Source organism: Macrotis lagotis, chromosome 5 (genome assembly GCF_037893015.1).
Source record: "Macrotis lagotis isolate mMagLag1 chromosome 5, bilby.v1.9.chrom.fasta, whole genome shotgun sequence".
Classification (NCBI taxonomy): domain Eukaryota; kingdom Metazoa; phylum Chordata; class Mammalia; order Peramelemorphia; family Peramelidae; genus Macrotis; species Macrotis lagotis.
Window position 1 is genome coordinate 120,670,538 of NC_133662.1, and position 50,867 is coordinate 120,721,404.

Consider the following 50,867-nt stretch of genomic DNA (forward strand, 5'->3'; position numbering starts at 1 on the left):
TTCTCTCTTTTGTTTGGTGAATACTTTTTTCTCCACTCATCTTTCAGCAGTATACACATACTGACTCACTTATTTTTAAAATGAGCAGAATTCTTCGAAGAAGAGGCCAAGTAAGCTTATAGAGCTTATAATTGTTTCAAAGTTATGGAGATATGTAATATTAAGTTTTTTTTAGTTTCTTGCCAGAAGATTAAAACATCTCAGGCATATTTGATCTACATCTCACTTTATTCAGGCTTGAAATATGTTTCAGGCAGCAGATAACAGAGTTTACTTCTACTATATCCTATTTTATGAAAGGGCTGGCAAAGATTTTTAAGACTATATTTTATTTCATGAAACAAGAAAGTAAATTATGATCATCTTCATTAAAAAAAAATTTACTAGCCTATGCTAGTTACATTTTAAATATAGTTCTTTTTGGTGTATTTTTCTCCCTATTGGGATTATGAACCTATAAGAAATCAGAAAATAACCCTAGAATCTAAGATATTATGTATCTGCATGTTTAAGTATATATAGGGATGATATAGCATATAAGGATTTTTTTTTCCCTCTATGCTCTGGTATCAGCCCCTTCTTCTCCCTCACCCTTTTTTCTGGGGTGGGGGGTGGATGTATGAGCTCAATTTCTCACAAATTAATCTATATGGAAAACTCACTCCTTTATAGATTTTCATATTAGGATAATAAATCAAATGGCTTACAGGTTTATTTAAATTACTGATGTCTGTTTTAATTTAAATATGTTTAAATTTTATTTTAAATGAACTTTTTCTACTGATCTAGAATAGAAAAAATGCACTTGAGAAAGTTAATATGAAAATGAAAATGTTCTATTACACACTGATTTTTTTAAGTTAACATTTTATGAAACTTCTGTATTGGAGTTTATCAGTGATTTATGATTAGCAAAAAATCTGAAAATATGTTTTATGAAGCAGAGAATAAAGACATTTTGTAAGAGTTTGTATTTATGTCTTTTAGTCAAGAACTAGTGAGGCAAAACAACACTTATTGTCACAGGATCAGCTGTTAGCTATTTCTATTCTGTGTCTATAAAGACTGAAAATGATATTTTCATTCTGAAGTAGTTTGTACTCATGATCATCAACTCCAACTACTGTATAAGAAATATTTAGTTTATATGACCATTTAATTTATTGCCAATGAAGTTTGGTGATGGAGGAAAGTGAAGTACAATATCAATATTTGTGTAATCCCTGTATAGAAGGGGTCCTTGACACCTTTCTGGGCCCCAAGAAACTCCTCAGAAATATAACTTTGGCTAGGCGCCTTTGGGTCTGAGAATAATCTGACAGGACCCAAATGCTTGACTCTGGGCATCACAGATATACTATAAATTTGTTTGAGATTCACAAAGCATCCTTGTTAACCTAATCATCTTGCTGTATCTGTAAAATTCCTGATTCCTCCCAAGACTGCCTCCCCTTCCTTGGATGCAGCTGGAACCATAAGATAGTAAATTAACTCCCTTAAACCTGTGGGAAGCCAGTGAATATGTGACTCCCTCTGTCTCGGGAAACATGTTAAGACATAACAAAAAGACCCTTACCCTATTCTGTGCTTGTCCAGCCCCCTATCTATACTAAACCATATGTTTGCATATTTTTAGTAGTCTGACAAGAAAATATATATCTAACCACTTTTTCTGCTTCTGTATCCTGCTTGCTCACAATATCACCCGTCCCCATCAAAATACCTTGTTCTCTGGACACAAGGTGCTATATAATTTGAGGGGAAAATGTAACTCCACATAGTCAGGTAATAAATCTCCAAAACTTATCAAATTTTGATCTACATCTCGCTCTTTTGGGTTTCACAAAAGAAACTTGAAACTTTCCTCAAATGATGTGATAGCTTATTTTCTTTTCTTTTTTTTCAGATTAGTTCAAAGTTTAATCCACATAAACTATTATTGGTCAATATCATCAATATCATCATGAAAATATCAAAATTTGTGAGTACTGGTGTATGGCAGGAGGAATTGTATTTTTGTTACAAATAATACAGTACTGGTGCTTTCACTATGCATAAGCTATGCAGCAGAAAGAGCAATTGCATTAAATCTTAATTCTTCTGGATCCCGTTCCATGAACTTCTTGCAAACTTCTATGGCATCCTCTAATAAAGTATCATCACTTGTTTTCCCAGGGTTAATTGGAAATGGTTTGCGCCCATCTAATTCATAGAGATGCCCATCTACATGAATTAATGCAATAAAATGCAGATCTACTTTTTCATCTATACTTGGTGCCTCTGTTTGACCTTCATGGGCACTCGATTCGTGGGTAACTCGAATAGCTTCATATCTTTCTAGGTATCTGGCTCTTTCTTCGGGACTCATACTTAGAGATTCTTCCAAGAACTTTTTCAGTGTTGATCCAGATTAAAAATTCATTTTGTCCTTGTTGTTAGCAATGGCGTGGATCAGCCCAATGGTTCCCCAGGCATTCCTGATGGTTTGCTTCATGAAATATACGGATTCTGTGACGTCTTGTCCTTGTGATTTTATTTTATTTTTTCTTCCTCTTCTACTCTGAATACTTCATACTTTTCTGTAATTGGAAAGAGAAGCAATAGCGCACAAACTGGTCGTGGCACCACACTAAGGAGTTCGGGTTCCATGCCGTACACATCAACAAACTGCCGGCCGGGATGCAGACCTAATTGTTTAAGAAACTCGGGGTTGGCCTCCGGCGGCAGCCGGCGGTGACTCTCCACGGCCGGGCGGCGCCCACCGCCACGGCCGCCCGCCGGCTCCCCCGCCCCGTGCCCGTGCCCCGCGCCGGCCCGACCCACCCGCGGCGTGGGGGGCGCGCGGCGGGCCGAGCCCGTGCCCCGCAGCCCCCGCCGGGCGGCCCGACCCCGCGCACCCCGCCAGCCGCGCCGCCGGGCTCCCGGGCCGGGGGGCAGCGCCGCCCCAGCCGCCGCTGGCTCCCATAGCTTATTTTCAATCTAAAACAAGAAGGGGAAAAAAAGTGGGTTTTTTTCTTCCCTAAAGCAAGTAAGTTAAAAAATGCTTCGCAGTGAGTACTTTTATGGTAGCTCAGAATGGACTCTATTTAAAAGAATATCTAATTTTATCTTTTTTTTTCATTTTGGGGGGGTTAATAAATAACTGATTCTTGATTTTTTTTTCTGCTGACTGTTAAGAAATTAGTATTGACAACTATGAAAATTCTGTTCTACCAAATCAAAAAAGAAAAGTAATGTACCTGTTTTCCTTTTAAAGGTAAATACGAAGGGGAGATAAAATTTGTTATCATAAATTTTTTAAATAAATACATTTTTGATTAAAAAGTTTTTATCTTCTGAACCTTACTGAAATCAAGAACTATCTACTATATATGACCATAAGCAAATCGTACTTCTAGTGTTTTCCCCACTTCTCTCAAATACTCATGGCTTTGAACTATTTTCTAATCAGCAATTTCTGATCTGGAGGTATGTTCCCTACAGATGCCATCACAGAGAGAAACTTCACTTCCCTCCAACATATATAATATCTGTAATTCTATAGTTGAAATCTTAGTCATTCTAGAATCTTATTTTTCAATTTAATGTTTATAATATTGTACTTAAAATCATCTTCTTCACATCAATTTCTTGGTGTATTAACATAATTTTCTTGAAAATTATCAATGACAATCCCTAAAAAGAACAATCTGAAATTCTATCTTTTCACTTGGAGATAATTTGCTAGTGACCATGGCAAAATATTTCCTTTGCAGAATAATCATGGTCTGTACATAGATCTATATTGATTCTATTGCTTGGTCCAGAAAATAATAAAATGAGAAGATACTATAAATATATTATTTCTCTGTTCCCATTACTGTAGCTCTTTTTCTTCCTTCCCCCTCCCCCCAGTAGTATCTTACAGCCTGAAAGAATTGATTTCATTTTCATACCAGTCATAAAGTAGCAGAATTTAAGCTTAATTAGATTTTTGAGGTCTGAACTGATCAGAAAACTGCCTCAAGTTTTGACCAAAAAGTAATAAAAGAATCCACCCTCCCCAACTGTTCCATTATTTGCTGATTTTGCTCCTCCTCACTTGCTGCAGAAGGAAATTGGGAAAAAATGCTGAGGGGCGGCTAGGTGGCACAGTGGATAAAGCACCAGCCCTGGACTCAGGAGTACCCGAGTTCAAATCCAGCCTCAGACATTTAATAATTACCTAGCTGTGTGGCCTTGGGCAAGCCACTTAACCCTATTGCTTTGCAAAAAACTTAAAAAAAAAATGCTCTGAGGTAAATCCACCCTGAGGTTCTAACTTGAAGATTAGTGAGTTTCTGCATGGAATCAGGAGATAGCCTCAGGCATACTGTTCACTCTATTATCAGTTCATCCTCCAGATTGTTCCATGGGGCTATATGTTGAATCTGGTGAATCAATTCAGCAACTCAATGTCCTCTTCTCTCCAGTTCCTAGTTCCCTAATTCTATAATAAATGTTGCTCTGCCAAGTATCAGCCTTGGATTCCTTCCATTACTTGATGTTTTTGCCCCTACTCACTTGTTACTGAAGGAAACTGGAGAAAATCATGAAACCGAGTGGGTTCAATATAAGTATTTTAATGATAATTGTTTACATTTAAATAGCATCATATTCTGGTCATTATTCTAAGCATTTTATAATTATCACATTTTATCTTCACAATATTCCTGGGAAGGGGTGGCTAGGTGGCGCAGTGGATAGAGCACTGACCCTGGAGTCAGGGGTACCTGAGTTCAAATCCAGCCTCAGACACTTAAAATTACCTAGCTGTGTGGCCATGAGCAAGCCACTTAACCCCATTTGCCTTGCAAAATAATATCCCTGAGAAATAGGTGATTAGGTGATATCCCCATTTTACATTTATTTCATTTTGAATTTTTTACAATTTTCCTCCTAATCTTGCTTCCCTCCCCCACCCTCACAGAAGGTAGTCTGTTAGTCTTTACATTGTTTCCATGGTATACATTGATCTAAATTGAATGTGATGAGAGAAATCATATCCTTAAGGAAGAAAAATAAAGTATGGGCCTGATTGTTGCACTAATGAAATGAGCAAGTCCATCAAGGTTGCTCATCACCCCTATGCTGCTGCTAGGGTGCACAGTGTTCCTCTGGTTCTGCTCATCCTGCTCAGCATCAGTCAATGCAAATCTTTCTGGGCTTCCCTGAATTCCCATCCTTCCTGGCTTCTAATAGAACAATAGTGTTCCATGACATACATATACCACATTTTGTTAAGCCATTCCGTAGTTGAAGTACATTTACTCATTTTCCAATTCTTTGCCACCACAAACAGAGCTGCTATGAATATTTTTGTCCAAGTGTTTTTTTATACATTACTAAAATATTCTTGTTTAAGAGTAAACATAATGCCCCCTCCCCCCCAAAAAAAATATAGACCCTCATGAGAAATAAAGTGAAGAGAAAAAAAATGTTTCAGTCTGTGTTCTGATACCTTCAGCTCTGTCTCAGGTGGATCACATTCTTTATCATAAGTCCATCATAAAAGTTACTTCCATATTTTTCCACTGTTGCTGTTGCTGATTGTTATTCCCTCCATCCATTCCTCCCCACTACCATATATTATATTTTCTCTTTCCTTTCACACTATTCCTTTTCTAAAATGTGCTTGTAGGGTAGCTGAGTAGCACATTGGACTGATCACCAGCCCTGGAGCCAAGAGGCCCCAAGCCCACATACCACTCCTGAGACTCCACAACCACTCAGCCCCATGGTCCTGGATAGGCCACCCAATCCCAGCTCCTTGTAAGAAGTAAAAAATAAAATGTGTTATATCTGACTATTCTCTCCTATGATCAACTTTCTCCTCTATCACCCACATCCCCCCCTTCCCCCCCCTTTCTCTCTGTACTCTAGATGTCTATACCCTATTGCGTGTATATGCCATTTCCTCTCAAAGCCATTTTTTTTTAGTTTTTGCAAGGCAATGGGCTTGACTTGCCCAAGGCCACACTGCTAGATAATCATTAAGTGTCTGAGGCCTGATTTGAACTCAGGTACCCCTGACTCCAGGGCCGGTGCTTTATCCATTGCGAAACCTAGCTGCCCCTCTAAGCCATTTCTGATGAGAGTGAAGGTTCCCTCATTCCCCCTCATCATCACCCTTCCATATCATTGCAAAAGCTCTTTAAAAAGAAAAACAAAAAAATATATTTTATGAGAATTATCTTAGCCTATTCCACCTCTCCTTTCTCTTACTCCCAGTGCATTTCCCTTTTAGTCATTGACTTCATTTTTACAATATATTATATCTTCAAATTCAGCTCTCTCCTGTGGTTCATCTATAAAAGCTCCTTCTACCTGTTCTACTAAATGAGAAGTTTCATATGAGTATTATCAGTATTTTCTATACAGGAATACATGAAGTTCATCATCATCTAGTCCCTCATATTTTCCCCTTCTCCTCCAATCTCTATGCTTCACCTGAGTCCTGTATTTGAAGATCAAACCTTCTGTTCAGCTTTGTCCATTCCAGCAGCAACATTTGAAATTCCCCTGGTTCATTGAAAGTCCATCTTTTTCCCTGGAAGAGGACATTCAGTTTTGCTGGGTAGTTGATTCTTGGTTGCATTCCAAGCTCTTTTGCCTTCTGGTATATTATATTCCAAGCCCTACGAGCTTCCAATGTAGTTGCTGCTAAGTCCTATGTGATCCTGACTGCAGCTCCACGATATTTGAATTGTGGCCTTCTGGCTGCTTGTAATATTTTCTCTTTGACTTGGGAGTTCTGGAACTTGGCTATAATATTCCTAGGGGTTGTTTTTTGGATCTCTTTCTCAGGGAGACCAGTGGATTCTCTCCATTTCTATTTTGCCCTCTGCTTCTAGGATATCAGGGCAATTTTCCTGTAATAATTCTTTGAAAATGATGTCAAGGGGCGGCTAGGTGGTGCAGTGGATAAAGCACCGGCCCTGGAGTCAGGAGTACCTGGGTTCAAATCCAGTCTCAGACACTTAATTAACTAGCTGTGTGGCCTTGGGCAACCCACTTAACCCCATTTGCCTTGCAAAAACCTAAAAAAGAAAATGTCAAGGCTCTTTTCCTGGTCATGACTTTCAGGTATTCCAATAATTTTTAAATTATCTTTCCTAAATCTGTTTTCCATATCTGTTGTTTTTTCAATGAGATGTTTCACATTTTCTTCTAATTTTGCATTCTTTTGGTTTTGAAGTATTGATTCCTGATTTCTCGTAAAATTAGCAATCTCCCCGAGTTCTATTCTTTGTCTGAAGGATTTGTTTTCCTCAGAAAGCTTTCTTATCTCCTTTTCCATCTGGCCAATTCTGCTTTTTAAAGCATTCTTCTCCTCAATAACTTTTTGAACTGTTTTATCCATTTGACCTATTCTGCTAACATGTTATTTTCTTCAGCACTTTTTTGGATCTCCTTGACTAAGCTGACTACATTTTCATGTTTTTCCTGCATCTCTCTCATTTCTTTTCCCAATTTTCCATCTCCCTCACTTGATTTTCAAAGTCTTTTTTGAGCTCTATCATAGCCTGAGCCCAATTTCTGTTTTTCTTGGAATCTTTAGATGCAGGAGCTTGTGCTTCCTCATCTTCTGATTGAGTGATTTGATCCTTCTTGGGATCACAAGCAAAGTATTTCTCAATGGTGTTCCTCTTTTTTCCTCTGCTTACTCATTTTCCCAGCCTGAGCCTGGTTTTGGGGTGCTTCCTGAGCTTTTGGGACACCCCCACAAGGATCTCAGTTTGTGAGGCTCTGTCTTCCCTCCTGGTCTGCCATGGGGCAGGGGGGGGGGCTGCTGTTCTACGGGGGGCCTAGACTGCAATCAGGATCTGAATGTGGTCAGAGCCCCAGAGTCCTGTTCCAGGGACAGAGGACAGAGCTCGGCAGTCTCTCTCTTCACTACCCTCCCTAGGTTCAGCCATTCATGCCCTGGGGGCTCCTGCTTACCAGCTCCACCTGCTTCTGGTTCCTGGATCTGGGCTGCTGTGGCCTCCCTGCTTGCTGTATGCCCTGAGGGCTGGGCTTCACACGCACACTCCGGCAGAGGTACCCCCGCTGTTCCCCCAAGTTGTGCCTGATGCTCCCCAGGGTGTAGATCAGGAAAGTGCCCCCGCTGCTGTAAGCCACAGCTCCCAGCGCTCTGGGGTTACCTCCGGGAGGCTGAAGTTCTTTTTGCTCTAGCCAGCCAGCCCTCTGGCGGGCCGCCCCTCCAACCCCGTGGAGCCAAGCCTTTCTGCTCTTTTCCAGGTTACCTTGGTTTGGAGAATTGCCTCATTGGTTTGCTCTGTGAGTTCTGTCTCTTGAAAATTTAGAGTCCTTAGTTTATAAGTTTTGCTCCAGAGCAACTAAGAGATAGTCCTCTCCTGCCGCCATCTTGGCTCCGCCCCCTAGGATTTCTTTAAACATGAGGTCAAGGCTCTTTTCCTGATCATGACTTTCAGGTATCCCCCAAAAAATGTTATCTTTCCTCTCTTTTCCAGATCAATTGTTTTTTCAATGAGATGCTTCACATTTTCTTTTAATTTTTCATTCTTTTGGTGTTGGTTTGGTGTCTTAGTTTCTTGTAGTCATCAGCTTCCTTCAGCTCCATTCTATATCTGAAGCATTTGTTTTCCTCAGAGAGCTTTCTTATCTCCTTTTCAATCTGGCCAATTCTGCTTTTTAAAGCATTCTTCTCAATAATTTTTTTGATCTGTTTTAGCCATTTGACCTGAGCTGGTTATTTTCATCATTTTTTTGGATCTCCTTGACTAAGCTGCTTTTTTTCATGTTTTTCCTGCATCTCTCATTTCTTTTCTCAATTTTTCTTCTATCTCCCTTACTTGATTTTCAAAATCTTTTTTTGAGCTGTTATACCCTGAGCCCAACTTGTTTTTCATGGAGTCTTTAGATGCAGGAGCTTGTACTTCCTCATCTTCAGTTTGAGTATTTTGATCCTTCTGGGGATCATAGATAAAGCATTTCTCAATCGTGTTCCTCTTTCTGTTTACTCATTTCTCCAGCCTATGCCTGGTTTAGGGGGTACTTACTGAGCTTTTGAGTATTATCAGGACACCTGCTTTGCAGCTTTGCAGGGGGGCTTTGGGGACTCCCCACTCTGTCCTTTATTCCTCCAAAGTCTTATGTTCACTTGCCTGTGCTTTGATATGTAGATGACCACAGGCACTCCCCTCTGTCCTGGAGGGTCCCTGCTTTCTTAGTATGGAAGGGCAAACAGTCCTGCCCTAGGGAGAGCAGAGATTTCTGCAGTCTCCCCTGACCCCCTTACCATCTGTGGGCTGTGCTCTGGAGGTGCAGGATGGTTTCCCCAGATTCCTGTTGCAGGTTCTCACCATAGGGCCGTTCTGAGGATGGTGCTCCTAACTCGACACTCATTCTGGTGGAGCAGAGTTCTCTCACCTCCCCTTCAAGCTGTTCCCAGTAATCCCTGGACTGGGCTGGGCTGGGCTGAGCTGTGGTTGGGGCTTTTTTCCACCCCTCAATCCTGGTGAAACACATCTTTGCCACAGAACTTCTAAGTTAACTTGGACTAGGAAAATGTATCACTGTGGGTTCTACCCCCTAAATTTTAGCTAGTCGTAATTTGATGGCTTTTGAAGCTCCCTGGGGAAGGATTTTCTGGGAAATGCTGCCTTCTTGGCTCCACCTATCCCCATTTTACATTTAAAGAAACTGAGGCAGGCAGAGACAGTGACCTGCTCACATTCACAGATAAAAGAATTCATTTCTTAACATATTCTGGTTCGTCCACCCCTCAACCACACACTCCAAACCTCACCTTCCACTCTGCTCTTTAGAATGCCTGCTTGAGAGGTAAACTTACTTTCTTCCTAAACCTTTATCTTCCCTCTTATTGCACTCTTGCAGACCCGATTGCCTTCATGTGGCACCATCCCATCCTCCCATCTCAATACCTACCTCAGTGGCTATAGTGGAATCAGAATACTCTGCTCTCCTTTACCACTTATCTCCTTCTGCTGCCACTCAATAACTCCTGCCTCTGTATTTGAAGGGTATTCACCCTGGGAGGTAGGTGAGATTTCCATTTACAAATGAAAAAATTGAGACAGATCAAAACTCAATGATTTGCTCAGGCTCATATGCCCAAGAACCCAAAGTCACATTTGAACTCGGGTCTGATTCTAGGTCTGGGACTTTCCATTATGCCACCTGGCTGTTCCAATTATTACCTAATTCCAACTTGGCCCTTGAAGCATTGACAATTTGATATACCCCCAACTGCTTCTTTATTCCACTCCTCACAATTGTTTAATCTTTTAAATTCCTTTAGCTTCCCAAGACTCACATCCCCCTGCACCCTCTGAGAACTTAACTCATATTTCATTGAAAAAGTTAGGTCTTTTATAAACAATTTGTATAGGTCTCTTGGGCATGGTATGTTTGTTCATGATCTAAACTTAAACTTCCATTTCCATTCTAATTTCAGTGTTTCATTCTTTAATCTGATGAGAATACACTGTACCTCTTTCTGACCTATGATTCTTTAATGAGAAGCATTATAATTTCCCTTGAAAATAAGTATGTCCTCCAATCTTTTCTGTTTAATATGACTTAATGGTGTCATGCTTTATTGATCATCAAATGGATAGTTTTGAGTATTATAATATTAATGCACCAAAATAGGTCTCCATCTGTTGGGAGACCCTTTAAAAGGCAGAACAAAAAAATCATGAAAAGAGTATATATGGATGCATTGTCATCTTAAGAGAAAAATAGTTGAGGGAGTTCTGATGGATTCAGCTATTAAAAATGCTGATAAATGCTATTAGAAAGCTGAGAATGAAAAGTTATTTAATGATTGTACACAGACTTTCTCTAGATCTGCTAGGATACCTACAGCATTGATGGGTTCTCCATCAGCTATTATTACAAGACAGTTACAAATAAAGTGACAAAGCTACAGGGGAAAATGAAAATTCCATTATTAGTGGAAAATATTTTAGATTGAATATTTAAATTAAAAAAACTATTATACCCTGCTTGAAGGGTTGGGGTGGAGAGACCACAATAATACCCCCCAAGTTAATGGAAGTTCTGGACAAAAAGTCTGTATATGGGATTGTTTTAGACCCCAATCCCACCTTTAGCATCCTTTGTTTTAGAAAATCAAGGACATCTTGAATGAACGGTATCTTATGCATCAATCAGAATTGTGAGGCAGTTGCAAAAATTAAAAATTATTAGAAAGACAAAAGTCTGGGCAGCCAACAGGCCAGGTGGCAGTGGATGACCTTAGTGTCTTTGATATCTTACAGCCCTCTAATCACTCCACAGCACCTGTTCAGTCACCTTAATAGCTATTAGAATTGTCCTTGGGGCAGCTAGGTAGCACAGCACTGGCCCTGAAATCTGGAGTACCTGAGTTCAAATCTGGCCTCAGACAATTACCTAGCTGTGTGGCCTTGGGCAAGCCACTTAACCCCATTTGCCTTGCAAAATCCTAAGAAGAATAAATTGTCCTCATCTTCCCATTCTGCCAGAACTGCTCTAAGATGCTTGGAGTAGGTATCCAAATAAATCACCAAGTTTTAAAGCTTGTTGACTAACATTAAAATGATTTTGCCCATCTGCCAAATTTTTCAGAAATGTGGCTACTGCACATTACAACTTTTTGGAGACAGGTGAGATTGGATAACAGGTAGACACCAAAAGAAGCAGCTTTGTAAGCACTCCCCCACCAGAGGTGCTAGTCTCTGAAGTTTTCTACATGTTTTCTCATTTGTAAAATTGGGATGCTTGTAGGAGAACTGACAGGCTCAAATGAAATACCCTAAACCTAAAAGCATTACATACCATCTAGTATAGGATTTCATTTCATTTATATCAGATGTGATTTAACATGGGAACTTGAACCTAGAGTCTGATTTGAAGGTTGGCTCCCTCTATAGGCTAGTAAATTAGAGAGATTGATCTGGCCTGCTATCTGTTTCTATGTGCCAAAAATGATTTTTATATTTTAAAATATATTTTATTAAAAAAAACATCCTTAGCTCAAGAGCTGTACAGAAGCAGGCTGTGGGCCACAATTTGCTGACTTCTACACTATATTATATTGCTTCTCAGAAGCATATAATCTTAGTATAATTGTACTATGAGAATTTTTAAGGTGATGAGTTGTCCTGTTCTTCCAGACATTAAAACAATTATAGATTTGGATGTAACCTACAGGATTATACAAAGCGATCAAAGGGATACAATGGATTCCAGGAAAATATTAGTATTATAAAAATTCAAGACATGGCAAACCAGAAGAGGGAGTCAAATCATTCTTTAATACAGTTGGAAAAATTGGAGCAAAGCAAGACTCATCTTGAATTTATAGGGCTCCAAAAGTTAAACAAAATTCTTTATATATATATATAATATTAAAAAAAAAAAACACTAGAAAAGAGAACAGCAATTTTATCAACCATGAAGGGGGTGAAGCAAAATGTAGCCTTAAAAGTTGCCAAAACAAGGTCTATTACTCTCTTAGATCATAAAAGATTGTGAGGTTAAAAAATAACTGTTAATCCACTGAGTATCATCATTAATGAAGTAACAAATGAAAAGAAAACTGGGAGACAAATGCTCAAATAGGAGACTACTTCTGTTACAGATGTGAATAGATGAGACTTCTATGCTGTGGCAGATTATCTACCATTTATACATATATATATATGACTTGCTCCTCTACATGGAAGGAGCTACCAAGAATAGTTGAGAAATTAAAATGTATGCAAAATAAATTTTACAGCTTCAAATCTCCTTAATGAGTTAGTTCTTATCATAAAGTAACAATAAGTAAGAAGGAAGGGCCTGGAATAAATGTAAAAATTATAAAGGCTCAACTAGTAATCCCCAAACTCTCCTGCAACCAGTCTTCTCATCTATCACCTTCTACTTATTAATGTATATGTTTCTAGCAAAATAGTGTTACAGAGAAATAGGATAAATTTAAACTAGGCAACAAAAAATGGTGAAATGTAAATGCAGTCAAATTACAATATTAACAATCTATATTGTCCTCAACCCAAAGGATGGAATGTGAGCCATTTACCAATGTGAGGACAACAGGGATTGCATGCCAGGGCCTCTCATTTCTCCAGGAGTGTTTCAAGTTGTTCTTCTAAGGAACTGAGCTGTTCCTTCTCTCTTTCTTCTTGCTGTTTGAGCTCAACCAGCACAGCCTGAAGACGAGTCTTGAGTGCCAGGTTTTCTACTTTGATGATGAGATCTTCCTGTCGTTTTGCTCTCCCTTGGGTCTCTTGTAGTTTACTTTTCATCATATCAATCTGCTTCTGAATTCCCATAACTATCTGATTTGTTTCCTCGTTTTCTTGGCGCTGCTCATCAGATTCATCAAGCTTGTCTTGCAATTGCCTCTCTAGGTCTTCTTCAGTGTCAATGATGTTTATATCTTCATCATCATGAGGATCTCTCTCATCTTCCTCTTCACTACTGCTGCTAATATCATTAAATATCTCCCGAAGCTCATCATGTTCTGAGGAGCCATGGCCCTGCTTATGACCACTCATTCCTGGAGAAGCAATATCTAAGCCTGCTAGGGAAACCTGGTTGTCTGCTTCTTTTGTTTCATCTTCTGCAATTACCTCCCATCTGGCACTGACAGCTTCTGCATCTGTACTGAGAAGTCTTTTTACTTCTTTTTCGACATCAGGTGATTCAATATACTTCTTCTTGGCTGTCTTGCGAAATCTTCTCTTTCGGACATTCTTGAGTGGTAGAGTGATACCATGGTTCCAGATGAATTTCCTCTCCCTATCCTTATCTTTTTTCTTACTCGTTTTTGGATCAGTAGAAGTAGTAGCAGCAGCAGCTGGTTCTTCTGGAGGTGGGTAAAGATCCCCATCTACACTGCACACAAGCATCTGGCAGATATCCGCTGTCTTGTAAAACGTTTTTTTATCTATGGTTTTCATGGATTCAGTAACACAGGGCAGGTCAACCACCTTTGCAGCTAACGGGGCATGATCCACTCGGACAATTCCATGACGTCCATCTGCATGTAATTCAATGGTCAACTTATCTTTCAGGTTCACACTTCCAGACTGTATTGCCCTTCTCACAGTGGAAGCATATTCTGGAGGTAGACGTAATATAAACTGACTTTCCAACTCATGGGGAGCATCTTCTTTGTTCTTGCTCATCTTTTGTTTCGAAACAGTCATTCCTTTCACCTTGCTTCACAATAAATGCTTTTAGCATTCAAAACCTAAAAATAAAGGGAAAAATCATGTAAAGTACAGATTATATGATTTTAAAAAGCACTTATTGCTTCAACAGATTAGCAAATCTAACCCTTAAAAATACTTTCACTACTAAGGTTTTACCAGAATAATCCAAATTCAACACTTCCTAGTAGAACTTAAAAGTATTTTCTCCAGTTTTATGCATGTACTTTTTAATAGGCAGAAGAAATAAAACTGAAATGAAACTAGGTATAAACTAATTACTCATGATCATCTTCGGTAAAAGTTAAGGCTTTTCATAATGAATATTTTATTTCACTGGAAATTTAATTTACCAAGGGTCTTTCCACAATGTCCAATAAAGGATTGTTTCAAAATATTTATTTCAAACTAATAAACTGTATTCAAAAAAAATATATATTGCATATATAATGCATGCATTTTTGCATGTATTATTTTTTTTAAATCAGTATTCCTTCTGTGTGGGATTAAATGAATACAAGTTTCCCTAATACAGCAAAACTGCTGATAGACACAGGATTCTGTACCCCTTTAAGAATTCCCACTAAACTACTGCTATACACTAGGTTCTGGATTTAAATCCCAAACCACTCTTCCAGCATGTTCTTAAGAGACAAAGGAAGCTGCACAGAAAAAAAAATCAACAAAAACAAATATCTGTCACAAATCTTTACCATTTAACATAAAGTCTCAGCCCAATCTCACCTTTCTGATAGCCCATAATTTATGGGAAGATATGGTCTTGCACAGAATGGGGTAAATTGTGAACTCACAAAGTAGATCACAGACCTGTTGAAGTTTTGAATTATGTAAAAGAGACATTTCAGTAGATAATAAATATACTATTAGGCAATATATTTTAATACATACATTTCACTTTTGCATGATAAAATGCAATAAACAAAAAGGAAAGCAATGGTATGGGAAAATACTTGCAAAATGGAATTAAATGCTAGTGAACTAAACTATACAAATAAGACATATATAAAAACAAAGTATTCTTCAGATATCTATAATCTCATCGATGCTCTGTACTAAGGCAGACTGCATACTCTTTATAATTTATGGTATGATCTTTAAGAACATTTATAGTCGGGCAACTAGGTGGCACAGAGAATAGAGAACCAGCCCTGGAGTCAGGAGGACCTGAGGTCAAAATTCGGTCTCAGATACTGAATAATTACCTAGCTGTGTGACCTTGGGCAAGTCTCTTAATCCCATTGCCTTGCACCCCCCCCCCAGCAAAAAAAAAAGAATTGTTGTACTCAAAAACTCAGGACCAACTTTTCAAAACTAAGCAAGGTTGGTTCCTGAACCATGCAGGACTGAGCAAGATGACTTTCCAGTTTGATGCACCTTGCCAGAGCTTACATTGGCACAGCTTTGGTGATGAAGCAATAGAACAAATCTTCAATGACACTGGTACATAGACCTATGCAAAATAGAAATATATAATCTAATGGAAAATATACACATCTAAAGCACAAATTAAAAAATATATTTTCTAACAGAAATTACATTTACTATGTAAAGGAACAGCAGCATATAATAAGGACATTTCAACAAATCATGACCATAAAAATGCATCACCTCCCTCACTGACAATTCAAGGAAAATCAATTATCAGTATATTAAGCAGGATGACTTGGAATCAGGACAGACCTAGATTCAAAGTCTAACTTCTAGAACTTACCAACTGTGTGGTGACCCTAGGAAACACAACCTGGCTAAACCTCAATGTCCTCACCTATAAAATAGTGAAATAACTTATGTTAGGCACTTTGTAAACTTAAAATGTTATACAAATGTCATCTACCATTAGTATACTAATCCTGTAAAAAAAAACAACATGATAAACATTTAGGGCAGGAGTGTGGGAAAAGCTATCTGACCATAAACTGTTTAGTATTTCTGGACAGCAATCATCTAACAGAGATCTCAAAATTGTTCATGATACTTCTGACTCAAGTTGAGGACTCTGAAATATAACACATAAATAATTTTTTACAAAAGATACTCTGGTCTGTATAATTTAAACAATGGAAAACTGGAAAAATGTGACTTTCCAAGAGTATGGATAAGCAAGCCAATGAGTCTACAGCAAAGCTAATTAGAAACTATGTGTGTAGACTAAAAAATATGGCATGATTACATTTTTATCTTTCAAGTTCAAGACCCTGAAGTGCCTGACATTTAAGAGGTGATTAGTAGCTACTTGCTGAATAATAAAAGACAAACTAAAACATAATTACAATTGAAGAAATACATAGAAACCTTCTAAGTCGTGTTGTTGAGTCTCAAGGACAAGATGAATTATCACCTTATCTTAAAAGTCTTGAGTTCTGGATCTTGGAGGTCAAATGATCTGGGGAAAAAAAGGAAAACAAATGTTTCTTAAGTATTTAAATTAATTTTTTTGAATAGTGAAGGACTAGCAAACCATTACCTCCCACCCTTAACCACCCACTCTTTCCAATTATCTGGGACATTTTGTGCAAAGGCACAGAGTCCCATCTTTACAGTGTGTCCCAATCACTGATGGTAGATAACAGTAAACAGGTCAGTTCCAATGATCTGAAAAGCTGTAATGGGTAGATGCCAAGCTGAGAAATAATAGGTTTTCTTGACTTTAAAGACCAGAACCACTACCCAGAGCTATCCCAAATCTTCATTGACTTCCCATTACACGTAGGATAAAATAAATATAAACTGCTCAACATGACAATTAAAAAATACTCCAATCTGGCTGCCACCTATCTTCCAGGCTAATTTTATACTATTCCCTTTCATATGCTTTACAGTTTGACCAAAATGGCTTTCAAAAAAAGTTTTCTCGGGGCGGCTAAGTGGCACAGTGAATAGAGCACTGGCCCTGGAGTCAGGAGGACCTGAGTTCAAATCCCGCCTCAGACACTTAATTGCCTAGCTGTGTGGCCTTACAAAAAAAAAACTTTATAAAAAAACCGTTTTCGCTCAAGATTCTAAACCTCTTCAAAGTCTGAAATGACACTAGATGAGATGCCTTAGAAGTTGTAAGCTGCTTAAGATAAGGGAATCTCTTGCCACCTTTTGTACCCCCCCCCATTCACAATAGCCGTCATATACAAGTATCGCCCTAGGATTTGAGTCTAGTCTCTCATCAAGCTTCCCTCCCCCTCCTTCAAGGCCCAGCTTTGATACTACATTCCCTTATCCCAACGTCTCACTTTGGAGACAACTGTGACAGCGATTAAAGTAGTAGCCAGAATAATCAAAAGAACTAAAATCTTTTTTTAAAAAAAGACCCGGATTCAAAAGGCCCAGCGCCGCCATTAGCTTTCCAAAGCCGTTTCCTCAGAAAACGGGACGCCATCAAATCCCGGTCCACCTCTCGCGGGATTACCGTAGGGGCCAAAGCGGGGAAGGGGGCGGGGGGGGGCACCGAGCGCCACCGGCCACGGATTGTTCTCGGGAGGAAAAGGGGTTAAAAAAAAGAACGGCCTCCTGCCCCGGAGGAAGCCAGTTCGTGGAGGCGATGGTTACAAGGGGGCGCCGGGCCGGCCGCGCTGGGTGGGGGGGCGCAGCTCCAAAAGCCCAAGCTGCGCGAGCTTTCTGGGGTCATGGGGCACGGCGCGGCCTCTCCGACGGAAAAATCGAGGCTCCGGCCCAGCTCCACCACCGAGCCCCTCAGGAGTCTCCTTCCGCGGCCCCCCTTCCCTAGGACCCTCTTTCCACGTCCTTTTTAGCCCCTAGAACAGACTCACCTTACACGAGCCTGAGAGGAGAACAAGCGGAGCGCGGCTCCTCAGCCCCGCATCTGAGGGCGGAGTAACAGGAAGCGGGGGAGGTGGGGCCTAATATCGGCCCCTTGCACGCCCCGCCCCTTCCGCCGCAAGCTGCGCGCCCCGCCTCGCCGAGTCGGGAGCCAGCGCGTGACGCGACGCCCAGGCGTAAGGCATCCACCGACGATCGGCGCTCCTCGGGGCGCTACGAACGCGAGACGCTGCCCGATCTCGCGATCTCCGGGGACTCCGCCCCGCAGAGGGCTCGCGCTCGTGCCCACCCGCTGGCCAGACTCGGCTAGCCGATCCTAGAGTCGGGAGGAAGTGAGGGGGTGGGGATCCCCTCTCCCCTCCCCCCTCGCTCAGCCCCCTCCCTTCAGGCCCCCGCGAGGCCCGAGCCGCGGCGTTGTGCGCCTGCGCCCGCGCCCGCCAGGCCGGCGGGCCCCGGTTTTCCAGGTTGGAGCTTCCAGCTCTCCATGTCCGAGCGTTCCATGGGCCAGCGGCCTGGGCCACGATGACGGACTACAGCGAGGAGCAGCGCAACGAGCTGGAGGCGCTGGAGTCCATCTACCCGGACTCCTTCACAGGTGAGCACCGCCGCGGAGGAGGGGAGGGCGGCTGCTTGCCGGCCCCGGCCCCGGCCCCCGGCGCCCGGCGCCCGGCCCTCTCCCGTGCGCGCTGCAGCGCGCCGCGTCCTCGCCCGGGACTCCGGCCCCGGCCCCTGCCCCCGGCCCGGGGCGGGGAGCCCGCGCCGTGGTCCTCACCCTCCGGGCCGCCCCGGCTGCGCGGCGGGCGGGGGTCGTAGTGAGGTAGGGGCTGAACGCGGGGCTGGCCGGGCCCCGAGCTTGGTGGCCGTTTGGTCCCCCCGAGGGCTGAGCAGGGCGTGCAGATGTGTCTGACGGAGCGCTGGACCCTTCGGCTTCTTTCTGATAGCAGAAACTACCAGCAGCATTTACTAAATCAGGCTTTACAGCTTTTTTTTAGCCTCACACATGGGTGATGCGTGTCACAGGCACATGTATGTGTACGTAGACACCCGTTTGTTAATGGATATAAATACTTGCATACATACATAGGTGTATAAAATAATCCATGAAACCCAGATTAAGAACTAATATTCTTACAAGCATACTTTTTTGGTTGTTATTTACCGGCCGTGTCTAACTCTTTGGGACCCCTTTTGAGCAAAAATAATATAATGATTTTCCGTTTCCTTCTCCAGCTCATTTCACAGATGAGAAAACTGAGGCAAACAGGTTGAGTGACTCGTGGCTCGTCCAGGCTTACACGGAAGTATCCGAAGTCACACTGGAACTGGGGTTTCCCTGATTTCCAGGCCAGGCATTCCATCCACTGTGACTCCTAACAGCCCCCCTACACACACACACACATATATACAGTGCTACTATACTTATGTATGCGTGTACATTTAATAAAACACCTATGTAGGTATATACAAAATGTTCCAATTTTTTTTTTGATTTTTGCAAGGCAGTGGGGTTAAGTGACTTGCCTAAGGTCACACAGGTAGGTAAGTATAAGTCTTGAGATCAGATTTGAACTGGGATACTTTTTTTTTGGCAAGGCAAATGGGGTTAAGTGGCTTGCCCAAGGCCACACAGCTAGGCAATTAAGCGTCTGAGGTCACATTTGAACTCAGGTCCTCCTGATTCCAGGGCTGGTGCTCTATCCACTACACCAGCTAGCAGCCCCTAATCTGGGATACTCTTGACTCCAGGGTCGGTGTTCTATCTACTACATGAACTAACTACCAAAGGCATTCCAGTTTTAAACTTTAAATTTCACTATGGGTTTTGGAACACTATATCCCATAATGAATTTGTAACCCCGTTTTTATTTTATTTTACATATTTAGAATTATTCATCTTAAAAGGGAGTCATAGATTTTACTTAACTAACAGAGGTGGCCTTTTCACACAAAGTAAGTTATATTAACTCTTTTAGTCAAATATTTATGAAGTACCATATATGCCAGACATTGCTAATTGCAGAAGTTAAAAATAAAAAATAGGGGAAATGGAATGCCTGCTTTCAGGGAGTTTGCAATCAAATCAGGTCAGACATTAAGAAAAAAAGAAAAAAATTACATTTACCAATTAAGCCTACTTGAAAGGTTAAGAAACCTTGATTTACTGGAAATATACCAAAATTGCACTTTTGTATTGGAATGAAAGTGTTTAACCTGAATATTTTCATTCAAAAGTAAGCATCTGTAGTCCTCTCCTCCATTTGATTTAAAACAGAGGCTTGGATTGAGTCTGTAAGGATTGTTTTCTGATTATTTTGGAGGGGAGAGAACATGTGGTTTAGAGATTAAATGATTTGCACAAACTCCTAGTATCAGATGTAGAGTTTAAAGGGATTAAAAACCATCTACCACCTTTCCTTCCCTCTCCCCCCAATTGTCCCCCAATGCCCACCTCACAGAGTTTTTATGAGGAATAAATCAGATAATTTTCCTAAAAAACCTGCTTTATAAACCTTAGAAGACATATAAATATTCATTATTATTTCCTGTGTGACTTGCCATTTACTAGTTGAATGACCTTTGACAAATCGACCAACTTCAAGGTTTCAGTTTTGTCAAGATTTCAGTTTATTTGTTGTATTATATGGTCTTAGACTCTTTTCAGGTCTAAATCTATGACTCATGGATGAAGACCTCTGTCTTCAATGTCTTTATCCAGTGGGGGGTGGGGGGAGGAATGATGTGTGAGTTATCATTAGATCACCTTACTCTCCCTAAACTGTCCCTTGCCTGAGGTCACATTGGAGATTAGTGAAAATATGATGCACTTGAATGTGGATCAAAAAACCAGAATTCCAGTATCACTGCTATTTACTGCCTGTATGGCTTAGATAACTGTTTGCTCTCAGATTCTCAATTCCTGATTTCTAAAGTGAGAGGCTTGGAGAAGGTGACCTAGAAGAATTCTGTCCAGCTTTAAATCCAGGTCCCTGGGCTCCCAGCCCAGTGCTCTTTACCAGATACCACCCCAAGGTGCAGTTTTATGGAGGAGAATTTGGGAGGGCCTTCTTCCTTACTTTAATATCTTGGTTGGTACTGTATTTCTTACTTAATGTTTCTAGTTTACAGTTTAATGCTTTGCTACTGGGAAAAGGAGTCTAGATGTTTTAAAGTGAAACATGACTTGATACTTGGAATATTAGTAAGCTGGATACTTCTTATCCACTTCTTGTATTTGTATAATTGTGATTTGTTCTGTTCATGCCAATTTTAAAGAGGATAAAAATGTTGCCATCATCATTATCCAAAGAAAGACAAATTATAATTATTCTGGATTGTATTTCAATGGAATGACCTTGTATGTTGTAAATTTGGAGTCAGAAATTTCCTATGTTCCTTTGGGCAAGTTACCTTGACCTTTCTGGGCCTATTTAGCTGATCTCTATGGCCTTTTTCAGGTCTAAAATTCATTGATCTAATGTTACTGTCTTTTTTTTTTTAAGATTTTTATTTGTAGACCAGCCTAGATAAATTCAGAAGATATTTTACCTAAACATTGGCTACCATCAGGTGGTAGTTCTTTTCACACAGCCACTTATGAAACAATCTGCTAAGATTTATAATGATTGCAATCTGCTTTAGTAGAGGAAATACCAACATTGATGAAATCAGCACTGAAAAATTGAGTCATATTAATGACTGAAATGAATACACTGAATTATTCAAAGTGATTTTAAGGTCCTTTTCATAAAGCATTTATTAAGCTATAACAAGACATTTCATTTGGATCTTGGAATCATTTTCTCAAATTAAGGAGTCATTTTTGTTTTTCAGTTTTCAGTGAAACTGATGAGTGGTATCAGGTAATTAGTTCCCAATTTCCAAATTAGGTTCACTTTAAGTATTTCTGGACTCATAATTTTAGAGTTGAAAAGGACCTTGGTGACTTATTGGGTCTAAATGTTATCCCAAAAAGAATCCCTAAGGGGCGGCTAGGTGGCACAATGGATAAAGCACTGGCCCTGGAGTCAGGAGTACCTGGGTTCAAATCTGGTCTCAGACACTAGCTGTGTGGTCTTGGGCAAGCCACTTAACCCCATTTGCCTTGCAAAAAAAACTAAAAAAAAAAGGAATCACTACACAACTTTGGACAGATTAGACATACTGGGAAGGGAAAAACAAGACAGAGTCAACCCCTTCAAAAAGAAATGATCTGGAGCGGCTAGGTGGCACAGTGGATAAAGCACCAGCCCTGGAGTCAGGAGTACCTGGGTTCAAATCCAGTCTCAGACACTTAATAATTACCTAGCCTGTGTGGCCTTGGGCAAGCCACTTAACCCCATTTGCCTTGCAAAAAACCTAAAAAATGATGCATTAGAATAAAAATATTTTGTATTTCCTGAACCTTGTAGGAAGGGAATGAATAAAAAATCCTGGTGGCCGACCCCTAGGCTTTGAAAACTGTAAAAGCCCTCAGCTGGCCCCGGTAATTTTGTATCTATGACTGGTACTGTCCAAAGCTCTGGCTTATTGAGATGTTTTGATTTTAAAATGTGAAAGAAAATGGACAAGCCTCTAGGCCAGTTGTTTATTAGTGAGAATAACAGCTTGAATGCTTCACTGAGATCCCTTAGACATTAAAAGAACTAGAGTACAGTCTTTGGCATATTGGGAAAGTTCTCTTTAGGGGATTTATGAAAAGATAGGGATCAGTTCTACAGGAAGGCTTTGAATGGTGGTTATTTGTACTGGTGAGGGATTACCTATGTCAGTGGGTTTATGAATTTGTCACAGTATCCAGGTAATTGTGAATATGCATAGTGAACGTTCACAGCATATAAAAATATGATGTACCATAATATTTAGTGCCCAGTGTTGTTAAACCTTCCAATAAATAGAAATTTCTGGCTTTGTGCTAGGTACTTTTCCATAAACTAAATAGATATGGTCCTGTCTGTAAACTTCAGTTTTCATCAATTATTTATATTGATGCTTAAGAATGATAGAGTCCTGACAAAAGAATAGCATCATGCTGATTTTTTTTTTGAGGTGGATCCTACACATGCAGATCTTTAGCTCTTTATTGGATTCTATTGCTTTCTTTCTTCCCCCTCCCCAAATAATTTTCTAAAATATGACTTGGTTATTCTAATCTTATTTCCTTCTTCAGGAGCAAAACAAACTTAAAATAGAGTAAGTATGCTAGGGAGGTGGGAAGATTACTTTCAACTGGGGAGAGAAGTGGAATCATAAAAATCTTCTTGGAAAAAGCATTTGAGTCAATTTAAAAAAAAAATACTTTTTTAAAAGTCTGCTATCAGGAAGGAGTTGTTATACTTGGAGTGATGACCTATGCACATGCCTAGAGGTAAGAGTACCAGATGAGATTAAGGGCTGATGCCAGCCCCTCGTTGTATTGATCTGAAAGGTTCCTTGAAAAACAAACATTACGTACAACTCCCTGGTCCTTTGAATGTTCTCAGGTTTTAATTATATAACATCAGTGTTGTTCCCTTCTTGGTGGAAGAGATTTTGTTCAGCTTTTAGGTCATCAGCTCTAACTTAAACCTTTCAGGAACTCCTACAAATTGAGGACCTTTGACAATGCCAGATAGAAATTCAAATATACACTGAAATTTGTCTTTCTCTTTTGTGTGTTTTATTCTCAAAAATTGCTTTTTATTTAGATTTCTTAATATGTTCCATATTTCTTCTATGTTCCATATTTCTTAATATGTTTCTTAGAAGTTCTTGGGGATTGCAGCCTCTTTTCTGTAGGCTTCCAATGTACCAACTGTGCCAATCTTTGGTTCCACTTGGAATGATAGAGATATGTTGCAGTTGGTGATCATGGGATTTGTTTACAGAGAAATTTTCTCCTAAAATCTCACTTAGTTTATGTTTCCAATGGGAGTAGAGGTCAATGCTTGTGATGAGCAGGGTGAGAGCACTTGAAAAAAGACTTTGAGGTTAACTTCCATGTTTAACAGATATGTCTTCCTCAGTAAAAAGAGTTAATCTATCAGATTAATATTTAATGTTTATATTAATAGCTCTCTAGGTGCTATCCTAGTACAGAAATTAGATAAAGTACTTCTTATTCATGAGCAAGTGTTTTCTGATCAACAAGGATATATTTTGTTCCATGTCAATGATTTGAAAAATGTTAGACATGAAAATGTTGAAATTAAAAGTTGAATTGCTTAATTGTGCAAAAACCCTGAAAAGTGTTATATATTTTGACATTTCTTCCCAGACTAACCCTATGTCTGGTAGATACTTTTGGATTTAAGGAAATGTTGCATATGTTTTTTCAATTGAGAATTTTGTTTTAGGTTGCATTCTGTTGTAATAGAAATGTAGGATGAGACAATCATTATAATTTATTCAAAAGGAAAAATATTAATCTTGGGAAAATATTCTTTGACTTTTTGCTTATATTTTCTTGCAGTATTATCAGAAAATCCAACCAGTTTCACGATTACAGTGACATCTGAAGCAGGAGAAAATGATGAAAGTAAGTATATAGCTCTTCTACTTTAGGTTTCTCCCAAATTCTCACTCAAGAATTTGATGTATAAGGCAGAGGTAATAAGTGGGGGGTTAAGCAGTCGCTTGTTACACTCAGAAGTCTGAATCTTACCAAATGTGATAGTGTTTTTATCTTAAATATATGTAGCAGGGGAAGGCAGTGGAAAAAACATGAGACTGAGAGTCAGAAACACTGGGTTCTTTTCATGGCTTTTTTATTCTTGGCCATATATCACTTCTTTGAACCTCAATTTCCTTCTTTATAAAATGATGGCCTGTGCTATATGATCTCTAAAGTTCCTTTTCTTTCTTTTTAAAACTATTTTATTTTCCCCTAATCACATATTAAAAATCATTTTTGACATTCATTTTTAAAAATTTTGAGTTCTACATTCTATCCCTTACTCCTCCCTCCCCCCCATAGAGTAAGTTAATATAGATTATATGTGTGCAGTCATGTAAAACATTTCCATATTAGTCATTTTGTACAAGAAGAGAAAAAGAAAAAAGAAAAAAGTGGAAGATAATCTATAGTCAGAAGACATCAGTTCTTTCTCCAGAGGCAGATAGCATTTTTCATCACGAATCCTTTGGGATTGTCTTAGATCATTATATTGCAGTGAATAGCCAAGTCATTCATAGTTCTTCATTGTACTCTATTGCTGTATATGTATTATGTTCTCCTATTTAGGCTTACTTCACTTTATATCAATTCATTTAAGTCTTCCTAGGTTGTCAGAAATCATTCTTTTATCATTTATATTTCTTATATACAATAATATTTCATTATAGTCATATACTACAACTTGTTCAGCCATTCCCCAGTTGATGAACATCCCCTAAAATTCCAATTCTTAGCTACCACAAAAAGACCAACTATAAATATCTTTGTACAAATAGATCATTTTTCCCTCTATGGCTCATTTTTCTAAAAGACAGCAATACTCAGCATTTGTTCATGAATATTGAAAATCTTTTGTGAGCATTCATTGTCTAAATATTAACTTATCAGAGAAATACAGAAGGTAATCAACAGGAGATATATTTGCCACCTAAAAACTTCCATCCTAAAACAGCCACTCATTGGGCATGTAATAGCAAATGGAACAAATAAGGCTAAACATTTTTACCCTACATGAAAGACAATCAGTTGTAACTATCAATTTCTGTATTTCTTGGTGGTGTTAATTATTTCTTAGTGTTGGGGGGTAGCTGTGCTTAGTAGCATTCAGAAGGCTCAGAGTATTATAACAGTAGTTCATGCTTTGCAGTTTGCAAGGCACTCTCCTAACAGTATAGCCATGAGAGAATATAAGCTATATTTATTTTGCAGATGAAAAAACTGACCTTCAAAAAGATTAAGCTTGATTAATGTGAAACAATCTGTCAAACTCCAGAGCTCTGTAACATAGCCTAAGTCTTTGGACTCCAGATCTGGATGTTCTTCTCTTGGTCCTTGAGAGTGAAGGACAAACAAGAACAGCTATAATTCTGCTACTTCTAGGGAAAGAGTAGCATTTTCCCCTTGTAGCACTGTTTAGGTTTAAACACTTTATAATCAGATATAATCAGACACACACACACACACACACACACACACACGGTAGAGATCTGGCCATGAGGCCAGAAATATGGGGGTCCAAGTTCTTGCTCTGATTCCTTGGGTAAGTGACTTCACCTTTCAGTTGCCCAGGCAACATCTTAAATTGCAGAGAAGGTACAGTTGATCTTTACTAGTAGAGGGAATTACCTTTAGGGACTTCCTTATACCATTGAAATAACAGATCCAGTTCCATTCCATAAAAAGAAAAATTGGAAAGATAGACTATATAGTATTGAAAAAAAGAAGTTTGGGAAGAGAGATCTGGTTAGTATGTCTTCAGTACTATTAGAGAAAGATGGTATCTGAACCAGACCTGAGCCCCTTATGAACTTGGACAGGCTACTCCTGATTACCAGACTTTGTCTTGATTTGACTTTCCATTTGAGAGAGATTTTTGTTAAGTCATTAAATTGACTTAGTCTCTCTTGTTACTCTTGTGTATTTTCCCAATCTTAATATCCCTGTTAACTGAGTTCCAATTAATAGAGATGAGCCTTAGAGAATAGAAAGGCAAATTAAATATTGAGGGCTTTTCTGATAACCAAACCCATTGCTCACTACAATGGGTTTTAATCCTTAAAAATGAAGAAGTAAGGGGCAGCTAGGTAGCTCAGTGGATAGAGCACTGGCCCTGGAGTCAGGAGTACCTGAGTTCAAATCCCGCCTTAGACATTTAATAATTACCTAGCTGTGTGGCCTTGGGCAAGCCACTTAACCCCATTTGCCTTGCAAAAACTTAAAAAAAAAAATGAAGAGGTAAGAAAAAAAAGAACCCAAGGAAAAGAGGGTGAGGGTGGAGGCAAAATTTAGTGGTTGACAGGAGATTCTAGCTACATTTTTTTTTTAAGTCATCGTCCCCATGGTGTCCAGATTAGTGCTTACTTTTCTGTTTTAGCCACAGATGACCCTGTGTGGCTCAGTATGATAAAAGGGATAAGGATAGTGGGATGGGCTTGTTTTATTGGTCTATAAAACTGATTTGGAGAAATCAGAAACCAAGTATTGAACACTAGTGACTTTCCTCTTCCTACAAGGTTGACTGGTTTACAGAAATTCAAATTGTTGGGATGGTCTTTTTTTATTTACTATATCTATATAGCGTAGATTATTTTTTTAACTATAGCTAAAGTATTATACTGTAAAGAATTGCCTTCTTCCATTTTTTATTCAGATTAATTTTACAGCTTTGTCAGAAAACCTGTTATTTTTGTTTAAGTTGTTTAGGAAATTAAAGCAGCTTACTTTTGGGGGGTTAAAGTCTGAAGATTGTTAATTTCATAAGTTTCTGTTTGTATTAAAGAGGGAGTTGAAAAGTATATTATTTTGCCATGCTGAATTAGGAAGATAACCACTTTTAACAAACTTGACAGATATGATAAATAATAAATGTATTAACCTGTATAATTTTTACTGTTTTAATGCTTGTATAAAGAATTATGTTTATTTTTAACTTAATATTTTTATATTTTTTACATTTTAATATGAAATACTTCTATAAAAACTTTCTTTTAGCACTGCATAAAGATTTAAGAAAATAGATTGTGTAACTTCTTCCTGTTTGATCACTGGGACTGGTATGAAAGACTTTATAAGTTTTAAAATGATTTCTGAATTTAGAATACATTTATCTAGATGATAAAAACAGTCTTCCAACATGTGTAGAAGTTTGTTATTATCAACAAATTATATCTCTCTTATGAATCCTGATGCTAGTCACTTTCACTGAGTCACTGTTACAACTTTCTTTAAAGCCTTAGCAATAAAATTTTGAACAATTTACATTAAGACCTATAATACATAGTTATTATGTAGGAATGGTTATTGACCACTTAAAATAAAATCATTTTTTTCTAAAATCGTTTATTTGAAAAAAAATCCTGGTATTAGAAAGAAAATAAACCAGTGGTGATAATGTTTACTCTGGTTCCTTTTTTTTTAAGTGCCAGGTTTTGTTTTTGTTTTAATTAAAGGAAAAAACCCTAATGACTTTTATCCATGTGGTTTCTCAGATATGTAATAAATTCTAAGCAAAAGAATAAACCTTTATTTAATTAATAAATAAATAAATTGTTTGTGACAGGTAATTTTTTGCTATGATTTCAGTTTTTTCTCTTTTTTTGCTGTTCTGTAGTTAGATTTAATATATTTATGTCCCAGTCAAAGATAGCTTCCCCACTCAATAACCTTGTTTTTAATCTATATGCAAAGCTATTATAGGTTGAACTGTTGATTCAACAAATATGTTGAAAACAGATGTGCTGTAAATTTTAAGATGTTAACATGATGCTTTTTCTTTTGTTTCTTAGCTGTCCAGACAACCCTTAAATTTACTTATGGAGAAAAGTATCCAGATGAAATGCCTCGTTATGAAATATTCTCCCAGGAAAATCTAGAAGATAATGATGTCTCAGATATATTAAAATTATTAGAATTACAAGTAAGGAAAAGGAGACATAATTTGTTATTTTCTTGATTCATTGATCTGAAATGTTAAGCACTGGTTATAAGAACTGCAAAATGTTACTAATTATTAAAAAATCTTAGCATTAAAAAGTTCCCTATTTTTCTAAAATGAATGTAACTCCAAAGAAGAACTCTTCTTGTAGTCTGTTGGAATGTAATTTACCTCCCTGGGCTTAACTTTCCTCAACTGCTTTAAAAAAAAGAAAAGAAAAGAAAAGAAAGCTCAGCCTTAACATTCTGTGTTCACAGAACTGGGAAACCTGAGTTTTAGTTCTAGTCCTGCCAGTAACTTGCTTTGTGAACTTGGGCAAGTAACTTCATGTGTTTAGAAATATCTATAAAATGAAAGGATACAACTCTATGGTTTTTAATTCTGTTCAGGATGTTGAGATAATGCAACTTTTAAACCTGAAGATTTTAGAGAATTCCAAAGAGGTGGAAAATCTCTTAGATCAGTTAGGCTTTCCTGTACCCCAAGAAAGATGATGTACACAAGAAAGAAAGATTGTCCAAGGAAATTAAGCATTGAGCACATAGACAGTCTTCAGTTGGTAAATGGCTTATTTTAAATGGCAACCCTCTCTACATCTGGTACTACTGCTGCTATAAAATCAGTTGTGGAAAAAAACATAAAACCTTTTGTGATTCTTTAGATTCAGAAGTAGAAGAGGAGAGTACATAGAAAAAACAAGAATAGGCTAAGAAGGACTACTTATAGCATTCCCCCCTGCACCAAATTACCTGTCTCTCCCTCTTTTCCCCCCAACCTCAGTATAGTTTGTTGCACTTCTCACCAGTTTCTTTTAGGTTGATAAACTGATTCCTTTAAAAATGCACAATATGAACTAAGGATATGTTCACTCACACTGTAATGTAATTTAATTCAGTCAACTGCTAAAAAGGAATGAGAGTTGATCAAGGAGAGAAAGGGAAGGAGGAATGTAAATTTGGAATGGAGCATTTTGGGGGAAGGCAGGGCAAATAGAGTTCACAATAGAAAAGCTTGAAAACGTTAGTGACCCAGGGAGAAAGTTGCACAAAAGTACCAAAGGGAAATTTATTTAATCTTATTTCAAAACCTTTCATGATCTGAGAAAGTAGGGTGGGAATACTTACCCTCTTTTTGTATTGTGCTGCCTTTAGTCCAGGACCTAGGCCAGTCATATTAGTATTACAGATCATCTAATAAATATCAAGGGTTTCGTGTCTTAGTCTGGAAACCTAAGCACTTTTGTACCATTGTTTCTATGAGAAAATGCATTCCAATTTCTAAATCACTAACAACACTTAATTTTGGAATATAATCCATTTGTAAGTTGGAAAGTTGTTCGGTTTTATGTGTCAGACCATTTCATATATGAAGAAAGCCAAGGTAGAGGAAAAACAGTAATTTTGAATAGTAGTCCTTAATGTCTCTTAATATCCTTTTAAAAAATACTTTCTATAAATGATTCAGAAAATCTCACAAGAATTTAAGAACATCAGTCATCTCCATTTGGAACTTCTGCTTTCTTACCACTTTCTAAAAAAAAATTCTTTGCATTCTATTTTCTGACCTTGTTATTGAACTGAAACTGCTCTCTCCAAAGTGAGGGGTGTGTTTTTTTAATGGTCAAATCTAGTAACATTTCTCAATCCTCATTCTGCAGTCTTGGCACTGTCAGTCACTATCTTGATATTATTCTCTTCTCTGGATTTTTGTGACACTGGTCTCTTTTGGTTCTCTTTTCTGAGTCTCCTTCACTGGATCTTCATCCAGGTCACACCTGCTAACCTTCAGTTATCTATGCAGATGATTCTCAAGTCTACTTATGTAACCCTAATCTCTCTCTTGACCTCTAACCTCACATTTTCAACTTATTAGACATCTACTAGACACCTTAACTTTTCCAAAACTGAATTTATTTTTGCCCTCAATTCCACCCTTTTTCCTAACTTCCCTATTACTATAAAAAAAAGCACTTCTCTCAATATTAGTTGCCAAGTCTTGTCAATTCTACCTTTATGACATCTCTTACTTATACTCCCTTTCTCTCCTCCTGTTAGTACCTTGGTGCATGCTCTCATCACCTTATACTTGGACTGTTGAAATCATTATCTTGTTGATTTCCTTATAAGTCTTTCCAACTCTTATCCATCTACCACTTTGCTACCAAATTTATCTTCTTAAAGCACAGGTCTGACCATGTCACCTTCCCCTATCAATAAAATCCAATAGCTCACTCTTGCTTGTGGAACTGAATATAGAATCATATGTTTGATTGTTAAATGCCTTTTATACCTTGGTATCGCTTCCTACCTTTCTAGTCTTCTTAGATCTTATAGGCCCCCACGTTCACTGTGATCTTATGAACACCATTCCCCCCCTGCTATTTTTCACACAGAGTATATTTTCACTTGTTCATCTCTTATGTCTGCAATGTTTATCCTTTTCATAGACACTTTCTAGCTTCCCTGACTTCCTTTCTGCCTCAACTAACATCCCATCTTCTGTGGAAAAAACCTTTCTTGTTCCTCCTTAATAATAGTGTACTCCTCAGGTTATCTCCAGTTTACACTGTAATATAGCTTTGTTTCTGCATAACCTGACCTCCTCTTAGACTGTGAGCTCCTGGAGAGAAGGGATTCCCTGTTACCTCTTTTTTTAATATTTTAATCCCTTAACCTCAGGATGGAACAGAGTAGTTTCTTATTGACTGATTGACATAGTGGTTTTTCAACGCCCAGGGAAGTCCCACTTAGATTTACCTTTAAAAGTTTTTGGCAGCTCTTAAGTTCTAAAGAGGGTGCTGACTGATTAGTAAGAGACTTGTCTCATGTGTGAGTTTTCTTTTAACAGTGAAATTATAGGTTCTGTCTCTATATTGCTAGAGTTAAGATAAGTTTTCTGGTTAGACTTTTGAAATTGTTGCCTTTCTTTGACCTTGTAGGCAGAAGAAAACCTTGGCATGGTAATGATCTTCACTCTAGTATCAGCTGTTCAAGAAAAACTAAATGAAATTGTAGATCAAATCAAAACTAGAAGAGAAGAAGAAAAGAAACAGAAAGAAAAAGAAGCAGAAGAAGCAGAAAGGGTATGGAAAAGACTTAAGATTTTTTTGAAAACTTTTTTTTTCATTTCTTAAATCCTTTTTACTGCTTATTTTCACAAAAATGGCATTCCTTTTCCTTTGGCTGGTGTACAGTAGAGACTGCTGATGAGGATTCCACCAGTGAATTAAAATTCATGCATGAACCACAAAGACTGAATATATCAAAAGAATTAAGTGATTTTGTATTATCAGGGTCTCTCAGGCAGTTTAAATATATTCCATATAAATAAAATATTCCACAAATATAGAGTCCTTCATAATCTATATGAAGAATGCAAATATTATAAGAATTTGGGGAACTATCACAACATTAATTTCTTAGTGTTACCTTTTAGCATAATAAGAAATAAGTACTTGTTTTAAAAAGACTAGTTGGCCACAAATCACTGTATTTCCTTAATGCCAATGAACCCTAATGTGGGCAACCTGTGAAAAAAGTCTTCTTTGGTACAGTGATCAGTTGATAGAGCAAATAGAAAGGAGATTAATTATTTTGAAGCATTTTACTGAGATTGACTGAAATATGTTCATTTAACCCTTTGTGCTAGTTACTAGGTGATAACTTTTTCAGTATTTAAGAATTGGGAAGTAGAGTTAATCTTGACTTTAAAACTATGGACTCACTTATCTGAGCCTCATGTATCTGTTTTTGTTTTCTAAGCAATGTTTCCATGGCACTCCTGTAACAATTGAGAATTTTTTAAGCTGGAAGGCCAAGTTTGATGCCGAGCTCTTAGAAATTAAAAGAAAAAGAATGAAGGAAGAAGAACAAGCGGGAAAAAATAAATTAAGTGGTATGACTATTCTTTCTCTCGGGATATCATGTTCTTGTCCCTGAAAGAAAAGCATTTGGGAAAAGTTGTTTTTAAGGGGGGGGAATTGTTATGAGAAAAATGGTATTACCTTTCAAATTACTAGGATTGTATTCTTGCTAATATTTGTTGTATCTTTGTGAAAAGGAAAGTTGCAGGTAGTATCTTATAGATAAAGAAAAAAGTATATGTAGATCATATTTATACGTGTTTCAGGGTCATAATCAAGCTGCATGATCTGATTATATGAATCTGTAAAGTTCAGCTTTTCCTCCCTTTTGCTACATACAGCATGATATAGTTTAAAGAGTTCTTAGAAAGAAACTGGGTGTAAATTCTAGGTTTACCACTTAATACCTGTAGGTAATGAATTACTGTGGCCCTCAGTTTTCACATTTGAAAAATGATGGAATTAGATAGAAGGATGTGTTCCATAGTCAGGATGACCCAGGTTCAATTTTGAACCCAGACCCTTTTCAAAGTTCATAGTTTTGGAATTGGAAGGCATCTTTTATGCTCATTTTGCCAATGAGGAATGGGAGGCCTAAGTAAGTTAAGTGACTTGCCTTAAAAGGATTGTACAAGTAGTAAATTGCAGAGCTGAGATTTGAATCCAGGTCCTTTGACTTCAAAACCTGAATACTTTCAGCTGAGTGACATTGCCTTGTGACTCTAGGATGACTCTTCCTGAACAGCCTCAGTTTCTCCTTCTGTAAAATGGGAATGGTGTATAATAGCATTTTGCTCCCAGGTGTGTTGTAACTGAGATAATATACATAAAGCAAATGGTGAATCTACAGAACCTGCTCCATAAATGGGTTGCTGTGATCTCATGTATCCTTCAGTCATACTGAATAAATTCCAAAATTCATTGAGATTGAAGGGCAGCTTGCAAAAATGGAAATGCTTGGTTTGGAACCAAAGGTGTTGGGTTCCTATCCCACCTCTGCTTGTGTGAGTTCCTCTCTCTAAGCCTCAGTTTCCTCATTTGTAAAATAAACTGTGACTTCGGAAGTTTCTTCTAGCTCAAAATTTATTGAAATAGCAGCATATTCCTTCTTGTTTCATTATCATTTTAAAGGGAATGTGGGCTTTTTTTTTTTTTGTCTTGGTCTGAGGAGGGTGAAGAAAATTATTCACTCTAATGAAAATATACTGATTTCTCTCAGGAAAACAGCTATTTGAAACAGATCACAATCTTGACACATCTGATATCCAGTTCCTGGAAGAAGGTATGCTGACCATAAGTTTAGAACTATAATATGTGAATACTTGGTAGCTTATGTTTTCTTTTCCAATATATTGAAAGTAAAGAACTTTCTCCCAGCATAAAAAGACATCAGGAATTTAGAAAGGCATTCTTTATTTTTGAAGATATTTGTTATCTTTATACACTTAAACTTAACAATTATATTGAAATTTTTTTTATTAACTTTAAAAATTATTCTATACATACACAAAAATGGAGCGAGAATACTATCAGTTTCCAAGTTAAGAAAAACCAGTGGTTCAGGGCTAGGAAGTCTCTTGATTCTTCTTCTCCTCCAGGTGCCAATGCCTTTTCCCCATGAATTACTTTGTTCATATTTTATATTCAGTTTTATTTATACATGTGTCCCTTGCTTCAGTAGAATGTAGACTACTTGAAGGGATTTTTTAATTCTTGGTTTTTGTCTCCTTAGCATCTAGTGCAACACCTGTTGCTTGCTTAATTGTTATTAAATTAAATTGAACCCATCCCTGCTCTTTAATTCACCAAGTCTAGAACACACAATACCTTTCTTCTTTATTTAAAAATTTTTTTTTTTTAGGTTTTTTGCAAGGCAATGGGGGTTAAGTGGTTTGCCCAAGGCCACACAGCTAAGTAATTATTATTAAGTGTCTAAGACCAGATTTGAACTCGGGTAGTCCTGCCTCCAGTGCCAGTGCTCTATCCACTTTGCCACCCAGCCACCCCAACATCTTTCTTCTTAGCAGGGATCAGGAATGGTGGGAGAAATTGGTATGAGATATATCTAGGAGTTTGGGGAGGACTGGTTGCTCATTATGAGCCAAACATATGATATAGTAGCTAAAAAAGTGACTATGATCTTGGATACAATTTTAAAAAAGCAGTTATTCTCAAGAATAAAGACGTAAAATAGTCTGACTAAACTTGACTAGTCAGACCACTCTATTTAGTTCTGGGCACCATACTTTAGCTATACTGGTAAGCTTGAGAAAGTCCACAGGATGACAGTGAGGATAGTAAAAGTTCTTAAGATATCTTAAGAACTGGACATCATCATAGGGATTGGGGGGGGGGGGGTCTCTAAGTATTTAAAGAACTGTCCTATAGAAAAGTTAAGCTTGTTCTGTTTGCCCTGGAGGGCAGAAATAGAAGCAGTAAACCTAAGGTGAAAAGAAGATTTGGATTTGAAAAAAGAAAAGTTGTTCTATGATTGTTCATTCACTATTTTATATTTTGTTATATATTCATTTACATAAAGTACTATAATATAGAAGTCATGATCATAGGTTTAAAGACACTGAATATCATTAAGTACTTAGATGCCAGTATTGGGCTTAGAATGTTGTTTCTCTTCTCAGTCATGTCTGACTCTTTGTGAATCCATTTGGGGTTTTCTTAGTAAAGATACTGGAATTTTTTATCATTTCCTTTTCCAATAAACTGCAGAGGTACACAGGGTAAAGTGACTTGCCCAGAGTCTGAGGCTGAACTCAGATCTTCCTGGCTCCATGCCTGACAGGCACTGTATCCACTGTGCTACCTAGGTGGACATGGGATACATTACTAAAAAATGACAATCCCTTGCTTTTAAGGAGCTTGCAATTTTGTTTGATCTCTGTGAGGATCAGTTAATTTGGCTTTATTCTTTGGATTCTGTAGCCAGTCAGCTCTCCAGAGTATAAGGTCCTAAGGGATCCTGAATGAGAATCTGTTCAAATCAATCCACCACTTATAAAGATTTCTTGAGCTATTACCATAGACTTCTCCATAATACAAATCTATCACTACTGCCAGAATGGGAGTGAACTATAACCAAAACAAGTTAAACATGACTGACCAGCAGCAGCAACCATGCTGTACATAATAAGCATGTACCTGTTTTTATCTCAAAAACTCACTCTTGCTATCATCTGAAACAAAAGTTAGAGTTGTTTTTTCTTTGCAAGGCAAATGGGGTTAAGTGGCTTGCCCAAGGCCACACAGCTAGGTAATTATTAAGTGTCTGAGACCCGATTTGAATCCAGGTACTCCTAATTCCAGGGCTGGTGCTTTATCCATTGCACCACCTAGCTGCCCCTAAAAGTTATAGATTTTGAATATTTTAAAAATTGTATTTCCATGAGAAAATCTAGATATTCTATTTTATTGTTCCAATGATTCTATCAGCCTATTTCTTTTGTTCCTGAGAAAATAATAAAAAATGGGGTTCTTTTTTCTTTACAGCTGGTAACAGTGTGGAAGTAGATGAATCTTTGTTCCAAGAAATGGATGATTTGGAGCTGGATGATGAAGAGGATGATCCTGATTTTAATCCAGTTGATTTAGAGAGTGACTAGACTGACCAATGAACTGGTGGTGTCAGTGCGAGTCTCTGTCTTTTTATCTCCATTTGCAGAAAGGCTGGAATGCCACAGCATCTGTGGCTTTACTGAGTGGGTTGGTTTCCTTTTCTTTTTTTCTAAGAAAAAAATAATTTTAATTTTCAGGAGAATATTCTTCTGATAACTTTCATCATTGTGCTTAATAAATTGACTTGAAAATTTCATCTGTAAAGTGTCCAGTGCATTTTGATGGCATCAAACTATCTCTGTGTAAGCAAAAGTAAAGGCCTGCCTGGGCTAAATATAACTGTGAGCATTCTCAATCTGGAGATTCCATGGAGCATTCTGGGGGTATCTCAAAGTTGTGTTTGAAGTGACTATTATGAAAAAATAGCACATCCTGTAGATGGAATAGAGAGTCTAGAGGTATAGTATGTGGTATATGGAATCAGGGAATCAGAATATGAATTCTAGCTTTTCTGCTTACAACTGCTGACTGCCCTACACAGTCTTTCCTTTCTAAAATGAGGGGTTTGGATTAGATGACTTGTAAGGTTCTTTCCAGCTGTAAAATTTATGATCTTTTTTTTCTTTCCCCTTCTGATCCTTTACTCCTTATAACATCACAGATTTAGCATTTGAGGGGGACCTCAGATGCCATCTAGGACAAACCCATCATTTTATTCATAAGGAAACCAAGGCCAAGGAAGTTAAAAGTCTACAGTTAAATGTTAAGAGTCAAGATTTGAATTCCAATCCTGTCTCTTAAATCCAGCATTCTTGTCATTGTACTATCAGATTTTTATTATGAGACATTAGACAGTTGATAATAGAACACTTACTCTTCCAAACTTCGCATTCTTGTCTCAATATTTTTAATGATTATTAATCTAATATCAAAAGATGAGATAACTTTTTGTCCTATAGTTCAGTTAACAATTTGTCCTGCAAAGGTTGTTATCTCAAAGTGTTTGACTTTCACTGATTTGTTTTGTAACACTGGAAAATATTTGCAGCTCAGAGGATAGACTGCTGGGTCTGAAGGCAAGAAGACCTGAGTTCAAATTCAGCTCCAGACACTTACAAACCTTGTGATCCAAGGCAAGGCACTCAACCTTTCTTGACTTAAAACACTGGAGAAAGAAATGGCAAACCACTCCAGTGTCTATGCCAAGAAAACCCCATTGACAGTATGGAACAGTCCACAGGGTCACACAGAGTCAGACTCAATGAACAATAATCTCTAAGAAGGATTCTTAACCTTTTTTGGGAAACTGGTGAAGCCTTTGGACCTATTCATAGAAAATTTTTTTTTTATTAAGGCAATGGGGTTAAGTGACTTGCCCAAGGGCACAAAGCTAGTAATTATTAAATGACTGAGGCCGAATATGAACTCAGGTCCTCCTGACTCCAGGGCCAATGCTCTATCCACTGCACCACAAAGAAATTCTTGGATTTTATGTTAAGATCTCCTGCTACAAAGGGATCTTAGTTCTTTCATCCACTCTTTGCAACAGAAGTCAAAATACAATTTCCATGTAGTTCTTTCTGCCTTGGGCCAGTTCCTAACCTTTCCCCAGCTATTAGTAATCTAATTGAACCTTGAAAGGTGGGAGAACAACTCTAGGATTGTTGTGCATTGGGGTCTGCCTTGGGCTGGACTTGGTCATGTTCCCAGGGGAGGAAAAGGGAATAAGCATTTCTGTAGGGCCTGCTGGATATCCTATCTACTTTTTAAAATGTGATCTCATTTAATTCTCACAAGCCTGAAAGGCAGGTGCTATTATGATCCTCATTTTACAGTGAGGAAACATGGAAAGTAACTTACCCAGGGTCACACAGTGTCTGAGACAGATTTGAACTCAGGATTGACTCAAGGCCCAGTACTCTTTACTGCTCCAACAGCTGCCCTTGTCCCTGACAGGTGGAATGGGGAACGGGAATCCCAAACTTTGATTTACCTTTGTACTCCCCAACATCCACTAACGTGAGGATGGAAACTTTAGAGAGAATGGGGGAGGGTATTTCCTAAGGTGCTTCCTGATAAAAATTAGCTTTCTTGATTTGACTTATTTTGGATTGGTCTACTTAATCCCAGCTAGAGGAATCAGACAATGGCCTCATTAGGATGACTATATTCTAATGTGGGACAGTCTTCAGTTTGCCCCCTCACCTCACACTTTCCTTCTTAAAAATCAGTATATAAACTCAGTAGACCTCATGGTTAAAAACTAAAAATGAACTGACTGAAACATTCATTTCTGGGAAATCATTTCTTTATGCCTTTCAAGAAATATACTGGGCACCCTGTTAACCTCACAAACAGTGAAATGACAGGTCAACCATATGTGCAAATAGGAGATTTCTTTCAATAGATAATTTGGAGGGCTAATCTTAGTTTTCATTAGAAGTTAAAAAATGTGAAAGCAGTGAGTGTTCCAGTAAATGATCAACATAGTTCTTTGTAGACTGATTACTTAATTTGTACTTTGGGAAAGCTTTGGGGCAGTTAAGTGGCACAGTGCATAGAGTGCCTCACCAGGCCCAGAGTCAGGAAGACCTGAGTTCAAATCTGGTCTCAGATACTTAGTAGCTATATAACCCTGGACAAGTCACTTCACCTTGTTTTGTCTAAGGTTTCTCAGCTGTAAAATGAGGTATGGAAATGGCAAACTACTGCAGTATCTTTGCCAAGAAAACCCCAAATGGGGATCACAAAACCATCAGACTCCATTAAACAAGGTTTCTTGATTACATAAAATAATGGAACTTCAGAGTTTGAATCTTGGCTCTTCTACCTAATAACTTTATTCAGATCTTGGTAAGACCTGTTAACATGTCTGGACCTCTGGCTTCATCTATAAAACATTAAACCAGTGATTTCATCAGACTATAATAGAGCTAACTTGGGAGTCTTAGTTTGCCTAGATGTCCTGAAAAGTTAAAGGACTTGTCTGGTATCCCACTGTGTCCATCAGAACTTGAACTCAGTTCTCCCAAATACAAATACTGACTCTCCACTATACCATGCTTTTATTGCTTTAAGGTTAAAAAAAAAAAATCAGTGATCTCCAAATAGACAATAAGCATTTGTCAGTCACCTACTATGACACTGTTCTAAGTCCTGGTTTAAGCACAGAGGACTTGATAGTTATTGGAATCCAAAGTCTAAAATAGTATTTGCTCATTAGTTTCAAAGTGAGCTGTGGGAGTTTGACTCTTGAATTACATGGAGACTAAAAAAGACTTTATACAAACCTAGTTTAAACAGTCTTGGGGGAGGGGCATTTAAGAGGATTTAAGAAGAAAAGTTTATAAAATTGATAGGGGAATAGATCTCAGTGACATACTTTAAAATAGTTTGTGAAAGCAAAGGCAGAGCTGTATCTTGGAAAGACCCTAGCAATGAAGAAAAAAATTAAGACCTAGTTGTCAAGCTTTAATTAATTATGTAGAGACCTTGGAAATATAGGCATTTATTCCAAGTAAAGAGTCAAAAAATTCTATAGCATTTTCTTTCCAATTTTGAGGGTGGAGGTGGAATGAGAGGAGGAATATTTTCTTAAAATGTTTAAAAAAGGGGCTAAGATGGCAGTTAAGGCAGAAAATCTTGACAGCTCTTGCTCTCCCCAGACCACTCCAAATACCTCTAAATAACGACTCTAACCAAATTGTAGAGTGGCAGAACTCATAGAAAGACAGTGAAACAATTTTCCAGCCCAAGATATACAGGAAAGGTAAGTTACACCAAGGTTAGAAAGGACCACAGCACAACCCAGGTCACACTGGAGCTAACCTGCTCCAGCCATCTAGGAACAGTCTTTGGAGCACCTGAGACCCTAGGAGTCCTGGGGTCCATGGAAGCTGACCTCTCAGCCCAGGAATTGCCAAGGACAACTTGGAAGGTCAGCAGGAAAACTCTGCTGCACCAGAGTGAGCGCAGATCCCAGGCCTGCTCAGGTTTCAGCACAGCCCCAGCCAGGGACCTGGACCAGGGCTGCAGAGCCACTCAGCAGGTGGTCACCTAGTAACTTCTTCCAGAGTGCTCAGCCCACTGACAGTTTGGGGGTTGGTGGAGGTCTCTTTGCCTTCTTTGAGGCAAGACTGTTGTGTTGCCCATACTCAGATCCACATCTCAGTCTGAGGCCCCATACTGCCCCAGGAGCAGGGAACCTCCTCACAGTTCCATGGTAGAGAGGAGTGTTTGGTCATCCACAGACCAGAGCACAGGACAGGACAGCCTCTAATAAGACCTTAATAAGACCTTCCTAAGAAGGAATTGAGGTCCCTGGGGGAGTATCCTTAAAAACAGTTGCAAAAACCCTCAAAAGCTTGGGGCAGTTCACCTTCTATCCTGGAAGCAGAGTCCCACCTTAACAAAGAGTTAAAATCAAGTCATAGGCTGGGGAAATGAACAAACAACAGAAGAAAAAAAAATTTGACCATAGGCAATTGCTTTCAACTAATGGAGAATCAAAATACACACTCAGAACATGATAAAGTCAAAGTTTCTGTAGCCAAACCCTCCAAGAAAAATATGAATTGGGCTCAGGCTATGGAAGAACTCAAAAAACTTTTTAAAAATTAGGTAAAGAAGATGAGGAAAAGTTGGGAAGAGAAATGAGAGCAATGTAGGAAAATCTTGAAAACCAAGTCAACAACTTGGTAAGGAATTGCCAAAACTATTAAAGAAAATAATATCTTAAAAACCAGTTGGGGTCAAATGAAAAAAAACAGTTCAAAAGGCCAATGAGGAGAATACCTTAAAAGGCAGAATTGGTCAGAAGGAAAAGGAGATACAAAAGCTCTCTAAAGCAAATCATTCCTTCAAATGCAGAATGGAGTCAAGGGAAGCTGATGAATTTGTCAGAAATCAAGAAACAAAAAAAATCAAAAGAATGAAAAACTAGAAGAAAATGTGAAATATCTCATTGGAAAAACAACTGATCTGGAAAAACAGATCCAGGAGAGATAATTTAAAAATTCTGGGAATGCCTGAAAGTCAACCAGAAAAAGAGCCTAGACTTCATTTTCTAAGAAATTCTTCAGGAAAATTGTGATGATATCCTAGAAGCAGAGGGTAATAGAAATTGAAGGAATCCACTGATCACCTCCTGAAAGATATCCCAATAACCACTCTCAGGAATATTATAGCCAAATTCTAGAACTCCTAAGTCAAGTAGAAAATATAACAAGTAGCCAAAAAGAAATAATTCAAAGGGGTGGCTAGGTGATGTAGTGGATAAAGCACCGGCCTTGGAGTCAGGAGTACCTGGGTTCAAATCCAGTCTCAGACACTTACTAATTACCTAGCTGTGTGGCCTTGGGCAAGCCACTTAACCCCATTTGCCTTGCAAAAAAACCTAAAAAAAAATAATAATTCAAATATCATGGAGCTACAGTCAGGATAATACAAGATTTAGTAGCTTCTATATTATGGACTCATAGGACTTGGAATATGATATTCTAGAAGGCAAAAGAGCTTGGATCTTAACCAAAAATCAACTACCCAACAAAACTGAGTGTTCTCTTTCAGAAGAAAAGATGGACATTCACTGAAATAGGGGACTTTCAAACTTTCCTGTTGAAACAACCAGAGCTGAACAGAAAGTTTGATCTTCAAGTACAGGATTCAAGCGAAGCATATAGAGGGTGAATGGGAAAAGAAAATAATGAGGGACATGATAATGTTGAACTGCTTGTATTCCTGCATGGGAAGATCATACTGATAACTCATATGAATCTTCTCATTTATTAGGGCAGTTAGAAGGAAGATGTGTGTGTGTGTGCATATACATATATATATATATACATGCTATGTGTAAACATATATATATGTATATATATAGAAAAGGCACAGGAGAAAGTGATTATGAAAGTATAATATAAAGATGAAATTAATGGGTGAGAAAGGAATGTACTGGGAGAAAGGGAAGGAGAGGTACAATGAGCTAACTTTCACATAAAAGAGGCAAGAAAAAGCTTTTGCAATGAAGTGGAGGGGGAGGTGGGGGAAGAGTGAGCCATCACTCTCATCAGAAGTGGCTCAGAGAGGAAATAATATACACACTTAATTGGGTATAGAAATCTATCTTATTCTAGAGTAAAATAGGAGAAGAAAAGGATGGGAGAAAAGGGATGGGGGAGGGGAAGGGGGTGTAGGTGCCAGAAGAGAGGGAAGATTATGAGAAAGGGTTAGATACAACACACTTTTGAAGAGGAACTTTTGAAAGGAGAGAGAGAAGGGAAAGCTAGGTGGCATAATGGATAGAGCATGAGCCCTGGAGTCAGGAGGACCTGAGTTCAAATGCGGCCTCAGACACTTAATAATTGCCTAGCTGTGTGACTTTGTGCAAGTCATTTAACCCCATTGCCTTAAATAAAAATAGAAAGGAGAGAGAGAATAGAATAAATGGGAGTGGGGAGGAATAGGATGAAGGGAAATGTAGCTAGCAATAGCAACTATGGGAAAAAAATATTGAAGCAATTTATCTGATAGATGAAGAATGCTATCCATCTCAAAGACAGAGCTGATGGTATCTGAATACAGACTGAAATACACCTTTTTCTCTCTCTTTTTCTTGAGATTTCTCTTTCTTTGTGGGAGGTGGGGGAGGATTATTTTTTTAACATGACTTGTAGTAATATGAAAAAAAATAAATTAAAAACACTAACACTCCTGAGATTGTCATAAAAAGAACTGAAGTTCTAAACAACTCCTGTAACCATAGTAATGTTTGTGAACTCATGTTCATATATTCAACATACTATAATAAAATGCTTACTGTGAATCTCTTTCTTCACTTTTCCTAAGGAAATCTGCAAGCAAATCTGGATTAATAGATTTTAAAACCATATGAGGTGTGCCCATTTGTACAAGAGATTTCATAATTCTTCTCTAGAATAGTTTACTCATATATGCAGTTAAGATTATTAAGCATTTGAAAAAAAAGTTTAAAAAATGGACATTTAGAAACTAACTATAAACACTGCACTGGCCCCAAAAGAAACAGGGTAGACCATGGGGAAATGTGGCTACCTTTTTCTTCTACTTTTAGTATCTAACAAATCATATAAATAATGGGATATTTTCATCAAAGAAAATGACAACAATGAGAAGTTATACCAGAACTTTTAGGATTGAGTTAAATTGAATGCTTAATGTCTTTTAATCTTTTCATTAAGATTACTTTTATCAAAAATGAGAAACACTAGAAAAGTACAATTTTTTTTAAAAAGACACCTCAAATCAATAATTCTAAAAATAAAAGAATAACAAAATTGAAAGGAAAAAATTATTGATAACAGTAGGAGTTGGTCTTTTAAATGCCTAAAAGAGAATAAACATGAGTTGGTTTCAAAATGAAAAAGAAATCATAAAAATTGAAGTTGAAATAAGGGAAACTATTTTGCCTAATTACAAACAAAGCTGATAGTTTAGATAAAACAGTTACAAAAACATGAAAAAAGAAAGAGAATTCAGCCCTATTTCTGAGAAAGGAAATCCAACAATCCATAAATGAACTCTTAAAATCTATGTGGCCTAGCTGTGTGGCCTTGGGCAAGCCACTTCACCCTATTTGCCTTGCAAAAACCTAAAAAAAAAAGTCTATGTGAGAGGATGACAGTGGGAAGAAGCAATGGGAAACAACAGGACTTTAGACTTTTCAAGTGAATTCCATCAAATATTCAAAGTAAAATTGCAATATTTTGTTGTAAAAATAGGAAAAGAAGAGACAGTTATGTGACACAGTGAATATAACACTGATCCTGGAGTCAGAAGGATCTGTGTTCAAATGTGGTCTTACTCACTTATTAGCTGTATGACCCCAGGTAAGTTATTTAACCCCCATTTGCCTCAAAAAAATAGGAAGAGAATTCATACCAAACTCTATGATATAAATAAAATTTTGATACCACACCAGAGAAAGAATACTATAAACCTATATACCTAATGAAAATCAAACACAAAAAATGAAAATATTAGCAAAGAAGCAACAATATATTGAAAATACACTATGGCCAACATAAATTTATTCCAGAAAATAAGCCAGTACAATATGATTATAAACATGTTCATAACATGTTAAAAATAAACCATGTGATGATAGCAATAGATGTTGAAAAGATGATAAAAATTAAGCATCTAATTCTAGTTTTTAAAAACCCTAAAAACCATAAGAATAAATATATGATAAATAATATTTAATAAAATAATTTAATAAAAATCAGTACCTACATTATATGTAAAAAATATAAACTTTTCTTATAAGACCTGAGAAAAATACAAGAATGTCTATTTTCACTGCTATTATTTCAGATAGTTCTGGAACTAGCAATAGCATTGAGAAAGAAATTGAGGGAATTCACATAGAGAAAGAGGGGAAAAATATTACTTTTTCCGTATGATGATTTAATTATGGTTAATCTTAGAAGATAACTAAAATTAATTGAAACAATAATTTGAGGAATCTTTTGGTATATAAAACAATCCCACTTATCAGTAATTCTGTATTTTATCAACTCTCAACAGGAAGAGATACAATTTTCATTCATGGTAATCATAGAATAGCCAAAATATCTGTATTTCAATCTGTAAAGACAGAGGAAATATACAGCTCTAAAATACTTTGTAAAAATAGACATTAACAATAGGAAAAATGTTCATTGCCAAATATTGTACCAATAATTAATTATTTATTTGATATTGTACCAATCAAATTACCAAAGGATTATTTCATAGTGCTAGGGAAAAAATAACAAAATTCTTTTGGAAGTATAAAATGTCCAGAATAGCAAAAGAAAAATGAAAAAAGTTAAGGAAGGGATCTATCAGTACCATCTTTTAAATTACAAATCATCAAGTCTATTTAGTGCTGGTTTAAAAAAAAATAGAGGAAATGAATATGAAGCTCAATTTAGAATAGTTTTAATTTACATTTTTTCTAATTATAGTGCTTTGGATAATTGTTCTTATATGGTTATTGTTAGCTCAAATTTCTTTCTTAAGAATTTTTTACAATTTGTCCGCTGGTGAATGGCTTTTGTTCTTAGAGATTTGAACCAAATCATTTATTCTTATATTTTGGATGAGATCTTGAATTAACATAACTGTTGCCTATTAAACAGATTAGGTACAGACTATATAGAAGCAAATGAACTTTGTGGCAAAGATTTTGATAAACTACACAACCCAACTACCAAAATAAGAATTCACTTTGGGGAGGGGGGCAGGGAGGAAGGAGGGGCAGAGGTCAAAGGAACTACTGGGAAAACTGAAATGCAGTCTGGTTTAGATAAATCTCTCACATTCTATGTCAAAATAAGCTCCAAATGGATACATGCCAGATATAAAAAGGCCACATTATGAACAATTTGGCAGAACAAGGCTGTAACATTATTTTGGAAATTAATGTTAAAATTAATGATCAAACAAAGAATAGAAAGCATCACAGAAGATAAATGGACAGTTTTGATTTCATAAAACTGAAAAGGTTTTGTACAAACAAAAATCTTATTAAGATAAAATTGCAAGGGAAGATTTTTTTTAATGGTTGAACAAGTTGTGGCAAATGATTGTAATGAAATACTAACATGCTATATAGGAAATGACAAGCAGGATGTACCCAGAAACTGGAAAAACTTACATGAACTGATTCAAAGAGAGAAAGAAGCAAGAGATCATTGTACAAAGGGACAATTCTATATGATGGTCAATTATGAATAACTTAGCTTATCTCAGCAATGCAATGATCCAAGATAGTTCCAAAGGACTCATGATGACTGATGTTACTTCCAAAGAAAGAATCAATGAGATCTGAATGCAAATCAAAACATACAACTTTTCAATTTGTGTATGTGTTTATTTTGGGGGTAAGAAGAGTCTGTGTTTTCCTTCACATCATGACTAATATTATTGCATATGTATATATTAAATGGTTTGTGGTGTCAGGGAAGGGAGCAAGGTAGACAATTTGGAACTCAAAATGTATTTTAAAATGAATGCTAAAAATTGTTTTTACATGTAATTGGAACAATATTATTAAAATGAAAACCAAACACTAAAAGAACTAGAAGGGAAGAGGAAGGAGGCATTTGCTAATACCTGTAAAATAAGATAACATTTATTTATTAATTTATGCTCTACAAAATTCTTTACATAAATGATGTTTTGATTTTCACAATAACTTTATGAGATATGTAGGTAAATTCACATTACTATTGTATAAAAGAGAAAAATTGAGGGTAAGAGATTTAGTAACTTAACTGAGGTTAAATTGCAACCTGTAATTGGTAGAATAGGTCTTAGTCTAAAAATCCAGTGATTTTTCTCCTCTTCTTAGAAGCTTTTTTTAATTATGAAATTAATGAACACAAAAAGAGGAACATTTCTATATGCAGAGTAGAACAGAAAAGGTGAATTTAATATAAAGCTGCAAATCTGTATTGTGAAAATCATGCTTTTGGACATGGCATAATAAATTCAGTATGATACTTTCAAAGTTATCCAGTTTGATGGTTTCCTTTGTTCTCTTTTTGTACATTTTTTCCTTCTCTTCCTCTTCCTTTCCTTCCTCCTCTTTCCCAACTCTTCCTTTTCTTCTCTTTTTTCCCTGCTCCTCTCCTTCCTTTCCCTTTGCTTCCTCCTCCTCTTCTCCCTTTCTCTTCTTTTCTTCTTCCTTATCTCCTCTTTCTCCTCCTCTTTCCTCCTTGTATTCATCCTCCTCCTCCCTTCTCCATCCTTTTCAATTCTATTACTAATCTCAAAAAGGGTTTTATTTTTGCTTTTTTTTTTACAAATTAGCATAATCAAGCTCATTAATCTGACCCATTTGCATGCCGAAAATTCTGTCCCTGCACATAGAGTCCATTGTTCCTTTGTCAGGAGGTGGCAGAATGCTTCAATACTGGTTTTCTGCAATTAAGATTTGTCATTGCCTTGATCTGATTTCTTATGTCTTATAAAGTTAACAGTTAACTGGAGAAAGTATTAACAACCACTTTCTCTGATAAAAGGCCTCATATCCAAGCTATAAGAGGAACTGATTCAAATATCTTAAGACCAAGAACCATTCACCAATAGATAATTTTTTTAAGGTTAGGAACAGAGAGTTCTCAAATGAGGAAATCTAAGGAATCAACAATCATTATTTTAAAATGCTCCAAATCCCTAACAATGAGAGAGGGGGAAAGTCAAGTGAGAAGAGGGATGAAGGGTGCCCAAAGAGGAAAAAAAATGGTTATTGAGAGGGTGAGGATTCAAGAAAGGCAGGAAACTCCATGTGGTGCTTAGAGTGGTCCTTCTCTACCTTGATGCAAGATCACCAAATAGAAAGTATGCACTATTTTAAAAATAATTCTTTGTTTTGCATGATTTATGAAGTTTTATTGATTTCTGATAAAGCCTCTTTATTCCTCTAGGTCTTAGTACATATGCCTAAAAGTAGCCAAGTGACACAAGTGCCTATCACTGAATGATATATAGGCACAAAAACTGGGTTTGGACATATACTCAAAGCCTCACTACTTCTTTGTTACTTGTGCTACACTGGACAAATCAAAAACAAAAACAAACAAACAACCACCAGCCTTAGAAAGCCCTGCAAATCACCTTTTATATAGTATTTCATTTGATCCTTACAAAGACCCTGTAGGTGCTATTATGATCCATATCAAACAGGTGAGGATATTGAGGCAAACAGAGGTTAAATGGCACAACTAGTGACACACTATTAAGTGCCTGACGCAGAAACAAAACACAAGACTCCTTAATTCCAAACTCCTTATAATTTAAGCTCAACACATTAAAATTCACTTTCATTACTACTTCAACTGATTACCATTTTTTTTAAATGAAGAGGTTCAAACTATGAAAGCAACTATGCAGTTCAATGATTAGAACACTAAGTCCAAAGTCAGAGAGATCTAATTTCAAATTCTACATCAGACAATTATTAACTGTGACCCCAAGCAAATCACTTAACTTCTCTATCTGCTTCAGTTTCCTCCATGATAAAATGGGGATCATAATTATAAGTGCCTGCTGACTGATGCTGGCCATGTGACAGTGAGCAAGTTATCTAAATTGTGAGCACTTAAATCTGAGCTATTCTTTATGATTATGAACGCTACTGATGTGACCACTATATTTTACTCTGCATGGGAAAAAAATTTTTTAAATTTAAACTTTAATGAAATCCTGGCAATTAGTTCCTAAATTGTTTTCTTCCCTATTGTATGTATATATTGTTTGGGCAGTTAGATTGCACAATGGGTAGAGTGCCAATCTGGAAATCAGGAGCTGAGTTAAAATCCTGCCTCATACACTTACTAGCTGTGTGACTCTGGCCAAGTCATATAATCCTGGTTACCTAGCATCCAAGGTCATCTCCAGTATTCCTGATTCATATCTGGCCACTGGACCCAAATGGAGGAGAAAATGAGGCTGGTGACTTAGCATAGCACTCCCCATTCAAATCTAAGTCACGTGCTTATAATGGCATCACCTCCCTCAAGTCATATTCTTCAAGATGGAAGGACAAACATCAACTCCATAGCTAGGATCTTTCCAAAACACTTCTTTCTTTGATTTCTCCAGACTTTTAAAATCCTCTATCACCGAGATCTATTCCCCCCCCCATCAATTTTTTGGTCCCCCCCCCTTAAATCCTCTCAAAATTATCTATTTTCCCTCTCAAAAAATTGTTTAAAGCAAGGTTCATGGAAATAGCAAGTCTTCCTTGATCTCTAGGTAATAAATAAGTCAGATCTTTTTTGCTCACTTTGAAACTAGTGAGCAAATACTATTTTAGACTATTCCAAGAAAATCATTATCAAGTCCTCTTGCTATTTTAAGCTAGCATATAATAGGGTTTAATAAATGCTTATTGACCAAGAAGTTGAAAAATCACTTTTTTAAAACCTTGATATAATAAAAATAGTGGGCACTAAGTAGTGTTGTGGTTAGAGTTCCAGGTCTAGAATTAGGTGAAGTATCTTCCTAAATTCCAATCTGGATTCAGATACTTACCAGTGTGTGACCCTGGGCAAGTCATTCAACTCTATTTGCCTCAACTTCCTTGTTTGTAAAATGAGCTGGGGACCATTTCAGGACCTTTCCCAATAAAACCCCAAATAGGGTTACAAAGATCAAATATGACTGGAAAATGCCTAAATAACAATAAAGGAGGCAGGGAATAAAAGTAGAGAGCCAGTGTTAGAATTCGGGGAAGCTGAGTTCAGGTTCTGTTTGACAGTTACATCCTAGGCAAATCAAAGGATTTTTTTCAGCTCCCAGTTACGTATGATTTTTTTAGTGACTGATCTACTATGGTGTCTAATGGCTATAACTAGTTCAAAAGCCCTAAAACTAAATCAGTTTCAAGAAGCCAATAAAAACTGAACTGGGTGGAATAAAATGGAAACCAAAGGGCAATAAGAACTAAAGCTAGTGTTTGTGGGGCGCTTCTTTCCCCAGTTCATCTTCTCATAAATTCATTTCCTTATAGTTAATTTATGGCTATTTGCTATTATTTCCCTCTCTGACATACTGCTAAGTCTCAATTGATGCAAATTGAATTCATCACTGTATATTTCCAGAGGGAGGTTGGAACCAAGTTTTATATAATTATAACTTGTTGTTGGAACTCAGATATGAGAACTCAAATGCATAGGAACTCAGATAAATGGGGCCACTTGGCAGAATTCACTGTTTGGGACCTAGTCATAAGAGAGGCAGCTAGGTAGTGTAGTAGAAGCTGGTCAGGAAGACCTGAGTTCAAATTCCATTTCAGAAACTTACTAGCTGTGTGATCCCAGTTAATTCACTTCACCTATGTCTACTTCATTATCCCCATTTTATGTAAAATGGAAAGAATAGCCTATCTCAAAAGGTTGCTGTAACAATCAAAGAAGATATTTGTAAAATACTTTAGCACAGTGTTTGGAACATAATAATAAATGATGTCAGGGTTATGTTGCCTACATACATAAAAGTCAAAAACGCTATGAGACACTATGAGAAGTGAGACACAGATTTCTCACTCATTCAATTTCCATAGTTCAATTCCACCACTCTTCATAGGATGAGAATTTGTCCTTAAGAATGAAAAGATCTGAATTTAAATTCTTGCTCTATTGTATGCTATTTATATGATATTTGACAAATCTCTTCATTTTCCTCACTCAGTTTCCTCAATGAGTAAGAAAAGGAAAATCCTTTTAAGGTCTACAGATTATTTAATCCAACTCACTTATTTTACATGCAAAGAAATTACAATTCAATAGTAAGAACAATAGAGACAAAATATTGTCCTCCCATGTCAGAGTGTACTTTCCTACAATTACACAGGAATAATGAGTACACATGTAGAATACTGTAGTAGAGGGATAGCTAGGTGGTGCAGTGGATAGTCAGGAGGAACTTAGTTCAAATCCAGCCTCAGATGATTAATAATTACCTAGCTGTATTACCTTGAGCAAGTCACTTAACCCAATTGTCTTGCAAAAATAAACAAAAAAAACAAGAATACTATGGTAGAGAGGAACACACATAAGACTTATGAAAATATTAAGGTTTATGTGACCTAAAATTAGACACTTCTTTCTTCCATCCATCTAATCTATCTTAGCATTTTTTCTCTCAAAAAATCTCTTCCTTGTCATTTATATTTACTTTTGAAACTGGATATTTATTGATTTATATAACTTTTATACTGACTAGATTTTACCCTATATCCTTTCATCCCCTCTCTCAAAGAGGGTATTTCATAAGAAATTTTTTAGGATTGGATAGCAGAAGTGGATAGCAGAAAGG

At 37.4% G+C, this 50,867-nt stretch overlaps 2 protein-coding genes and 1 pseudogene across 13 annotated transcripts; 1 reads left to right on the forward strand and 2 right to left on the reverse strand.

The window, feature by feature from the left end:
* Positions 1 to 791: 791 nt before the first annotated feature.
* On the reverse strand, positions 792 to 2,694 carry LOC141489859 (ubiquitin carboxyl-terminal hydrolase isozyme L3-like; annotated as a pseudogene).
* A 9,593-nt stretch (positions 2,695 to 12,287) lies between these two features.
* LOC141487849 (transcription initiation factor TFIID subunit 7-like) lies at positions 12,288 to 18,111 on the reverse strand. 11 transcript variants are annotated; one of them, XM_074187419.1, is made up of 6 exons: positions 17,993 to 18,111; positions 16,570 to 16,614; positions 15,943 to 15,996; positions 15,621 to 15,681; positions 14,955 to 15,038; positions 12,288 to 14,251 (listed from the first exon to the last, which is right to left on the reverse strand). In XM_074187419.1, the coding sequence occupies exon 6, from the start codon at positions 14,205 to 14,207 to the stop codon at positions 13,113 to 13,115; it is 1,095 nt and encodes a 364-aa protein (XP_074043520.1). In that variant the 5' UTR covers positions 14,208 to 14,251; positions 14,955 to 15,038; positions 15,621 to 15,681; positions 15,943 to 15,996; positions 16,570 to 16,614; positions 17,993 to 18,111; the 3' UTR covers positions 12,288 to 13,112. The 11 variants fall into 11 exon arrangements, with proteins under 11 accessions (XP_074043520.1, XP_074043516.1, XP_074043517.1 ...); XM_074187415.1 differs by having other exon boundaries at positions 16,524 to 16,614; XM_074187416.1 differs by lacking the exon at positions 15,621 to 15,681.
* A 216-nt stretch (positions 18,112 to 18,327) lies between these two features.
* Positions 18,328 to 36,276, forward strand: RWDD1 (RWD domain containing 1). 2 transcript variants are annotated; one of them, XM_074187426.1, is made up of 7 exons: positions 18,328 to 18,597; positions 24,451 to 24,516; positions 28,440 to 28,570; positions 31,527 to 31,670; positions 32,350 to 32,482; positions 33,670 to 33,732; positions 35,955 to 36,276. In XM_074187426.1, the coding sequence occupies exons 1-7, from the start codon at positions 18,525 to 18,527 to the stop codon at positions 36,065 to 36,067; spliced, it is 723 nt and encodes a 240-aa protein (XP_074043527.1). In that variant the 5' UTR covers positions 18,328 to 18,524; the 3' UTR covers positions 36,068 to 36,276. The 2 variants fall into 2 exon arrangements, with proteins under 2 accessions (XP_074043527.1, XP_074043528.1); XM_074187427.1 differs by lacking the exons at positions 18,328 to 18,597; positions 24,451 to 24,516 and adding an exon at positions 25,275 to 26,194.
* Positions 36,277 to 50,867: the final 14,591 nt, after the last annotated feature.

What these genes read in the sequence shown, in the direction of transcription:
- LOC141487849 (XM_074187425.1), bottom strand. Translation starts at nt 14,207, where the DNA reads ATGACTGTTTCGAAACAAAAGATGAGCAAGAACAAAGAAGATGCTCCC.
- RWDD1 (XM_074187426.1), top strand. Translation starts at nt 18,525, where the DNA reads ATGACGGACTACAGCGAGGAGCAGCGCAACGAGCTGGAGGCGCTGGAG. An exon ending in AGCAGGAGAAAATGATGAAA is followed by an intron (nt 24,517 to 28,439) that starts GTAAGTATATAG and finishes TTTGTTTCTTAG; the next exon opens with CTGTCCAGACAACCCTTAAA. An exon ending in TAAAATTATTAGAATTACAA is followed by an intron (nt 28,571 to 31,526) that starts GTAAGGAAAAGG and finishes TTGACCTTGTAG; the next exon opens with GCAGAAGAAAACCTTGGCAT.